Genomic DNA, 63,362 nt, shown 5'->3' on the forward strand with positions numbered 1-63,362 from the left:
AGCCTATGAGATACAGACAGGCCTGGGTTCTCTGAGTGTCCTTTTGGGGGAGTCATATTCCCGCCTTTTCCCGCCTTCTTAGGCAGGCCGTGGCAGAAGGCTTAGGGAGTAGCAGCCGGGCTGTTCTCACTGTGGGTGTGTATAACCTGTCTCCTTTCCCTCTGCACCCAGGGCTTCTTCCGACGCAGCATCCAAAAGAACATGGTGTATACGTGTCACCGGGACAAGAATTGCATCATCAACAAGGTGACCCGGAACCGCTGCCAGTACTGCCGGCTGCAGAAATGCTTCGAAGTGGGCATGTCCAAGGAGTGTGAGTGTCCTAGGGCTGGGGGCCAAGCCCTGCCCAAGGTGGGGCCTGCGGCATTTCTGAAGGCTGGGGGTGGGGGTGCTGTGCGTCTTTGTGCACACATGTGTGAGCATGTGTGCGGTGGCAGGCAGGCTTCTAGTTAAGGTTACTTTGTGGACAACTACACGAACCTGTCTGTGAGTCTGGCGGGCTCTGTGTCCGTGCGTTGTTTAAGCACAGAATGCGCAGAATCCTCCCGTTAGCACATCTGCTTGCATGCTTGCATGCTTGCATGCTTGTGCATGAGTACCTGCCCCCAGGTTAGCTTTCTCCTGGGCTTGGCTTGGCTTTGGGGTGTGGCTGAGTAACATACCCCTGTCCCTTGTGTATCTTAGGGAATGGGCCTGAACTCCAGAGGGTGTTAGTTGGTATGTCTGTGTTGGGGGGCTGCCATGGGACCCCTGAAGCCATTGTCTGGATAAACCTGGAACTCGCTCCCAAGCTGGAAGAGGATTGGCTTCTCAGATCCAGGAGGAACAGGGGTTTCCAGTTTGGGCCCAGCTGAGGCCCTGAAGGAGGGAGGGACAGAAGGAGGGCTGGACAGGGAGAGAGACCCTCTTGTGTTGAATCATAGGTGTTGCCGTGGTGACCAGTGATTGATGATGTCAGAGATAAATGACGCTGACAGACGCCTCCTTGTCTGCGTGGCCGTTGCCATGGAGCCCGAGCCTTGGGGGATGAGGTGGGGGAGGGGGCTGCAGGACCCCCTCCAGCCCTTTGTGGGGAGGGGTGCAGGGAAAGATGGTTCTGAGCAATACACCAAGAGCCCCAGGCAGGAATAGAGGGCTGGATATCCTGCTACCTCCTGTCACCAAAGACTGGGAGTGTTGGTCCCGCACTCAGGAAGTGCTGACTGTCCTCTGCAGTCTGTGACTACTTGGGACGTGCAGGACGGACCTTTCGCTAAAAGACTGTCACTTCCTTCTTTCTCCCTTTGGTCCACCTTCCTTCTTTCCACTGCAGAAGGACAGGACGAGGGTGGGGACCCCCTCTCCTTCCTACCAACAACCCCCCCTTCCCCTCTCCCTGGCTGCTCTGTGCCCCGGAGCTGAGCAGCTGCCATTTCAATAGAATTAAAGCTTCCGAATGATAAACGTCTTGTCACAGCTGCAATTTTCTCTTCCCAAATTATCCCCCCACTCTGCCTCTCCCTCTCCCTTCTCTCCCCTGCACTTTATTGAATTTGCAGAATCGACATGAGTGATCTCCAAATTATGCCAGCTCCCCCCCACCCCCATCCCCTCCCTGGACCCCCACCCCCACCCTTCCTTCCTCCCGCGTCAGCAGCCGCCACCGAGGGCCTGTGAGTGATTGTGTGTCTGGGATAATCGGCTGGTAACGACCCCATTGCTTCTTTAAAGCCGAGTGGTGTGTGTGGCTCAGCGCCCCCGGCTAATGGGCCAAGAGATTCTTCCGCCTGGGGGGCCCCCATTCTGTGGTTGGGGAGCCCTATTCCCTGCCTGCTCAGGGAGTTGCTTTGAGCCAGTCTCAGGGAACCCCAGGGAGACTGCTGCCAGGAGAGCCGGGACACTAAGGATTCCTGGCAGGCAGGCACAGAGCGAGGACTCAGTTAGCATGACTGCCAGTCTGGGCTCATGTTCTTAGAGTGTGGGCTGGAGTAGATGCATGACAGAGCGCTACACGCCGGCCAAGGGCATTGTGTGCACGTGTGGCCGCAGCTGTGGTCATGGGCCTGGAATAGGATTTAAGATGAGTCAGGTAGACACGGAGGGCTGGAATGTCACACTGCTTTGTGTGCTTGCGTGCGTGCATGCGTCTGTCTGTCTGTGTGTCTGTCTGGTTAGTGGACAGCATGGGCTGGGCCTGGCCCTGAGCCACGGCAGTTTCTCTCTAACCCATCCACGTCCCCCACAGCGGTGCGAAACGATCGAAACAAAAAGAAGAAAGAGGCTCCCAAGGCCGAGTGCTCAGAGAGCTACACGCTGACCCCGGAGGTGGGGGAGCTCATCGAGAAGGTGCGCAAGGCTCACCAGGAGACCTTCCCGGCCCTCTGCCAGCTGGGCAAGTACACTACGGTATGCTGGCCAGGAGGGGTGCCACACGCCCAGGGCCCCTTCTTCCGCCACCCCTTCCAGCACCTTCCTCCTAGCCGCCGTCTGGAAGCAAAGGCCGGGTGGAGGGCAGGCAGGGGACAGGCTGAAGAATGGGTGCATAACTGAGGCCCTTATTCTCCTGGCCTCTCTCAGAACAACAGCTCAGAACAGCGCGTCTCTCTGGACATTGACCTCTGGGACAAGTTCAGTGAACTCTCCACCAAGTGCATCATTAAGACGGTGGAATTCGCCAAGCAGCTTCCCGGCTTCACCACCCTCACCATTGCTGACCAGATCACCCTCCTCAAGGCAGCCTGCCTGGATATCCTGGTGAGCGTTTACCCCGGCCCTTCGCTGTGTCCCTGCTTGACCAAGCAGTCACTTTCTAGAACCTTTCCCAGAACCCGAACGTCCATGTTCTCCCTCTCCTGTGTCCGTCTGTCCACTCAGCCACCTAGCACTCAGGCTGCTGCCGTCCACCTGCTTATCTGTGCAGCCTCCCGTCAGCTTACCACCTGTCCATTCAGTCCGTAGAAAGATTAACCTAGACCCCTCTGAGCTGGGCGGCTAGAGGTGGTCACACTTCCATCCTCTCTCCGAGGGGAGGAGGCCACGGACAAGTAAATGAACACTGCAAGCTGATAGTGCCGGCTGGCAGTGGGACGAGAGCTGTCCTGTCCCCTCCCTGTGAGGAGAGACCCTGGAGAGGCGATACCACTAACGTCTGGTAGTGGGGCATCAGGAGAAAGTGCTGTTTCCTGGGAGCAGGAAGCGGAAGGGCCTGCTGCGGGGACTCGCGGTGGAGTTGGCGCGAGCGAGCGCTCCATGGCCTGAGTTGTGAGTGGGATGCCTGAAGTAGTGTGAGCTGCCCAAGCCAAGGCTGGCAGGAGGCTTCTACAGAATCCCTCACCAGGGTTCCGGGCCTCTTCCTCAGACACATCCCGGGTAAAGACCTGGGAGGTATCGTGTGCCTGACCCCGGTGCCTGTCCCCAGTGCCGTGCACAGATGTGGGAAGCACCATCGGGAGCAAACTGTTGAGGCTGAATGGGACAGTCCTGGGGACGGCTCTGCCTTACTTCTTGCTGGCTGGAAACGCCTTTCCCTCCTGATTTCCCTGTAAGAAGGCGGCGTGGCCTAGATCCGCCGCCCAGTGTCTTGGCGATGGACACGTGCGTCTGTTTAAGTTTAATTGCGATTAGACTCAGTTCAGCCCCTCAGCTGCATTAGCCACATCTCAAGTGCTCAGGAGCCACATGGGGCCGGTGGCTACCGCACTGGATGGTGCAGACAGAACCTTTCCATCACTGGAGAAAATTCTGTCAGCCAGCCAGCCATGCTCTGGCCGCTTGCCAGGGAGGGCCTCCGGGAATGCTGGAGCTAGCGTACCAGGGGTTGGGGCAGAAGCAGGGGGGGGCGAGGGTGGCGCCCCAGTCTCCGAACCTGTACATCCTCTGCACCCAGATTCTGCGAATCTGCACGCGGTACACGCCTGAACAAGACACAATGACCTTCTCAGACGGGCTGACCCTGAACCGGACACAGATGCACAATGCTGGCTTTGGCCCTCTCACCGACTTGGTTTTTGCCTTCGCCAACCAGCTGCTGCCCCTGGAGATGGACGATGCGGAGACTGGACTCCTCAGTGCCATCTGCCTCATCTGTGGAGGTGGGTGAGGTTCAGGTGGCTCTCGGGAGGTGGGCTGCGGCCTGGAGGGGCAGGTCTGGTCTCGGGGCACTTACTCTCTCCCAGGCGACACTCCTCCACAGCATCAAGAGTGAGACCCAGCTGATATTGGTTGTTATTTTACTGTTCTTCCGTGCTACACTGATAGAGACTCTATCAGTCATAGGAATGAAGGCCGGGAGAGGAGAAGCTGCCGGGAAGTCCTTGCTTTGTATGGGGAGAGTTCCCCGTGTTAGGGGTTGGGCTTCCCATCTCCACCAACACGGCTACTGTGGAGAGCTTCGAACAGCCCACACCCCACTTCCTTTTAGAGTTTAAAAGCCCTGTGCTGTCTGCCAGCCCAGAGATCCTCTCAGGCCTACCTTGCGGCCAGCCTTCTGCCCTCTGTGGCTTGGGCAGACCCGCCCCCAAGTGGCCATATCTGGGAATGCAGCTGTACGCCTGCTTGGTGGAGTGGGTTTGGGTGTGGGGTTGGGGGATGAGGGTGCGCCTGCTCAGGGGCGGTTTTATGCTCAGACCGGCAGGACCTGGAGCAGCCAGACAAGGTGGACATGCTGCAGGAGCCGCTGCTGGAGGCACTGAAGGTCTACGTCCGGAAACGGAGGCCCAGCCGTCCCCACATGTTCCCCAAGATGCTGATGAAGATCACAGATCTTCGGAGCATCAGCGCCAAGGGTGAGTTTTTCGCGTGGAAGAAGGCTCAGGACTGAGTCAGGCTGTGTGTCTTCCTCATTGAAGCTAGTCTGTCCCCGTCTGTGTCTAGGCTATTGTCACTTTTTCATGGTAGTCCAAGGCCTGCCTCTGTAACAGGTCATGTGGGTATAGACTGGCGGGCAGGCCTCTTGCCAGCTCTGAACCTCAGCTTCCTGTGAGGAAGGGGGCGGTGATGGTGTTTGGCAGTGCCTGCTGGGCAATCCATGACTTGAGGCCTAGGGGACAACCCAGGGCCAAACCCAGACAGGCAGAAGACTCACATTCAAAATGCTTTATCCAGTTGCCACACTGCGGGCTCGAGAGAGCTGGCTTTTGCATCAAGACTGAGCCCTGGGTGCGGTACATGGTAGATGCCCATATGGGTGGCATTGGTCTCCTCACCCTGTGATGCCCCTTTCTGGGCAAGTCTCTGACCTCTTCCTTCGTCCCCACAGGAGCGGAGCGAGTGATCACCCTGAAGATGGAGATTCCCGGCTCCATGCCTCCTCTTATCCAGGAAATGCTGGAGAACTCTGAGGGCTTGGACACTCTAAGCGGACAGTCGGGGGGCGGAACCCGAGATGGGGGTGGCCTGGCCCCCCCTCCGGGTAGCTGTAGCCCCAGCCTCAGCCCCAGCTCCCACAGAAGCAGCCCTGCCACCCAGTCCCCATGACCTCCACATGGACGATCCTCAACCCTGCCCTGGCTTTCTCTGCCTTCCTACTGGCCACATGACCCATCAGCCTTGCCCCGCCTCTTCCTCCCAGACAGAACTGGGAACCTTCTGCGGGGACAGGAGGGAGGAGGCAGTGACTCTGTGGACAGAGGCCTGGACCCAAGATGGACTGCCCTCTTCCGGCAGCCTGGGCTGGCATCAGGGGCCAGGCATTGAGCCATGTGAGGACCTGGGCCTGAGCCCCAACGCACCTTGCCACGTCTTCATCACCAGCAAACGCCGGGACCTGGCTTCCTGTCCTCCGAACTCAAGCCATCGCTCCCCTGTTGGGGAACTTCCCCCTGCTTCAGATGGTGACAGAGGGGGGTGTCCAGGGTGGGGGAGATCCCCTGTACATATCCTGCGTACCAACCCCCCAGATATTAATTCTCGCTGGTTTCGTTTTTATTTTAATTTTTTTTGTTTTGATTTTTTTAATAAGAATTTTCATTTTAAGCACATTTATACTGAAGGAATTTGTGCTGTGTATTGGGGGAGCTGGATCTAGAGCTGAAGGGGTGGGTCCTTGGGATGGGCAGGGCTCTGAAGGGCTCCCCTCTCCTGGATGCGCCCCACCCCGCAGCCTGTCGTCCTCCCGTTCTCTCTAATACTGTGAAATATTAACTTTCCAAGGCCGCCTTCTCCTGACCTGTGCGGGAAGCAGCTTCCCTTCTCCCTCTGCCCAGCACTGGGTGTGGGCGTCCCGGGCAGCTACCCCTGGGAGGAAGGGATCCTGGCTTTTGGCTTCTGCCTTTGACCACCAAGAAGTAGGGGGAGGGTAAAGCTAGGGCCCCTCGGATGAGTAGGATGCTACTCCTCACTGCCCATCAGAGCTCACTTCATCCAAGCCTCAGCCCCACTGTGAAGGGGCTGGCTAAGGGGTCCAAGTTACCCCTGCCCCCAGCCTCATAGCCACCAGCACCCCATGGGGCCCTCCAACACACACACACACACACTTGGCCTGAGTTCCTTCATTTCCCTGGCCTCCCCCCAATCCCTCTGTGCCCCCTCCTTGCCCCGCAGGACGGGACTCCAGGGGGTCCCCTCCCTCCCCCTACACCCCTGGGCTGGGGGAGCAGGCTTACCCTGCCCTCCTGCCTGGGTGGGGTCTCACCCCGGAGCCCACTGGTATACCTGTTACTGCTGGGTTTCCACTGAATTCTACTGGAGAAAGAATAAAGTTCTATTTATTCTACAATGCCTCTGCCTCTCTGCCTCCACCCTCTCCTCTCCGTGTCCAGGCTGGGGCCTCGAGATGGGGGCTTTCCGCAGGTTCTGGGCCCCAGGGACTAAGCACAAGCGCTAACTGCCAAGGGCTTAGCCAGTGTCAAAGTTGCCCTGTGGCAGGGTTCAGGTCTCATAGGTCCAGTCTGGCAGTGCCCTCAAACTGGGGCTGGGAAGAATCTCTCATCCACAGCAGGGGACTCACCCTGGGAAGGAGGAGCAGGTGGACAAATGGTTCTTGCCACAGTCTGAGAAAAGAAGCCAGCCCTTGACCTCAGAGCCCCTAGACACTGAAGTTACCCAGCGACAGACAAGTGGGTATAAATGGATGTTCCCACAGTTGCTGGAGCTGGGCTCCCAATGTCCTAACAACAGGAGAGTGGGGAGCCGGTGGGAGCCGGAAGGGAGTGTCCTGTCCCCTTTGAGGCCCGTTGGGCAGCAGCAGAGCTTGGAGCGTGAGCTTTCTGTGTCTTACTGTGGTAGTCTTTGCTGAGAGGCCGGTCGGTGTTCTTGCCCAGGGCCAGACAGTGGCAGGTTGGGGAGCGGGGTCAGCACTCGGGGCTCCTGCTCAACCCAGGGTTCTCTATTGGGTTCCAGAGACTCCAGAAGCTTCACACACCCCAAGGTGATGGTGCTTGCAGGTGGGCTCCCATTTCCAATACACACCAGCCTCACACTCATTCTCTCTCTCTCTCTCTCTCTCTCTCTCTCTCTCTCTCTCTCTCTCTCTCTCTCTCTCTCACACACACACACACACACACACACACACACACACACACACACACACACACACACACCTGCCTCACACTCATACCCCTGCCTTAGCAAGGGAGAACCAAAGGGTTCTTTCCCTGGAGGCCCTAACCATTTCTAGGTTAGCCACTAGGTGGCAGCAGCTACTCAACTTCAGTGTCTCAGAGGGGCCTTGGACACTATCTCTTCCTAGTAATTTTCTAACTTGGTTACTTAGCTGAAGTAAATGTTACATATGTGTACATAGGTTTCCAAGAACCAATAGGCATTTGGGAAGCAATAGGAGAATTACAACAAGTTCAAGGCAAGCCTAGCCCGCAATACAGCAAGTTCCAGGCTAGCCTGGGCTATATAATAAAACTTTGTTCTAGACCATCAAAATCCCAGCAAAATCCTTTAAAGACCTCGAAACAACGGTACTTAATTTCATTTGGAAAAGCAAAAAACCCAGGATAGCCAAAACAATCCTATGTAATAAAAGAACTTCTGGAGGCATCACAATCCCTGACTTTAAACTCTACTACAGAGCTACAGTACTGAAAACAGCCTGGTACTGGCATAAGAACAGACAGGAGGACCAATGGAACCAAATAGAAGATCCGGATATCAATCCATACATCTTCGAGCACCTGATCTTTGATTTAAAAAAAAAGCAAAAAATATCAAATGGAAAAAAGAAAGCATATTTAACAAGTGGTGCTGGCATAACTGGATATCAAAATGTAGAAAAATGAAAATAGACCCATATCTATCACCATGCACAAAACTCAAGTCCAAGTGGATCAAAGACTTCAACATAAAGCCAGCCACCCTGAACCTTATAGAAGAGAAAGTGGGAAGTATACTTGAACGCATTGGCACAGGGAACCACTTCCTAAATAGAACCCCAGCAGCACAGACACTGAGAGAAACAATAAATGGGATCTCCTGAAACTGAAAAGCTTCTGTAAAGCAAAGGACACGGTCAACAAGACAAAACGACAGCCTACAGAATGGGAAAAGATTTTCACTAACCCCACATCAGACAGAGGTCTAATCTCCAAAATATACAAAGAACTCAAGAAATTGGACACCAAAATATCACATAATCCAATAAAAAAAAATGGAGTACAGACCTAAACAGAGAACGCTCAACAGAGGAATCTAAAATGGCTGAAAGACACTTAAGAAAATGTTCAACATTCTTAGTCATCAGAGAAATGCAAATCAAAACAACTCTGAGATTCCATCTTACACCTGTAAGAATGGTCAAGATCAAAAACACTGATGACAACTTATGCTGGAGAGGTTGTGGGGTAAAGGGAACACTTCTGCATTGCTGGTGGAAATGCAAGCTGGTACAACCTCTTTGGATGTCAGTGTGGCGATTTCTCAGAAAATTAGGAAACAGTCTTCCTCCAGACCTAGTAATACCACTTTTGGGTATATATCCAAAGGATGCTCAATCGTGCCACAAGGACATGTGCTCAACTATGTTCATAGCAGCTTTGTCATAGCCAGAACCTGGAAACAACCTAAATGCCCCTCAATCAAAGAATGGATAAGGAAAATGTGGTACATTTACACAACGGTGTACTACACAGCAGAAAGAAATAATGATAGCTTGAATTTTGCAGGAAAATGGATGGAACTAGAAAACACTATTTTGAGTGAGGTGACCCAGACACAGAAAGACAGTTATCACATGTACTCACTCATAGGTGGTTTTTAAACATAAAGCAAAGAAAGTCAGCCTACAAACCACAATCCCAGAGAACTTAGACAACAATATGAACACTAAGGAGACTCACATAGATCTAATTTATATGGGAAGTAGAAAGTAGAAAAAGACAAAATCTTCTGAGTAAATTGGGAGCATGGGGACCTTGGGGGAGGACTGAAGGGGGAAGAGGAGAGGCAGGGAGGAGAGCTGAAAAAAATGTAGAGCTCAATAAATATCAATAAAATAAAAAAAGAAAAAGACAACAACAAAAAACTTAGCCCTAAAAAAATAAAAGCCAGGGGGGGGGGGGCAGGGGAGATGGCTCAGCGGTTAAGAGCATTGCCTGCTCTTCCAAAAGTCCTGAGTTCAATTCCCAGCAACCACATGGTGGCTCACAACCATCTGTAATGAGGCCTACAGGAAGAATACTGTATACATAATAATCAAATAAATAAATATTTTTTTAAAAAAAAGCTGGTAGGCAATGGTGACACACGCCTTTAATCCCAGCACTTGGGAGGCAGAGGCAGGCGGATCTCTGTGAGTTGAATGCCAACCTGGTCTACAGAGCAAGTTCCAGAACATGCTCCAAAGCTACAACAGAGAAACCCTGTCTCAAACAAAAATAAACAAATAGGGGCTGGAGAGATGGCTCAGTGGTTAAGAGCATTGCCTGCTCTTCCAAAGGTCCTGAGTTCAATTCCCAGCAACCACATGGTGGCTCACAATCATCTGTAATGGGGTCTGGTGCCCTCTTCTGGCCTGCAGGCATACACACAGACAGAATATTGTATATATAACAAACAAACAAATAAATAAATATTAAAAAAATAAACAAATAAAAAGTAGATAGGTGACACATCTAGTATCCCCAAACAAACCACAAACAAACATATTTTACAGTTTGATTTTTTTATTTCCCTTATGTGTCGGTGAGTCTGTGCGTATGTGTGTGTGCAGACATCTCCAGAAGCTAGAAGAGGGTGCCAGATCCCCTGGAGATGGAGTTAGGTGCCATGGTGAGTTTCCTGACGTGGGTGTTGGGAACTGAGCTTGAGTCCTGGAAGAACAGGATGGATTCTAAACTCCTGAGCCATCTCTCCAGCCCCACAAAGTGATTTTCCACGATGTGAATGCCCAATGGAACATTCCCAAAGGTGTGTGTGGGCTGGCGAGACGGCTGAGCTAGCAAAGGAGCTTGCAGGAACCTCACAACCTGAGTCTGAGCCCCCATCTACCCGATCCACATGAAGGAAAGAGAACCGACTTCCACAAGTTGTCCTCTGACCGCTACATTTGTCGCATGGACACGCTTACACAAACACACACGTGTGTAACAAGACACTTAAAAGTTTGTGTGACAGTTTTGTGTATATTTGAAGTCTCCAACTTCTTTCCACCTTTATTTTTTGTTTGAGAATTTCATACTTGCAGCTGGGCTGTGGTGGTACACGCCTTAAATCCTAGTCTTCTGCAAGTGGGTCTCCGTGAGTTTGAGGCCAGCCTGGTCTCCACGGTGAGTTCCAGGATAGCCAGGGCTACACAGAGGAACCCTGTCTCACAAAACAAACTAAAGCAAAACATGAAAACAAAAAAAGAGAATTGCCGGGCGGTGGTGGCACACGCCTTTAATCCCAGCACTCGGGAGGCAGAGGCAGGCGGATCTCTGTGAGTTCGAGGCCAGCCTGGTCTACAGAACTAGTTCTGGGACCGGCACCAAAGCTACAGAGAAACCCTGTCTCAAAAAACCAAAAAAAAAAAAAAAAAGAGAGAGAATTTTGTACTTGCATATGATGAATTTTGATCAAATCTACTCCCCATTCCCACCCCTTCAGTCCCTTCCCATAACACCCCCACCTCCAACTTCGTGTGCTCTTTAAAACCCCACTGAGTCTACTCTGTGCGGCCTGTGTGTACGCACACCTACTGCAACATCCCCGAAGAAAACTTCCCCCAATAGCTCCTCAGCTAGGGGTGGGACCTGGTGACCCTTTCCTAACCCACGCTGGGATTTTATCTGACTTGACTGGACTCCACCTTTTAGGTTGTGTCTCTAACTGACCTTGAAACTCCCAAACGTGGCTAAATTGGCTGGCCAGGAAGCCACAGGAATCCCCCTGCCTCTGTATGCCCCAGCACTGGGATTGCAGGTGTGCACCAGCGGGCCAGTGTTTTCAGGAGGATGCTGAGGATCTGATCCGGGTTCTTGTGTCCACGTACCAAACACTTTCCCACAGACCAGACCATCTCCCTAGCCCCCGTGACTTATTATTTTTTTAAACTGCAGGAAGATATCTTGAGGTTCATAGTTCCTGTCCACAGAGCGCCAGCAGGAAGTCACTGACAATCTAGAAGAGGCCCATCCGTTGATGAGGAGCTGTTGACAGGGTATCCTCCCTGTGGTGAATTGCTGGGCATGAGCTGTCTTCACGGATCCTCAGTTCATCGCTGTGAAGCAGTTTCTCAAGCTCTGGCACTAATGACATTTTTTTTTTTGAGACAGGGGTTTCACTACGTAGCCTTGACTGGTTTGACCTCTGTGCCTGGAGTACTCCTCACAGAGCTCCACCTGCCGTGTCTCCCACGTTTTTCTGGGACTAAAGGTGTGTGCGTCACCACATCTGGCCTTAAAAATTTTAAGACATTGTCTCTCCATGTAATTTAGGTCTAGTAGTGACATTTTGGGTGGGGGACAGCCCAACTGCAAGTATATTGTATTTTTCCTTCTGTGAGAGTTGTCCGGAGTACTCAACAATGGTTACCAGCTATGCTCTAGTCTTTGTTGGTCTTGTTGTGTGGCCCAGGCAAGCGTCGAATTTGAGATTCTCTTGCATTAGCCTCCCAAATTCTGAGATCACAGTTGTGTGTTTCCACACCTAGCTCACTCCACCACACCCACCCCTCTGTTTTTGGACAGGGTCTCAGGTATCCCAGGACAGCCTTAAGTTCACTATATAACTGAGGATGACCGTGCCTCTCCGCGCCCGCCACAATCTCTAACCTTGGAGGGCACCAGGGGTCAGAGATGTTGTGGGGTTCAATGAGGTAATGTCTGAGTGTGAGGTTAGTAGGTATGGGATCCCTTCATCTGGGCGTAAAGGGGTGCTAAGGCGGGATTCCTCTGCACCCCTGCCCGGGCCTCCTTGGCTAGACCCTGTCTTTCAGATTCTAGGTTGTTCTGCAGGGCCAGCCCCTGCCTGGCTCTTTGTGCCGGGATGATCTCTAGGAGTCAGTCCAGTGTCCCCAAACAAACAAACAAACAAACAAACAACAAACACATTTTACAGTTTGACTTTTTATTTCCCTTATGTGTTGATGAGTCTATGTGTGTGTGTGCAGACATCTCCAGAAGCTAGAAGAGGGTACTGGATCCCCTGGAGATGGAGTTAGGTGCCATTGTGAGTTTCCTGGCGTGGGTGTTGGGAACTGAACTTGAGTCCTGGAAGAACAGGATGGATTCTAAACTCCTGAGCCATCTCTCCAGCCCCACAAAGTGATTTTCCACTATGTGAATGTCCAACGGAACATTCCCAAAAGTGTGTGTGGGCTGGTGAGATGGCATTTTCCTGCCTCCATCCTCCAAGTGCTGGGATTACAGCCTTTTATCACCACACTAGGGTATCAAGCCCACAGTTCCTGCATGCTCCGCAAGCACTTGGCCAAACTGAACTCCCTCAGCCGCCTCTACTCTCTGAATGCTCATAGTGCTATTTGAAGGACTGTGGCCTTGTCCCCTGGGGTCAGGGGAGCTCTGTCCTGTTCCATGGTCTATCCTCCATAAGCAGAGGGACTCAGGAGGTTAAGGAACCCCAGTCAGAAGTGTCTCCCCATTGATACTCGGGAGGGAATCTTTGTGGGTGAGCGCTTGCCCACCCCTGCAGGACCTTGGTGAGGTATGGGGATAATGAGGTGGCTAGGCATGATCAGAATTTATCAGCAACTCAGGTCTGGTTGTGAGAGCCAATATGGAGACAGCAAGGCTGCAGAGGCCGGGACAGGGGCTGCAGCAGCAGGATTTGACCCTGAAGGGAGATTTAAGCCAGCAAGACAGGCCCTTCAGATGGAGCTAGCAGGGCCTCCTGAACAGAGGCTGTGGGGGAGCACTAGGCCCAGCTGACCCTGGGTAGATCAGGAGGTGATGATGATGTAGCAAAGTGAGAGGTGTGGGTGACCAATGACTCCTAGGGGGGCTGAAGATGGGGGTACAGCAGCTGGTAGAGGTGTCCCCCCACTGAAGATGGGGATACAGCCGCTAGTAGAGGTGCCCCCCTGAAGATGGGTGGTACAGCCCCCTGCTGAAGATGGGGTTTATAGCCGCTGGTAGAGGTCCCCCCTGCTGAAGATGGGGTTTATAGCCGCTGGTAGAGGTCCCCCCTGCTGAAGATGGGGTGTATAGCCGCTGGTAGAGGTCCCCCCTGCTGAAGATGGGGGTACAGCAGCTGGTAGAGGTGCCTCCCCAGAGATGGGGGTACAGTATCTGGTAGAGGTGCCTCCCCAGAGATGGGGGTACAGCAGCTGGTAGAGGTGCCCCCCACTGAAGACAGGGGATACAGCAGCTGGTAGAGGTGCCCCTCTGCTGAAGATGGGGATACAACAGCTGGTAGAGGTGCCCCCCTGCTGAAGATGGTGGGTACAGCAGCTGGTAGAGGTGCCCCCACACATGGTGGAGCCAATAATGGAGAGGAACGACTAAGAAAGGCAGAACTGTTTCTAGTTGGTTGGCCCCACCACAGGGCCATTGCTCACTCAGCTCCGGTCACTCTAGTGTCTTTGTTGGCTGTGGCACTTGCCACCTGCATGCTGTTCTTGAAAGAGCTTCACAACTGGCCTCTGGGATGTCACCTCCTCAGGGACATCACTTTCCCCTTATCTTTTTTTGTGATATCTTTCCCACCAGAAGGCAGGCTCTGAGAGCAGAGATGCCGACCTGCAGCAGTCCAACATCTGGATCTGTGCTGCAGCCCAACATCTGGATCAGTGCTGCATGTGGTAGCCACTAAGCCATGTGTGCGGAATGGGCTGACTTGACCTGGCCTGTACTTTACGTGTAAAGCTCACACAAGATTTCTGAGAAAGAATGGGAAATATCTCTGTAATACTTCTGAATATTGACAATGTTCTGGAATGGAGATGTTTTGGGGTAAAGCAGGTTAGAGAAAATACCACTTACATCCGTCTCAACTGTTTTTTTTTCTTTTAATGTGGCTACAGGAAAATTTGAAATTACATTGCAAATTGGATGCAATGGCCCAGGCCCTTAATTCCAGCGTTCAGGAAACAGAGACAGGCAGACTTAGTGATTTTTTTTTTTTCGAGACAGGGTTTCTCTGTAGCTTTGGAGCCTGTCCTGGAACTAGCTCTGTAGACCAGGCTGGTCTCGAACTCACAGAGATCCGCCTGCCTCTGCCTCCCGAGTGCTGGGATTAAAGGCGTGCGCCACCATCGCCCGGCAGACTTAGTGATTTTTGAGGGAGCCCCATCTACATAGTTCCAGGACAGCCTGGGCTATGTAGAGAAACCCTGTCTCGAAAACCAAAACCAAACAAACAAACACAAATTACACTATGCCTCACGTACAATTGTACTGAAAGATGCTGACCTTGAACAGTATTTGTTGAGTGGCTTGTTCTCTGGAAAACAGCTGGACAGCCACATCTGTGCTTGTGTGGAGGGGTCTAGGCTGTAGCCAGATGTGTCCACTGGGAGCACAGACATGAGCATACTGACGGCGGGGGCCCCTGTAACTCTTCATTTTCTCTCCCAAAATAGTGACCACATGCCAAGCCCAGGAGTCCGTGTGACCATCCAGCAGAAGGGCTGGGACATGGGGTGCTGACTCCAGCTGGGGGGGGCAGGGAGAGCCCCTGTTGGAGGCACTTGCTTCTTTCAAGTGAGCCCAAAGGGCAAAGGCAGGCAGCCTCGGGGCAGGGCTTCAGAAAGAGACTACACCCAAGAATGTGTCTAAAACTGGCGTCCGAAGTGGGTGTGAGCAAAACTTCAGCCTGGTGTGACAGAAGGCAAGATGGCCATCTCGGAGGCCTAACCAAGAGAGCCCAACATGCAGGAAGCTTGAGGGAAAGGGCTGGCTGTGTCCGAATGACAGGGATCCCCCGGGGGCTAAGGTAGAAAGCCCTCAGGAAGGTGATGACATATTTTGGGGTGCGGTGGCTAAAGGTATGACCCGGCAACATGTCTAATGGAGTCTGAGGTTCCGAGGAGGGGCAGCCCTGCTCTATCAGGACTTCTCACTTGGTCCTGGTGTATTCAGAGTGGCCACACGGGCGATGGAGGAAGGCAGGTGAGGAAGGATAGGAAAGGATGAGGTAGCCATGGGGCAACTCTTTCAAAGTCTGTGCTAGACGAAGGCTAGTTGCAAGGGAATGGGGACCCAGGAACAAATCTGTCTCGGGGCAACTTTCCCTAAGGATGGAAGGACCTCAAACCACGTTTACAGACTATAGGGACGATGGCGGGTGGGAAGAGTAGAGATGGAAGCCAAAAGAACAACACTGCCTGCTGTATCTTCCGGCCCACTCCCAGTGAGGCTTGCAGAGCATGGATGGCGGCTTAAACCTACAAGATGACGGCTGGACAAGACTTTCCTCCCCCTCTGTTGGGGACAGGGACGGGGGCACCGATGGCCTCACAGGTGGCTGGGTTAGGTCAGTAAGGAGAAAGCCATTATGGCTCCCACTGGCATTGGGTTCTGGTAGTAAATGACAGTGTTAGCAGATGCACACACAGAATGTGTGTGTATAGGTGTGTACACAAAGCTTACGTAGGATGCATGCACACATGCTTGCACACAGAGCCCACAAGGACATCTATGTGCATGTCTGTGCATGCATGCGTGAACACAGGTCTGTACCTCCTGTTACCTGTGAGGTGTATACAAGTGTGCACATGCATGTGTGGACGGACCTCTCAGAGGGTGTACACATGCAAGCACACACACAGCCCACGGAGGTTTAATGTGCACGAGCACCCAACCCATCGCCGCGTATCCAGGTGTGCGTGTATGTGTGCACAGAGAGCCCACTGGGAAAAGGACTTCTCTGACCAAGCAGGGGGCCTGGGAATGCTGCCGTCGTTGCTGATTTTGCCCCCGGTAGAACAATCAGATCACTCATTGCCCTTGGCCTGGTTTGCTTCCTCTCAAGGTCCCTGGCATCCTCCCTTTCCGCTGGGATCACAGCCTCCCCGATTCAAAGCAATCCTAGCACGCTGGTGCAACCAATATTAGGAAGTGCGACGCTACCCCGACCCGAACCCCGGTGGTCCTGCATCTTCTGCTCCGGGAGTGGGGGTGTACCCCTCTTCCCATCTTCAGCTCAGGCAGGGTCCTACGCAGCGAGAAGCCACTTCTCCCTTCTGCCTCCAAGGACCCCAGTGCTACTGAAGGTTCGGCCTCGGACCTCGCCGCTAGATGGCCAGGTCCTGACGCACGGTGGCCAGCGAAGCCTTGCTGTGGCCGCTGTCGCCCTCGCCCTCGCTGTCGCCGGCCAGTGCGCGGTGCGCGTAGGCCGGCGGGCCGAAGGGGTCTGGATCCGCTCGCTGCGAAGGCAGAGAGGGCGGTGGCGGCGGCGGGAGCAGCTTCGCGCGCTGGCGACCCTTCCAAAGCAGGTGGCCCAGCTCGGCTACGCTGAGCAGCGCGGAGAGCAGCCCGACGGCGAAGTAGAAGACCACGAAGACCGTCTTCTCAGTGGGCCGGCTCACAAAGCAATCGACGATGTGCGGGCAAGGCGGGCCGGCGCACGCGTAGTGCGGGGCCACGCGGAAGCCGTAGAGCAGCGCCTGGCCACCCAGGAAGGCCAGCTCGGCGAGCAGGCGCAGAGCCACGCTCAGCAGGTAGCAGCGACGCGCGCGGCGGGCGCGCAGGGAGCACGGGGCGCACGGGGCCTCGGGACGCCCGCGCGTGCACGGCGTGGCCGGCTGCGCACCACCCGCCTCCTTGCTGGCCTGGTGCATGGAGTAGATGACGAACAGCACCGGCGGCGCCGACAGCAGTAGGATGTGGAAGAGCCAGAAGCGGTAGTGGGACACCGGGAAGGCGCGGTCGTAGCAGGTCTGGCGACAGCCGGGCTGTAGCGTGTTACACACGAACTCCTCCTGCTCGTCCTCGAACACGGCACCTCCCACCGTGGCCAGCACCAGGATGCGGAAGATGAGCATGATCACCAGCCAGAGGCGACCCACGAGTGGCGACTGCAGCTGCACCGCGTCCAGCAGGGAGCCTAGGAACGCCCACTCCCCCATGACGCTGGGGACAAGGGAAGGGGGGTAATCAGAGGCTGGAATGGACCTGACCCCCACCTCTCCACGCCCACCACAATTTCAAACCTTGGAGGGCACCAGGGGTCAGAGATGTTGTGGGGTTCAATGAGTCTGAGTGTGAGGATAGTAGGTGAGTCCGTCCTCAGCTATGGGATCCCTTCACCTGGGCTTAAAGGGGTGCTGAGGCGGGATTCCTCCGCACCCCCGCCCGGGCCTGCTTGGCTAGACCCTGTGATCTCTCAGATTCTAGGTTGTTCGGCAGGGCCAGCCCCTGCCTGGCTCTTTGCGCCAGGATGATCTCTAGGAGTCAGAGCGATTGCTGGAGTCCGGAATTCCTCGTTCCCTTTGAGACTCCTGGGAGCAAGGGGAAGGCCAGGCCGGGTGAGCCCCCACTGTCTCCTTTCTTTTCTTCCTCACCGTTGGAGGCTGACACAGAAACCTGCTTTAGGAATTTCTCGCCGTTAATCTGCCCTTTCCTCGCTCTCCTACCTCGGGCCAAGGGGAATGGGAACAGCGCCTCCCGCAGCCCCCAAGCAGTTGTCAAGCATCTCCTGTAAGCCTCCCCTGACATACAGAACACACCATGTCCCCGTAGACCCTTGGCCTCTGGATCCCTCCCGACTCTACTTACCCTGGGGCCTGTGCTTAGAGCTGAGAGCAGGACCTTGGGAGACAGCTGGGACCTGTTCCTCTTGATCCCTCTTTCATTTTCCTTTTCGGATTTGGCTGGGGTGGATGACAGGACAGGATGGCTGAGAGGGGCTAGCTCTCCCCCTTCTCTTAAAGGGACAGGGTGACCCTGCTGTCTGGCTCCACCCTGGGATCAGACCCGGGACCACACCCCTTGCTGGGTCCTCCCTTTCCACCCTTCACCCCCTCCCATGCCCCCGTCCCATAGCTGTCTGGTGATGGACTGAGGTCAACTAGAGCCACATCTTTTGTTGAGGGAGCAGAGGAATCATGGAAACCCTCCCGACAGACTCCCAAAACTCAGAACAAGGTCCGCACAACTAACTGACCCCTTTTGAAAGAGTCAGAGGGAGATACCGTGTTTTTTTTTTTTTTTAGGAGGCAATGAATATCCGATGGCTTTTGACTTCGGCTCTAGGGCACTCGACCTTGGATGAACCATTTTGGTCATGTGGGTCAGAATCTCATGGTCACCTGAGAAGGCGAAGCGCCAAGATGCATCTTACTTTGCTCTGAGACAGAATCTCAGTGTAGTTCAAGCTGGCCTGGGCTCGGCTGACTGACTGTATAGGCCAGGCTGCCCTGGAGGTGTTGATCCTCCTGCCTCAGTCTCCTAAGTGCCAGGGCATTAAGTATACACCATCACACCCAGCTTAGGTGCCCATCCAAGTTCAGGTCTCAGTTATGTTATGGGAGCTCAGAGCTTGGTGCCTGGAAGAACTCGGTATGGACGGCATGAAGGTGTGGAGAGTGGCTGGCTCCTGTGGTTAAGCAAAGGCTCTGAGCTCTCTCCTTTCCAGAAACTTCTAGCTTTCCTGTGAAGAGTGTAGCGCTTCATAAGGCTGACAGCAGCCAGAGCTTCCACCAAGGCCTCTCCACTGAGTGTCTTCCAACACCTAGGAGCAGGGGTGTTCTGTCCCGAGGAGAAGAGTGAGGAAGATCCTGAGGGGGAGCCGAGTGGGCGAGGAAGACAGTTCAGGCTGAAATGTTCTCTTTGCCCCTCCTCTCTAGTACAGTCTTCAGCAACCCAGGTGGGGGACACTGTTTACAGCCGGGGCTCCTTAGTCATAGATGCTCAGTCAGGGAACGGCAGATCCTGGTCTTGCTGGGCCTTAGCTTTCTGGAGCACAGTATAGCACACTAGGGGGCTATCCTGGCTCCCTAACCAGGCTGGGCTTCCCCAGGGTCTTGTGTGGGGCTGAGGGTGCCTGCGGCCACTGGAGGTGGCCATGCTTATCCCTGCGAAGGGGAAGGCCGTTAGTCACCCTGTTCTCTGTGATACTGCTCCCCCAGTCAGGCACGAAGGCCTGCACGGGTTTCTGTCTGTCAACAGCGGGTCCCCTGATGGGAAATGTGTTCTCTTTCCATTGGCTCAGGCAGGGGTCTAGCCTGATCTGAAAAAAACCTTTGGTTTAACTCCAGCACGGGTGTGCCCTTGACCGTTTCCACCCTCCTGCAGGGTCCGGTAGAAACAGGTCTGGGTGTGGGGGTGCTGCCCTGGATAAAATCCAAGAAAATAGCACGTGCTAGAGCCCCACATTTGGCAAACAGGATGTGAGGTGGGGCGCTCACGGTGACCTCTGCCACTGGCTTTAGTTCTCAGCCGTGGAGGCTCGGGGTCACGTCTCATCTCTCCTAACTGTCCGGGAATGGTCCCAGCCCATCCCTGTCACTCCGGCTTCATCAGCCTGGAAAAAGCCTACCAGACCCCACCCCGCCCCACTCTGTGCCTGCAGGGAGGGGAAACACGTGCTAGAGCGGTGGCTAGGGTAGGGAGCCCATGGTCACCCTGCCCCGTCCTCCCACCCCCAAGCTCCTGATGCCAGAGGAGACTCTGCAATCTCCAGGACCCAGGCCCCTGCCCAGATAGCACTGGGCAGGCTGGGAGGTGTTGCTGACAATACCCAGCCCTAGTGGCACTGGCCCTTCTGGGCCCTGCTTGAAGAAGAACTGGGCTGAGGAGCTCTGTGTCCCAGACACCTCAGCCTGGCTATCGGGCTGTGGTGCCAGAGCCCTGCAACAGCCGCTCATGGTCATACACAGGGGCACGCATGCGTCTGTAACTGGCAAGTTCACGGCAGTACTGTAGCCCATACATGGCAATATTTTGAAAATGAAACAAACAAGTCACAAGCGGCTGCGTAGAGTCGTTCCTGGACACAGAGCCTTCTCAGTGGCGTTGCTGTGTTTGAACTTAATTCCTATTTCCCATCCCTCCCTGCCTTTCTCCTCTACACCAGTCCTCTCTGTTCAGCTAAACATGTAAGCAATGTTAGTGATGGGACTTGGGGTGCTTCCTTCCATGTCACCCCCAGCACCTAGAACACTTGGGGCCACGGTAGATGCTCTGAAATAGCCGCTGGCTGGATAAGGGGCAGCGAGAGGGATGGCAGCAAGCTTGTAGCGTCCCGGTTCCATGCCAGCTGCTTGCCCTGTTCTCCTGGGCTTCAGTCCAGTAAGCGCCCTGTTCGGTATCCGATTAGCTTGCAAAATGTACAGGCCCGGGCGGAGGGTTGGCACCCAAGTGGGGAAGGGGCTCGGGTGGGGAAAGAGGTGGGTGTTCTCCGGTCCTTCTGTAGCCACCTTCCAACCTGCACAGCTCCTGAGCCTTTGAACCTTTTCCACGGCCTAGCTTCTCCCTCCTCCCTTGGTACCTCATACTTGACCTTGGCTTCCACGCTCTTGGGTGCTGTATGTAGTTCTTACAGAACCCACCCCCCTCCTCTGCTTGGATATCTCCTTTGGCTCTAGAATTCTTTTTCTTCTCTCTCTCTTTTTGAGACAGGGTTTCTCTGTAGCTTTGGAGCCTGTCCTGGAACTTGCTCTGTAGACCAGGCTGGCCTTGAACTCACAGAGATCCACCTGCCTCTGCCTCCCAAGTGCTGGGATTAAATGTGTGCCCCACCACCTGGATCTGGAGTTCTTTACTGTTTGGTTTTGTAGCAGCAAGAATACCAACCAATGGCTTTGTTAACCAAGAAGCTGCTGTCTTCCTTCCTAAGAAGGGTAGAGGACCACACTGCCATGCAGTAGACACCAAGCCATCATCACCCAAACCCTGCTCCACACAGCGTCCACACAGCGTCTTAGGAGAGTCCAGGACGGACCTGTATCCATTCTTCTCATACATCTTTAGCCAGAGCGGGCTCCTATGTCTACTCCCATGGGCAAATGGAGGATGGGAAGTGTAGTCTGTACCCTCAGGAGGGGAGAATACCGTCAGGGTCATAGGTTCACTTCTGGTGCTGGCTCTCCATACTGGAATGGGCACTGGAGTTACCTGGTGTTCCCAGTCCTTGCCCTCACCAGCTGAGAAAGAAGAGAAGCCTTTCTGGACTGGCTTGTCATCTTATTCTAGACCCTTCCAAACCACTGCACTTCTTAGGCCTTTCTTCAAGGGTAGCTGACAACCAACCTCAACCCTTTTCCCTCATTACCTCACGTGAAGGCTCCATCCCTCTCAGCCTTCCATCCCACTTTGGGAACATAACCTCTGTCCCGTGAGTAGAGCCTGGGCCCTGCAAGGGCTCATCTGAGTGACCAGAGAGCTCAGGAATTGGAGGTAGAGCTCTGAGACTGGGGTGCGGAAGGGCTTGAATGTTTCCTAAGATTAAAAAAATGTTTTTTAAAAATATTTATTTATTATGTATACAATATTCTGTCTGTGTGTATGTCTGCAGGCCAGAAGAGGACACCAGATCTCACTACAGATGGTTGTGAGCCACCATGTGGTTGCCGGGAATTGAACTCAAGACCTTTGGAAGAACAGGCAATGCTCTTAACCACTGAGCCATCTCTCCAGCCCTAAAAAAATGTTTTAAGGCCAGGCAGTGGTGGCACACACCTTTAATCTTGGGAGTTCTGAGTTCGAGGCCAGTTGTGTCTACAGAAAGAGTTCCAGGACAGCCAGGGCTACACAGAGAAACCCTGTCTTGAAAAACAAAACAAGGCTGGGTGGTGGTGGTGCACGCCTTTAATCCCAGCACTCGGGAGGCAGAAGCAGGCGGATCTCTGTGAGTTCGAGACCAGCCTGGTCTACAAGAGCTAGTTCCAGGACAGGCTCCAAAACCACAGAGAAACCCTGTCTCGAAAAACAAAAAAAAAAAAAAAAAAAACCTAGAAAGTGTATGTGTGTGTGTGTGTGCTCGTGTGGGTGGGTGCAGGTGTGAACATGTGTGCAGGTGCCTGCAGGAGACAGCGGATCCCCCTGGAGCTGGAGTTACAGCAGTTGTAAGGCACCCTGGGGGCAGGATGGTTTGTGCTCGGAACAGACCTTGGTGACCTCTAGAAGAGCAACATATGACCCTAATCACTGAGCAATCTCTCCAGCCCCTTGGATCTTAAAAACATGATTAGTACTGTGTGTGTGTGTATCCTACATATGTGCCGTCACATATATGTGGAGGTCAGATGACAACTTCTAGGGGCTGGGTCTCTTCTTCCTCCATGAATTCCAGGTTCCAAACTCAGGTGGTCAGGCTGGCTTGTGTAGCAAGTGCTTTTACCCCCTGAGCTACCTTGTCGCCTGACGCTTTGAAATTTTTGGTTTTATACTTATAGATGTGTGTATGTTTACGTGTGAGGGACTGAGTGCATGTGTGTGTGTCTGTGTGTGTGTGTATGCATGCATGTACTATAACATGCATGTTGAGGTCACAGGACAACTTTGGGAATTATTTCTCTCCTTGCAGGACATGGGTCCCAGGAATTGAACGTGGGTCATCAGGCTGAACCATTTCATTACCTATGCTCCATCTTTTTTAATATATATAAATATTTAATTATTTATTATGTATACAATATTCTGTCTGCGTGTATTCCTGCAGGCCAGAAGAGGGCACCAGACCTCATTACAGATGGCTGTGAGCCACCATGTGGTTGCTGGGAATTGAACTCAGGACCTTTGGAAGAGCAGGTGATGCTCTTAACCTCTGAGCCATCTCTCCAGCCCTCCCCCACATGCTCCATCTTTTTAAAGTTGTTTTCTTTTGTGTTTTGAAACAAGTTATCTTTACATAGCCCTGACTGTCCTAGAACTCACTATGTAGACCAGGCTGGCTTTGAGTGCACAGAGATCCTCCTGCCTCTGCCTCCCAAGAGCTGGGAATAAAGGTTTGCACCACCACTGCCTGGCTCATCTTTTTTTTTTTTTTTTTTTTAAGACAAGCTTACAGGTAGCCTAGGCTGGCCTTGAATTTATGACAATTCTCCTATAGGTTCAAGTGGCATTGGGGTGTGTCTATATTCTTATTAGGGATGGAATTTAGGTCCTCATGCAGACTAAGGAAGCACCCTGCCAGTGAGCTATATCCAGCTTGGGGCTAGGGAGATGACTCAGGGTTTAAGAGAACTTATAGAAGACCCGGGTCTGGTTTCCAGCACCTGATGGAGGAAGGTCATTGGTTAATTAATAAAGAAACTGCTTGGCCCTAATAGGTTAGAACATAGGTGGGTGGAGTAAACAGAACAGAATGCTGGGAGGTAAGACGCCTCAGACAGACGCCATAGCTCTCCTCTCTGAGGCAGATGCGATGAAGCTCTGACCCAAGATGAACGTAGGCTAGAATCTCCCTGGTAATTCACCACCTCATGGTGCTACACACATTAATAGAAATGGGCCAAGCAGTGTTTATATGAATACAGTTTGTGTGTCGTTATTTTGGGGCATAAGCTAGCCAGGCGGTCAGGAGCTGGGTGGCAGGAATGTAGCCCGCAGCCCCTACAACAAGCACCCACATGTCAACCTGAAACCATCCGTAACCCCAGTTCCAGGAGCCAATGCCTTCTTCTGTCTTCCTCAGGCACCAGGCACACATGTGATGCATAGTCATACACTCATACACATAGACTTTACAGAAGAACGAACGAAAGAGAAGCATCTTTCAAAGCCCTGCCCGCAGGCTGGTCCGAGTTGCTGGTGTTTGGAAATGTCAAAGTTAGGCGCCCAGGTGGTATAGTACAAATGGGTAATTTCTGGAGGGGCTGAGAGATGGCTCAGAGGTTAAGAGCGCTGACTGTTCTTTTAGAGGTCCTGAGTTCAATTCCCAGCAACCATCTATAATGAAATCTGGTACCCTCTTCTGGCCTGCAGGGATACATGCAGATACTGTATACATAATTAATAAATCTTTAAAAAAACACACAAATGGGTAATTCCTGTACTGCAGATGTTGAGACAGGAGGATTGCAAGCTCTAGGCTATCCTGGACTATAGAACAAGACTCTCAAAACAAAAAGCCTGTATCTCGGGGCTGGAGAGATGGCTCAGTGGTTAAGAGCATTGCCTGCTCTTCCAAAGGTCCTGAGTTCAATTCCCAGCAACCACATGGTGGCTCACAACCATCTGTAATGAGGTCTGGTGCCCTCTTCCGGCCTGCAGGCATACACACAGATAGAATAGTGTATACATAATAAATAAATATTTAAAAAAAAAGAAAAAAAAAGCCTGTATCTCTATGTGCATCTGTATGTACACAGCCACAATGGTGGCACACCGCCTGGTCCTGTCATTACCACAGGCTTATTTTGCGGTTCTGTAGCTGGTGTGGTCGTGAGAGCGCTCTGATGTCTTCTCCAGCATCTGGGGAGGAGGATGCAGGCAGAACTGCAATCTGGTCAACCCTAAACCAGTGGCTGCCACGCCCTCCCTGGACCAAGTTTGAAACTGCTCCTGGCAAGTTATTGAGAGACACTGGAGTCAGAAGACGAGGCTGTAGACCGAGCTTCCTTTCCTTCAGCTAAAATAACATTTGCTGGTATATCTTTTGATTTGAACTGGGGCAACCTGAGGTAGGTGAGTGTAACATTTACAAAGAAACAGGAGGAAAATGTTAGGGTGGAGAATAAATGAAACCATGTTCGGAAAGACAGCTCTTCAGTTTGTAGAGTAAAACACGGGGCGGGGGATCCCTCTGCCAGGAATCCCACCCACTGTGAAAAAAGCGTGAAATGGATACATACTATACAATTCACAACAGCTTTATTTACAATAGGCCCAACTGGAAACAATCCAAATGTCCATCAGCAGGTGAGTGGATCAACAAACCCACACAATGGAATAATACTCAGCAATAATAAAAAGAAGCTATTTTTGTCTGTTTTGAAAAAGAACTACTGATACTTGCAATGTGAGTACATTTTAAATTTTATTTTATTTTGTTTTATTTTTTGGTTTTTCGAGACAGGGTTTCTCTGTAGCTTTGGTTCCTGTCCCAGAACTAGCTCTTGTAGACCAGGCTGGCCTCGAACTCCCAGAGATCCACCTGCCTCTGCCTCCCGAGTGCTGGGATTAAAGGCATGCGCCACCACCGCCCCGCTACATTTTAAATTTTATGTAATAATTTTTTAATTTCATCTCATTTTAAAGTTTTTTTTTAAGACAGAATTTGTGTAGCCCTGGCTGTCCTGGAACTCCCTCTGTAGACCAGGCTGTCCTTGAACTCACAGAGATCTGCCTGCCTCTGCCTCCAGAGTGCTGGGATTAAATATTGCACCACCACTGCCTGGGTTGTTTTATAGTTTTAATTTTATGTATATGAGTTTTTTGCCTCCATGTATGTCTGTGCACATATGAGTGCTTGGTGGCTGAGGCAGTCAGAGAAGGTATTAGATCTCTGGGATCTGGAGTTATAGATGGATTTGAAGTAGGTGCTGGGAATTGAACCCTGCTCCTTTACAAGATCAACAAATGTTAATCATTAAGTCATCTCTCTAGCCCCTAATATTTATTATTAAAATCATTATTGTGGGGTACATCATTATCATCATCATCATCATCATCATCATCATCATTATTGAGGGTGTCTGATGTGCCATATAGCAAATATGTTGAGGTCAGGAAACAAGTTGGTGGAGTTGGGTCTTACTCTGTAGTTCAGACTGAACTTGCAGAGATTCTCTCAGCAGTGCAAAGATTACAGGTATGAGACAAACCTGGCTCAATTGAACTAATTTTGCTGCTGGACATCAAGGCTGTTCCCAGTTTCCCACCTGTGTAAATTATGCTTTAATAGATACCTTTGGCTTAAGAGATGGAGGCGTCACTAACTGAACCATCTGTTCTTTTTTTTTTTTTTTTTTTTTTGTTTTTCGACAGGGTTTCTCAGTGGTTTTGGAGCCTGTCCTGGAACTAGCTCTTGTAGACCAGGCTGGTCTCGAACTCACAGAGATCTGCCTGCCTCTGCCTCCCGCGTGCTGGGATTAAAGGCGTGCGCCACCACCACCCGGCTGAACCGTCTGTTCTTGAACTTGAGTTACATGCCCAACTAGGTGGTCTGGGTAACATTTCTTAACGTTTTGCTTTTATTACTTTTAATTACTTGTGTGTGTTGAGGGGAGCATATACATGAGTTCAGTTTCTCAGGAGGCCAGAGGTGTTGGATCTCCTGGGGCTGGGGTTACAGGTGTTTGTGAGCCTCCTGATGGAGGTGTTGCGTATTTTTTTTTTTTTTTTTCCGAGACAGGGTTTCTCTGTGGCTTTGGAGCCTATCCTGGCAGGTGTTGGGTACTGAACAGGTTCTCCGTAAGAGCAATTGAAACTGCTGCGCCATCTCTAGCTCTACAACACACTTACATAGGGTCTCTTGGTGCTACAGACTAGGTGCACTACCACACCAGCTCTTGTTCAGACAAGCTATCCAAGTGGAATTACTAAGAAAGTTTTAGATATTGCATAGGTCTGAATCACTGTTTTTGGTGTGTACATTATATGCATGTGTTCATGTTTTTGGGTGGGTGCATCACCTGTATAGAGGCCAGAGTCAACACTGGGTGTTTTTTTTTTTACCATTTAGTTTTTGAGGCAGGGTCTCTATTGAACATGGAGCACAGCTGCAGCTGGACCGGCTGGCCAGCAAGCCCCCTGGTTAGTCATGTCTCTGCCGTACACGCTGAGCTTTTGGGCCCCTCCTCTCAATAACTATTTGTAATAAACATTTATGAATGCTTCATATATACAGGAAGCAAACAATTTCTCTAAAGGGTCTAAATGCCTCTAACTACCAAACTCTTAGTGGTAGATCTCAAACGATTCCTTTGAATGTTAGTAACTTGAGTAGTCAGTGGTCAAGTCTCTAACTGCTCTGAGAAGCTCGTGACCAATCAGAACACCTATTTCCGACTTTTCTTATATGGATTTGGGTTCCACCTTTGCCTTGAAGCTGCCTCTTTCCCTCAGCAACATGACAATGTCAAGAGGTACAATTGCTTAGTGAGCACTCACCAAGTCTAATCCTATTGTCTGCTCCTATGTCCTTGACTGTTGGAAATTTAGGTAACTTTCCACTTTATTATTGAAACTTTACCAACTATCTCTTGGTAAAGATCCAACTTAGGCGGTCAGGTTTTGGTGGCCATCTCAGCCCACTGGAAACATTTTCTTATCCTTTGACACTAAATATTTAATCTTGGGTGGGGTGGTAGCTTTGGTTTAATATCCAGAACACACAGCAGGCTGTGGACTTTACACCCTAGCATGAAAAGTAAAACTCAAGTGTACCTTGAGTGAATTCTGATGTAAGAGGTTAAGAAAGGAATTGGATTTACCGTTTTTCTCTAACCAGTTGCTCCCAATAGAGCTTAATTGGTTAAAGTAGGCTTTTTTTTTTTTTGGTTTTGAGATAGGGTATCTGTCTCCCACCACTCAGAAGGCAGAGGCAAGTGAATTTCTGAGTTCAAGGCCAGCCTGGTCTACGTAATGAGTTTCAGGACAGCCAGGGATACACAAAGAAACTGTCTTGAAAACCCAAAACCAAACCAAACCAAAAAAACCCAAACTTAACAGAGTGGCCTTGAACTCTTGATGCCCTTGCCTCTACCTGTCTTGTGCTAGGATTACTGGCAGAAGTTACCATACTATACTATACTTACATAGTGAGAGGGACTTCATCCTGTGTCTTGTGACTCTACCAATGAAGTTACATTCCTAGCATGATACCTACATATCCTGAGTGCAGAGGACATAGACAATTCAGCAGCCATGAAAAAGATTCTAAGTAAAACTGGACCAAGCTAGGTGGTGGTGGACAACTTTAATCCTAGCACTTGGCGGGCTGAAGGAGATCAGGAGTTCAAGGTCAGTTTCTGCTTTGTAGTTAGTCTGAGGGTCAGCCAGGGCTATAAAAGATCCTATCTCGGCCTGGCGGTGGTGGCGCACGCCTTTAAACCCAGCACTTGGGAGGCAGAGGCAGGCGGATCTCTGTGAGTTTGAGACCAGCCTGGTCTACAAGAGCTAGTTCCAGGACAGGCTCCAAAACTACAGAGAAACCCTGTCTCGAAAAACCAAAAAAAAAAAGATTCTATCTCATAAAACCCAAATAACAAAATGAAATATGCATGTACTGGCCAGTTTTGTGTGCCAACTTGACACAAACTACAGTCAGTTGAGAAAATGCCTCCATGAGATCCAGCTGTAAGGCATTTTCTCAATAGTGATGAATGAGAGAGAGCCCAGCTCATGGTGGGTGGCGCCATCCCTGGGCTGGTGGTTCTATAAGAAAGCAGGCTGAGCCGGGCGGTGGTGGCACACACCTTTAATCCCAGCACTCAGGAGGCCCAGGCAGGTGCATCTCTGAGTTCGAGGCTAGGCTAGTCTACTAAGCAAGTTCCAGGAATACCTATAGAAACCCAGTTTCGAAAACCAAAAAACCAACAAAAACAAAATAACAACAAAGGTCACATTGCCACTCTTTATTTAGTATACTTCACCCAGCCAAAGACTGTCAGTCTTGGCCGAATCTGGCTGTAACAGTCCTGAAAGGGAAGTGAAGAGGCTTTATTTCAGACTGCGGAGAGGACGTAAAGTGGGTTAAGATAAGAGGAATGAATGACTCACAATGTTGTTTTAGAACATTTATTAAAGTACAAAATTGTTGAAATAAAGCTGAATAGAAAGACATATTAAATATTTACAAAAACCATTGATAACAGCACTTAAGTAACACATACAACAGCACAGAAAGGTCTCTGCGTTCTCAAGGTGAAACTGTGTATGGAGACTCAGACTGGACTACACTTTACGACTCCCTGTAATCTCATGTTTGAAAGGCATCATAAGAAAGTCAGGACGCCATGTAGCTGGCCTCCTTGCTGCCTGTGCTGAGGTCATGAAGACACAGTCAAAGTGACTTTCTACAGCCTCTGATGATGTTCAAAAGGGTATGAGCAATTTCTCGTGGCTTAAACAAAAATGCAAAACATCATAGTTGAATACCGTATTTGTAGTAGAATTATCCAGTTCTATGTGGTGGAATTCTACCTACACAACTGAAAACAGAAACACCATGCTACCGCATATCTAGTGGAAATAGAAGAGGCAGGGGGCACTTTTGAAAACATACTCATTTAGCTTAGTATATGATCAATAAGTTCTGTTATGCCGAAATGACCATATAATTATGTGGAATCCAAAAGAATTTCAAGCAAGATTTTAGAGACCAAAGAAATAGACACAAAACGTAGACAAAGCAGAAGAAAACAGTATCATGTGAGGTCACCATTGGGACAGTCTGTAGAGTACAAAGGCAAAGGTCACGTGGGCCCACTCACTAGAATAGTCTTATAAAAGTCTTCCCCAAATTAAATTCAGAGGGGGTTAGGGAAAAACTTCAAGTAACTTTAAAATGAATCCAGCTCAGTAAAACCATTCCTAAAACAATCCCCTAAAACATCAGAAAAGATCGTCCTCATCTGACTCCTCCAGGTACTTAATAGGCTTCCTTGCTCGTCCGGATTTTGCTCGAGGAGCCACAGTCTCATCTAAGTCCACATGGAAATCCTGATTCTCTCCCTTGGATTTCTAAAAAGAGAAAATCCAAGTAATTTGATATTGTTAATGCAATAGGGTCATTCCAGACTTCACCACCACTTCCTACTAAGTAGTAAGAAAAAGGTCCAAAGCAACTGTTGCACTGACTGACAGATTTAACTTTCTTATAGCTAAATTACACATAATATAATGAATTCTGAGGTTTAAATTTACTTCTTTAAAAATATGCAAAATTTAGAGCAAAACCTAAGTTAGATGTTTCAAAGCAAAAGGATTAAGCAGCAATAAATACCTTGCTCACGGAAGCTTTGGAAGTTAGTTTCTCAAAATCAGAGTCAGAATCGTCAGAAGAAGACTGCTTCCTTTTGCGGCTGCTCTTAGCTTTGGCAGGATCAGGCTTTTCAGGGCCATGAGCACTCAAGGTTGAATCTGATTTGGTTCCCTTTGGTGCAGCTCTCTTTTTAGTACCAGCAGCAGTGGAGGTTGAAGCCTGGGCTGTAAGTGAACATGAGTACTGGTCATGATCATCCTTTGGTGATTTCTCATTGTAAACTCTAGAATAATCACCTTCTTTCTGAGACAAGGCGTCTCTCTCTCTCTCTCTCTCTCTCTCTCTCTCTCTCTGACCTGTAGTTCCTAAGTAAGTTGGACTGGCCAGCAAGAAAGCCCCGGGGGGCATATACCACTACACCTGGTTTATATGGTGCTGGGGATCAATTCCAAGGCATTTTATATTATAGACCAGCAGTCTACCAACTGAGCCATACCCCAGCCTTGATTTCTGAATTATCTTTTTTAAAAAATATTTATTTATTATTTATGTATACAATATTCTGTCTGTGTGTATGCCTGCAGGCCAGAAGAGGGCACCAGACCCCATTACAGATGGTTGTGAGCCACCATGTGGTTGCTGGGAATTGAAATCAGGACCTTTGGAAGAGCAGGCAATGCTCTTAACCACTGAGCCATCTCTCCAGTCCGATTTCTGAATTATATTACATGGATTACTTCCAACTGTTTATAACTCCTTCCCTTCATGTCAGAGAAATGCGCTAGATAATGTCTAGAATCTGAGTAATGCACTGATTTTAAGCTACTACATTCATTCATTATTCTGTTTGAGTCAAGGTATAGAGCCCTGCCTGTCCTGGAACTTGCACTATAGACCAGACAGCCTCAAACTCACAAAGACCTGCCTGCCTCTGCCTCCCAACTGCTGGGATTAAAGATGTGTGCCACCATCTCCTGTTTTGTTTTGAGACAGGGTTTCTTTGTAACTTTGGAGCCTGTCCTGGAACTGCTCTTGTAGACCAGGCTGACCTCGAGCTCATAGAGATCTGCCTGCCTCTGCCTCCCAAGTGCTGGGATTAAAGGCACGAGCCATGACCACCCAGCTAGGATACTTAATTTCATCATCAATAGACATTTTCAGAATAAAAAATTAAAATTGACTAGGAAAAGTCAGTTAGCCCTAATAATTAACCTTCTAAGAGATGCAGGCTTACATTTGGCTACTGTCTTCTTCACTGCTGCAGTCTGTTTGGAAGATGGCTTTAACTGCTCAGTTTCAGCTGGGAAGTCAGCAGCAGCAGGGCCTGGAGAAGCTGGTACACTGTCCTTCACATCACCTTCAAGGTCAACTATTCCAAACAGGAAGGAAAATGATCAAAAAGCATTTAAAACATTCCATGTGCTACTCTGTCCCTGACGTGCATTCTCATTTTAACTTTCTTGGAATATTAGTATTACTCTGAGAACTTAGCTGAATTTTAAATTTTTAGTTTTGGGAGGGACAGAGCTTTGCTCTATGGCACAAATTGGCTTTGAACTTGTAATCCTCCTGCCTCTAAATTCTGAGTGCTCAGATTACAGGGGTACGCTCGTTTATGTAGGTGCTGTGCACTGACCACGTCCTCACGCTTGCTTAGCTGACTGAGACATCTCCCATGCACCCAGTCATTTTATTAAATACATACCAGACATGGTACTTTTCTGTGGCTTCAGTGTTTTTTTAGTATTTCTGAAAAAAAGAAAACACACAGAGAAGGCATCCTGACAATCAATTCTATATGTGGCAAACAAAGATCAACAAACACACCAGTGACTATTAAAATAGCCATGAATAAATTCTGTGTTAGATGAAATTCTTACTTTGGTGGAATTTTGGTCTTAGGTGGACTAGTATCTAATGGGAAAAAATCTTCATCTTCATCCTTTTCATCAAAACCTGAGAAATCTTCATCTGAATCCAAATCCTCTGTAAATTTGGCTTTTGCTGTTAGGAACCAAAAAGACATTTAAACATAGGCTGAAGTGACATTGTACTTTTTAAATTTGTGTTTTTGTGTGTATATACTTGTGTGTTATCATAGCAATCATTTTCTTTTATGTTCATGAGCGTGCTTTGCCTGCATGTATGTTTGTTTTTTTTTCTTTTTCTTTTTTGCATGTATGTTTGTATACTATGTGCATACCCAATACCCATGGGTGCTAGAAGAGGGAGTCAGAACCTCTGGAACAGGAGTTACAATCTGTAGTGAACTGCCATGTTGGGTGCTGGGAACTGAACCCAGTCTTTTGGAAGAGCAGCAAGTGCTCCTAACCACTGCACCATCTCCCCAGTCCCTGACTTAACATTTTATGAATATATATATATATATACTAAATATATATATATCTTAAAAGTTAAACTAAAGCATATTTTAACTTCTGGTTTCTAGAGACAGCGCTTCTCTGTGTGGCCCTGGCTATCCCAGAACTTGCTTCTGTAGACCAGGCTGGCCTAGCACTCTCAGAGATCGCCTGCCTCTGCCTCCCGAGTGCTGGGATTAAAGGCGTGCGCTACCACTGCCCGGCTCTGCCTCTTTCATGTGTTGGGATGAAAGCTGTGCACCACCGACCACCTAAACTGCAGTTTATTATCCTAAAAGATGCTTCAATTTTTCAAAATTTTATTTGTTGTTCTAACAGGCAGTAATCTTGAATTTAGTACCCTGAAGTTAATTGGCCATTCAAATCTTTTAGCACAGCTAGCATGTTCTGTATTTTTCCTTACTTGTAGCTCTTCGTGGTTCTTTTTCTCGTGGAGGAACATCAAAATGACTTTCATTACTGCTCATATCTGATTCAGAATCGGACCAAGGGTTTCTCTTTTTTCCTTTTCTGATGGGCTTAAATGGCAATGTAGTTTGCTTCTTTGCCATGGTACCTACAAAGGAGATAGGGATTCATACTTCAAAAAAAAGTTTTACATTACTGTATTTGTGTGTGCGTTTGGGCAAAGGTACTTGAGTGAAGGCTAGAGGACCACTTATGGGAGTTAGTTCTCTCCTTCTGCTATATGGGTCCTTGGGATCAAACTCAGGATGTCACTAGTGATGGCAAGCTCCTGTACATGTTACACCATTTCACTGGCCCAGAAATTAACTATATTGATACACTCTGGTTTCTTCATCATTATCTACATAATGTAATGGCGCTGAGAATACAACTGTGAGTAGAACAGACACATTTTCTATTCCTATAGAGTACAGAGTTTGGCCATTTAACCCCATAAGTAAATGATGTTTTTATAGTAAATAATGCAATACAAATGTCTAAACATCAAAGTTCCCTAAGAAACAGATCTAGAGATATAGAATAGAGCTGATATCTCAGATCTGGAGGGTCACTAGGAGATAACGGATTCTTGTATAGTCACCTCTTGTTCTTTATGTCATCCATGTTTGCTCACACAGATTGTAAGGGCAGACTAGGCTGTGATAATGCTTTTAATGCTTATGAATTTGCTCTCATATATCCCTTTTGTAGGCTGTTGAAGCCAAGGTAGAACAAGACAAACAAGCAGGACTTCCTGGAAAGGGGAGGAGCTATTTTAGATTCCAACCAAGGAATTCAAGTCACTAGCTATATTACAAGAATCTTTCTAAAACAAATCAAAGACAACATAAGGCTCAAATCTAAGTCATGTACAGCCTTCCTTTACAATACTTAATCCAGGCTACAAAAACATTGAATATCTATGTAGAATATATTAATAACACTTATAGAGTTTATACCACCTTGCTCAACATGTTGTAATACCTGGCTCTCTCTTCTGCCTCTGCTTCTTCTCTAGTCTTTGTTTAAGGCCTTCTAGTTCCTGACCATCCTCAGTAGGCGTGCCCTCAACATTTTCACTCTAAAAAAACAGCAACATGTAAGAAACAAATCCCAGCAAGACAGAAACACTCAACTTCTGTCTAATTATTTGGAATAATAAATTCAAATATTCATATACAGATAGACACAGACACAAATACAGTGAAAGAATATATTTTTCTTTGGGTTTTGGTTAAGAGATCTAGAATAGTAGAGGACAGTAGTGGTGCACGCCTTTAATCCCAGCCTGCGGGAGCAGAAACAGTAGGATCTCTGTGAGTTCAAGGCTAGCCTGGTCTACACAGTGAGCTCCAGGACAGCTAGAGCAATATATTGAGACTCTAACTGGAAAAAAAAACAAAACAAATCTAAAATCAAAAGCTGGAATATGACTCAGTGGTGAAGAGCACTGGCTACTCTTCTAGAGGACCAGGGTTCAATCTCCAGCACCCACATGGAGGGTCACAACCATTAACTCCAGTTCCAGGGGATCCAAGGTCTTCTGGTTTCTGTGGGTACTACACATGCATATGGTATAGACACAAATGTAGGCAAAACATCCATAGACATAAGATATTAAAGGAGATCCAAATAAAGGTGTAGTTATGATATTTTATACTTAAATATTTAAAAACATCAGGTGCTTGAGAAAGGAAAGTGGATCAGAAACAGGATACATTCCAAACAATAGGCTTAGGAATTTAGATATAACTTGCTCCATTTAAAAAAAGTATTACACTTATTTATGCTCAGAGGTCAGCACTCTTCTCCCACCATGTGGACTGGACTTGGATTGTTCAGACTTGGGGTCAAACATTTACCTGAGTCATCTCACTGGTCTTAATTTATTTCATTTCTAAAGAGAAATAAGCTTAAAGTATTACCTTAATTTTCTTCCTAATTTTCTTTTCTGCCTCTGCTTTCATCTCCATGGTCACTTGGGGAATAACTCTTTTTCCTTGAGGAGAAGGCAAGACTTCAGACGTTTGTGCTTTCTTCCCCTTTGCCTTCCCTCCCTTTCCAGGAAGTCCTACTTGTTCATCTTGTTTTTCCTTGTTTTCAACAACCTATGAAAAAGAATTATGAGAACAAATTCGTAGGTGAAGAAGACACGATACCTAAAAAGCAACAGTTAAGAACTTGCCGTTTTTACAATTTAATATAAATCTGTGATCAGCTTTAGTGAAGGCACAACGTGACTGACTTTGAGAAGGCAGAGACAGAACTGGGTGCCTATATCTAATTTCATCATTTAATCTTTCTGAAGACAAAGAGAAAACCGTGTTAAAGGACAAATGCTATGTGTGTATATATGCACACACACATTTGTAATATTACGAAACTAAGTATTGCTAAGGAGATTTATGTAACAAAGGACATTCTGAAACTGAGGGGCCACCTCTAAAAGTGATTTAACACTGGTTCTTTTCTGTAAAAATATTAATTTTAGTGTATTTCTTCCCATTATTTACTTTATGCTAACTAGTATTTAATAATATTTCTCTCCTCCCTTTAAAAATATATTTTCATTACTGTATGTGTGAGCACATGCATGTCATAGAAAACATGTGGGAACCAGAGGATTACTTTGTGGAATCAGCTCTCTTCTTCCTCCTTATCTGACCTCTGGGGTTTGAACACAGGTTGCCAGTTTTGGGCAGCAAGTGCTTCACCCGTTGAGCCATCTTGATTGCCCTCTCTGCTTTTGTTTTCATGTTGTGCAGGATGGTGTCCAAGTCCCCGTTTCTGAGGGTGACCTTCGACTCCTCATCTTCCTTACAAATGCTAGAATTACAGTCATGTGCACCACATTCTGCCTAATTTTTTCCCTTTATGTTACTATTTTTTTTTATGTGCTAAGCATAGAGGGCAAAAGTTTACACATGGTATTCCTAGTACTTGGATTTTGACAGGGTCTTATTACATATATAATTCAGGCTGGTCTTGAACTCACTGGGTAACCCAGGCTGGCCTAAAATTTTGGTGTTCCTGACCTAGTCAGAGATTACAGGTTTAACATCTAAGTGGCAACCATACCCAGCCTTATTTTGGGATGTATTCTTTCTTCTATATTTCTTCTTTTATCAAATGTGATGTTTCTTTTTTTTGGTTTTTCAAGACAAGGTTTCTCTGTAGCTTTGGAGCCTGTCCTGAACTAGCTATTGTAGACCAGGCTGGCCTCGAACTCAAGTGCTGGGATTAAAGGCGTGCACCACCACCGCCCAGCTGAAGTTTCTTTTTCTTTTTTTTTTTTTAAATATTTATTTATTATGTATACAATATTCTGTCTGTGTGTCTGCTGGCCAGAAGAGGGCACCAGACCTCATCACAGATGGTTGTGAGCCACCATGTGGTTGCCGGGAATTGAACTCAGGACCTCTGGAAGAACAGGCAATGCTCTTAACCACTGAGCCATCTCTCCAGCCCTGAAGTTTCTTGATAAAAAAGGTATGCTGCTTGAGCTGGACAGATGGTTCAGTGGTTAAGAGATCTCATTGCTCTTGCTGAGGATGAGTTCAGATCTTAGCACCCACACTGTAACTGTGGCTCCAGGGGACTGGCCCCGTTGGCCTTTGTGAGCACCTGCACTTACCCACACCCCTCAACACACAAACACATAAGAAAAATAAATACTTAAGAGTGAACATGCTGCTAGCTTGTAAATATTAATATAAGTATTAATGTAAGTATAATTAATATAAATTTTATAAACACATACCTCCAGTTCTTCAATAAAAACAGCCAGATCCTCCTTCCACAAATCTGATGGACTCTTTTTCTTTAATGTGTTGAGCTCTTGTTCCTTCATAAGATTACAAAAAATTGAGGTAGTAAATATGTACAAATAGTATTTTTACACACAACAGTTTTTCCCATCAAAACAATATTAACTGTTGACCATATCATTCTTCTACAACTGACCTTTTCATCTCTTTGTTTGCACAGCTCATCCTTCTTTTCCTTGGTTAGATACCAGAGGGGCATATCCAGAAGGTAGTTGAAAGTTGGTCCAGAGTCTGCCGTGGAGTCGCTGTTTTCATTGTCACTTTCTTCATTTTCTTCTTCATCTGGAACCTAAAAGACAAATTAAAATGTAGAACATGAAACAAACATATAGAGTCCTTGATTATTTTTTTTACTTGTGACCTCTAGAAATGCAAAAAAACAGATTTTACATTTTTTAATTAAAAAATTTTCCCCCATTTTATCTTTGTGTATGGTGCTCTGCCTGCACGTGTGCCGTAGCCAATAGATAAACAGTAACGAAATTACCTTTTGCTGAGCTTCTTTCCAGGCTTTCACAGGATCAGAATCATATCCTCTCTGAATTAGAACTTTAATTAACTCTTTTTTAGGTTTATTTTCTATTGGAAAAAAAAAAAGAGGGAGAGATAGCTTTGAACAAGATTTTAAAAAAGAATAAAGTGTTTCTACATCAAGTCACAAGATTAAATTGGAAAATTTGAGCCAGGTGGTTGTGCACGCCTTTAATTCACACTCTGGAGACAAAGACAGGCAGTTGTGAGTTCAAGGCCTAATCTACAAGAGTTCCAGGAGAGCCAGGGATACATAGAGAAAGCCTGTCTTGAAACACCAAAACCAAACAAACCCAAATCCACATAACAGGAAATTCAGCTGTCTATGTTTTGCCTCAATTTCTGTGAAGCAAGACAAAGGTGAATTACCTGGGGATTTTTTAGATATAGATGAGGCTGAAATCTATATAACTGTCAAAGACCACAAAAAGAATTAGAGCCTCCACCTCTGAAGAGTCTGTGACTCAATTATTCTGTATTCTGGCTTTTATTGCAATGTTTCATTGATTTAAAGCTCTAGCAGTCTCCTCAAAGCTCGATGCTCTTAATCACCACAGCACACGACCTCTTTCAATGTCTGCTGTATTCAGTTATGCTTTGAGGGACAGTCAAAGTCACTACCAATATAATTTTGGAGTACCACTCTTTCTTCAATTTAACTTGACATGAGTTATGTTGTTTTTTTTTTTTTTCTTCCCCTTTTTGAGCTAGGGTCTCTCCATGTAGCCCTGGCTGTCCTGAAACTCCCTCTGTAGACCTGCCTGCCTCTGCCTCTTGAGTGCTGGGATTAGAGGTGTGTGCCACCACTGCCCAACCTAGGCTTTACTTATTTATAAAGATTTACTTATTTACTTTGTATACAGTGCATGCCTGCCTGCAAGCCATAAGGGGACATCAGATCTCATTATAAATGGTTGTGAGCCACCATATGGTGGCTGGGAATTGAACTCAGGACCTGAGCCATCTCTCCAGCACCCTTCTAGCCCAGGTTTAACTATTCTGTGCAGGACAGAAGGCATCAGATCTCTTGGGACTGGAGTTATGGATGGTAATGAACTACCATGTGGGTGCTGGGAACTGAACCTGGGTTCTCTGTAAGAGCAACAAGTGTTATAACCACTTAGCCATCTCTCCAACTTAGATTATACATTCAGACCCTCAATATTCACTCTGTAAGAAGATTGGGCTATTCCAAGCAGCCAAATAACCCCCCTTTTTCTTTTTTCCATTCTAGTCATGCCCAGTATCATTCATTTTAGCCTTGCCTGAATCAAAATAGCATCTATCAAATAAGTTGGCTGATATGCTAAAGCTTTTTTAAAAACAGATCCCTCTTTTTTAATATTTATTTATTTATTATGTATACAATATTCTATCTATGTGTATGCCTACAGGCCAGAAGAGGGCACCAGACCCCATTACAGATGGTTGTGAGCCACCATGTGGTTGCTGGGAATTGAACTCAGAACCTTTGGAAGAGCAGGCAATACTCTTAACCTCTGTGCCATCTCTCCAGCCCTATGCTAAAGCTTTTAAGTAGGTATGAAAACAAACATTATTAAGCTATGAGAAAATTAGTCTTATCACCAGTAACTGGTGCTATTATATTTTGGGACTTCCTATAACTTTTTAATATTGCTGGCTTTCATCAGGTGGTAATGGTGTGTACTGTTACACAGAGAAACCCTGCCTTAAGAAATTATTGCTGGCTTTCTTAGTTGGTTATGCTAGAGTTGAGCTACATCTTCTAAGCTCTATTCTTATACCTCATTTAGTCAAGACTCCTTTCTTTCTTTAAACCCTGCTAATTGCTTATAGAATTTTCAATATAACAAAATGTAAAACAAACATCCCTAAGATTTGCCTCTTTTTCAGTCTTCTTTTCTTTAAAAGGCATTTATAACCTTATTCATTTTAAGATCAGACCAGTGTCTCTTCTTGTGATCAATTAGTAAAATAAGGTCTTTTTCTCAGACAAGGTCCCATGTATGGGCTGGTTTAAAATCCACCATGTAGCTGAGGACAGCCTTGAGCTCCCTGTCCCTAGTGCTGGGATAACAATGTGCTCCACCACAGAAAGTTGATGCAGTTGCTGTGGTCAGACCTAGGACCCTGTGGATGTCAGGAAGGCATTCTACCACTCTGAGCTACACCCCAGCACCACACAAGGTCTTTTAGTTCTCTAGTCTTCCTATCTAAACATTCAGTCTTGATTTCTTTAGATGATCAGTCTAGGGTGTGGGGGTGAGGCTAATACAGAGTACATGCTTAGCAAGTACAAGGCTCTGAATGTGAGCCCCAGAATCACTAAAACTCTACAAACAATAAACGATCTAGGAAAAGCTACCCCACACTGTAAATATTTAGTAGACATTTACATACCGATGATTATTTTGCCGTCTATTTTCTCTAATATAAAACGAGCTTGATTATTCAGTTTAGCAGATTCTGCACCAAGCATTCCTAGAAGCCATTCTTTTCTTAATCCATAATATTTAAGCCTGAGCTCAAAGAAGTCCTTTAGAATATCCACCACAGTATCATATTTCTTTAAGCAACCTACATGGTCAAAAAGCACCTGGAAAAGAATAAAAGATTCAATAAATTGGATAACTTTTATAAAAGTTACCTGATATACCTTTAAAAAAATGATTTATTTAACTTTATTTTATATGCATTGGTGTAAAGGTGTCAGATCCCCTGGGACTGGATTCTCAAATAGCTGAGAGCTGCCATATGGGTGCTGGGAATTGAACCCGGGTCCTCTGGAAGAGCAATCAGTGCTCCTAACCGCTGAGCCATCTCTCCAGCCCCCCTGATATACCTTTTAAAAATCAATTATTAATTAAAAAATATTTTACATAAATGGATGTTTGCTTGCATGTTTGTATTACAACATGTGCTTGAAGCACTATCCCATGGAGGCCAGAGGGGACCCTGAATCGCTCAGAACTGAGTTACATAGTTGTGAACTGCTATGTAGTTGCTGAGAACTGAACCCAGGTCCAATGAACAAACACTAATTTCTCTTAAGTCCTGAGCCATCTTTCCAGCCTTTCTTTCTGAGACAGGGTTTGACTATACAAGCCTAAGATAGCTCTGGAATTCACTGTGATCCTTCTGTCTCTGGAATGCGAGGACTATCAGAGGGGACCAACATACCTAAAAATATTAGATTTGAAAGATGTAACTCTTACAAAATAAGACATACCATTGAGTTGCAAGTGAGGCTAGTCTGCAGTTTGAAGACTTTGTGTAGTCCCACTCTTTCTGCCTCTGCCAATTTCTCTTCAGTCATCTTTATGACAAACTTCACAGTGGTGTCTGTATGGTATTCCCTATAATCTGTTATAAGAGGCGGTGTCTTCTCAGTGCCATTCAACATGGGTTCTAGAACTTGTTCTTTGTAAGTCTAAAAACCAAAAACAAAACACAGTAATCCTTTTGTAAGGAGTCCCTTGTTGAATAGTCAATACCAACTGTTGTTGGCTTCTTTCACCTGAAAAACCAAGAAATAAACAGTTACTTACCTGGGTCCATGTTCTGATGGGAAGCTCTGAGATTTCAATGGTTGTGGAATTCAGAATTGCTACTTCTCCACTAATCACATACTGATTTGAAGCCAGTTCTTCAATAGTACCTTTGAAATTCTTGTAACTTGGGAGCTAAATTAACAACAAAAAAGGTTTCTAAATGGTAAATCACAAATATGTTCAAACAAATCCAAAGTATAAAATAAATCTTGTACCTGTATAATCTTTACTGTAGAATTTACTCAACTATGCCTGAGGAAAAACAAAGTTCCTAACCCAGAATACTTACCATGGGCAGAGGCTCTTCTCCATCCAACAGTCGTCTGATATTATTTACGACTTCACGGACATCAAAATTGGGGATTTTGCAGGACCACCCGGTACCAATTCCTTCGGCGCCATTTATCAGCACCATAGGTATAATAGGAATGTACCATTCAGGCTCAACACGTTGGTTGTCATCATATAAAAACTTCAATGTGTGATCATCTTTTGGTGGAAATAACAACCGAGTCAAAGGGCTAAAGAAAGCAAAGAATATCATTAGTAAAATGGCCACGACACTTCTCACATTCAGTTGGGCATGGTGGCACAAAGCAGAGACAGCAGGCAGGTCTATGTGAGTTCCAGGCCCATCAAGGAGCATAGTGAGACCTTGCTCCAAACCCAAACAAAAGTCTGTCAAGCTCATGATTTAGTACAGGTAGATAGATAATGAACAGGTATTCAGTAGGGCAGAATTCTAAAAAAAGAAAATTATTAAAATGATTACTTGGGGCACAAAGAAATGAGTGCTGTAGCAACACATCTATAATCCTGGTACTTAGGGATGCAGTGAGAGGAGATTTTGTGTGAGGCTTATTTTGGATATATATGAAGACTGCTTCAAAGAATCCAAATCAAAACCAAACCAAATAAAAAGAGTGCTGGACTGTGCTGACAGCTCAATCTATATGCTAGCACAAGGACCTGAGTTTTAAACCTAGAATAACCCAAGTAAAAATAATGAGTGCCCAGCAGATGAAGACAGGTGGACTCCTGGGGAGAGGTGCTGCCTTAAAAACAAGAAACGGGGTGGACACCACCCAAGTTCACCCATACATGCATATATATGCACAAAAGAATGCTGAAGTGGGTAGGGTGTTAGAAAACAGCAACAGAAAGTGTTAAGATGCAAGGCATGAGGCATATGCCTCTGGAAAGCTAACACAGAGGATTACTTCAGGTCAGGAGCTAGCTCAACCTGGATAACATATTTTAAAAAGACCTGCTGAGTATAGCTTATAGTTATTTCCAGCACTCAAGAGGCAAAGGCAAAAGAAAAAAAAAAAAAAAAAAAAAAAAGAGGCAAAGGCAGGTGGATCTCCATGAGTTGAGTTCAAGGCCAGCCTGGTCTACATAGTGAGTTCCAGAATAAGATGGTCTCAAATAATATAAACAAACAAATAAAAGAACTATTGCTTTTTTATTATCTTTTATGAGTAGGTATATATGTATGTGTATGCACTTGTGTAAAAGTCAGAGGACAAATTCAAGTGCCATTCCTCAGGAGCCATCTACAAGTTTGTTTTTTGAGACAGCATCTCTCACTAATTTGAAGCTCCACAGGTCTAGGCTGGCTTACTAGCAAATCCCCAGGAAGGAATCCAGTGTTGGGATTACAAATGTGTGCCATTACGTCCCCTTTTAATAAAAATAATTTTATGTGTACAGTTGTTTTATTAGCATGTACGTTTGTGTACTGTGTTTGGCTCAAGGAGGTCAGTAGAGGCACTGGATCCCTCAGAACTGTAGTTACAGACATTCGTGAGTCAACATGTGGATGCTGGAAATGGAACATCTTCTTGGAAGAGCAGCAAGTGCTCTTAACTCCTGTGCCACCTCTTCAGTCCCTACACTTGACATCTCCCCACCCCCCACCGGACCACTACCCGCCAGACTTTCCCTGAGTAACCCCGGATGTCCTGGAATAGAGCTCGGTCTGCTTCTGCCTCCCAAGTGCTGGGATTAAAGGCGTGTGCCACTACTGTCCAGCTCTGACATTTTCTTAAAATTTTGAGTTCTGGATTGAACTCAGATCTACATTTGTTTAGCAGGCACTTTACTGACGAGGCTAATCTCTGTCCAGGACTTGGTTTTGGAGGAAGTGTGTGTGTATATACTTTTTTGGATTGGAAGTGGCTTTTCTGAGACAGATGCTCACTCTGTAAATTGAGATTGGCAGCAAACTCAAGATGTTCCTCCTTTTGCCTCCTGAGTTACAGGGACTATAGGCTTGCAACACCATGCCCAGCTGGAATTGATTAGGATACTAATTAGTGAGAGGGCAGTCAGACATAATTTATTTGCTCATTTGAGAAAGGAGTGTAGTTAGTGGGTCTTAGGTAGGCCAGTATTTAGGGTGGGAAAGAGGGTAAGAACACAGAACCAAGAAAGTGAACAGAGAATCAGAGTAGTTGTCCAAATATTTCCAGGACAATGATTAATAACTGCTCAGTGTTGTTGCAAAAGTGGCTGGAAACTGACTATAACATTGAATGTTTAATACTTTGGTTTCATATTGCTTCAAAACTGGCAATGTCAAGTCACTAAAAGCAAACTCACCTAAGCATAGTAAAGATGTATCGAGGACTAGCCGAATCCTTGCCACCATGCAGCCTGGTACCAAACTGACCAATGGGTTGCAAGAGGTTCAAATTATTACTGCCCACAAAATTCTGAGCCAAATTGATAATGGTCATCATCAGTGACATCTGTGGAGGGAAGAGACAAATCATTAATCTAATCCAAAGATGAAGATAAATGTGTGCCTGTGTGTTCACTATCACAACTAATTCACACAATAATCCTCTCAGTTTTAAGATTTAAATATTTATAATGATGTTTTCAAGAGAAATAGATGGCAGAAATGGTGTCCAAACATAAGACTTCTAGGTGTCTAAATTTTATTACCATACAGTAATACTAAATCTTACTTAAAAATTTATGAATGTAACTTTACAGACAAGTATTCCTAATAGGAATGTTATTTCTAGAAATAGAACTATTAGTCAAAAGGTCAATCATATTTAGTTTTGAAATATTTAACAAATCGTTCTCTATCATGGATATAACAGTTTACACTTACATGAAATATGTTTAGAGAGTAACTTTCAATTATTTCTGCATTAAGGCATTCTAGAAGTGTTAAAGATTGTGGGTTTACCTCACCATGGTGATAAGAGGACATTTCTGCCACTGACCCAGCTAACTGGGCAACCTTCACTTCTCGCTTGTCATTCCGTTTGAAACAAGTAAACAAAACCTTTCTCTGCCCTGGTTTCAAACCTTTAAAATGAAAGGGCAATCAATCATTAGCATTTTTAATTTAGCAATTTCTAAGCACAAATCATCATTTTACGTTAAAAACAGACAAAAGCATTGGTGCTTACCATCTACCATAGATGGAATAGATCTTTCATTATCAGAATTTGAGAACAGGATAAGTTCCTTGTTTATGAAGTCATTATAGGTCAGGTAAGTAGTGGTTTGTCCATACAAATAATCCTAAGGGGTCCAAGACAGTATTAGATGATCTGGTTGAAAATAAAGTACTAGACTTAACCATGCCTAATACAAAAATATAAACAATTAGAGATATCATTTGTCTGATAATTCTTCAGTCCTTGAAAAAACGATAGGTGAGCCAGGCAGTGGAGGCGCATGCCTTTAATCCTAGTACTTGGGAATGTGAGACAGGCAGATATTTGTGAGTTCAAGGCCAGCCTGCTCTATAGAGCAAGTTCCACAACAGGCAAGCCACACAGAGAAACCCTGTCTTGAAAAATAAACAATCAAAAAGGAAAAACAATAGGTATATGAGGTTGCTGTTTAAATAACTTTGCAGTGTATAAAATATTAAACATTTTTTTTGTTAGGGGAGGGGAGTAGTACAGAGAATTAAACTCCAGGCTTTCTATACACCAAGCACTCAATCTCAGCTGTTGCTCCAGTCTTTAGTTTATTTTTTTTGGAGACTCATTGTGCAGCCCAGCCTAGCTGCTGGTCATTCACTTCATACTACAAAGGCACATACTTTTACAGATGACTGATTGCATACTAACTGTTTACAGCAGCATCAGCATAAACATTTGAGAAATGCCTTGTCACATAACTTTAAGACTATACTGTTGGGTGGTAGTGGTGCAAGCTTCTAATCCCAGCACTAAGGAGAAGCTATGAGTTTCAGGACTATACAGAGAAACCCTGTCTTGAATAGCCCCCCCCCCAATATCATAAGAATTTTTTCAGTGCTTTCATACATAGTCTTATAGGATCACTACTGTATACTATAGTTATTACATCAAACTTTTAATTAAAAATACTATTAAATAATTTCAATTTGATATAGCATCAATTCTAAAGTTATTTAGTGGGACAGATTAAAATTCTTACCTCAGGAAGACCAAGTAATTTCCGCTGTCGTCTGTCTTCCATGAAATGAGTTAACCATTCCTTTCGATCATCGACCTGTTTCTTACTAAAGGCCTATGGATTAGAAGGTGGAAAAAGTCACTGGTGCTTATTGGTTCCAAATCTTTTTCATACAAACAAACATCAAAAGTCCTGGTTTTTCAAATACCTAGTTCTTTCAGAAACATTTTATTTCATAAAACACTCTTCGATGGAAACTTAACAGGTGTAATGGACCAGCCTAGCAGTGACTTCTGAAAGCAGAATGTATATGTACAGCATGATTCACACTCACCAGGCTGATTGCAGCATCATCTTCAGGCCCAGAGTATTTGAATTGAATACGATGTCTTTTCATATCTGCAAAATATTCCTTAGCTTCCTTTGACGTGCTGGTCCCCAAACCTATAGAAGTAAACAAAACAGGTAAGTTACCCCCATTTAGCCTCATACAACACATAACAAAACCGAGAATTTGTAGGCAGGCTTTATCACAAACCTTTGTAATATTTGACTTTCCATTTCTTATGATTTGGAGTAGAACTCTTCCATTCTTCAAACTCAGGAAGACTATAGAATGCCAATTCTTGCTTGTTTTTAGACACCTATAGTAAAAAACACATCGCTATGGCTTTACACATTGTATACTCTCTATATAACACATCTAGAATTACAGTTCCATCAGTGCTGAACATGGGCCTTAAGAGTCTTGATGCATCCCAGAACGTGTATACCTTTACAATGGGAGTAATAAATTCCTCTAGAAAACGATGTCGCAGAAGAGAGGGCCAGTTGTGATGGATAAAATTGATCAGTAAGCCTTTGATATGGGAACCATCTTGGTCCTGTAAATATTTGAAAAGCCAAAGAGCAAAGAACTGTTTAGAAATAAAATTATGACTGATTTGGCAATTTCTCAAAACTTCTTCTGTGCAAGTTTAAAAAAGCCTATTCAAAGTAAACTTACTTCTCTTGTAATGTAATTTATTATGTCAGCACATCTGCTCGGATGTCCATTAGAGATAATGAGTCAGCTCTTTTTATGACAGTAAAGTAATATAACATAGGACCTGCTTAGTGCTATGTGCTTGTAGGTGGACAGCTGAGCCCACACATTTGATATCAGTTTAAAAATCTAAAATAGCTGACCTGATCTGTCATAATCATTATCTTCCCATAACGAAGAGTTTTCAATGAATCTTCATCTTCATAGTTTTTCTTGTACTGAAGACCCACAATCTTGATGATATTGTTAATTTCAGCATTTTCCATGATCTGAAACACATTGGAAAAGAACAAAGAGATATAATTACGTATGTTGCCTCAGCATTTAGAATTATTACTTACACGTTGAAAAATCAGGCCCGTTATGATAAAACTTCAAAGTATCTAAACTCCCATTTCTCATTCTCTCTTTCTGTGTGTAAGTGTGTATGCTACTAGGGATAGAGACCACGGATATGTACATCGCAAGCATGCTAAATTTGTTCAAATAACAGTCTAAAATATATTTTAAAATGCCCAGTGAGTGAGGACATGATATACAAGAATGGATTCCTGTATTATAAACTAGATTTAGATCCCATTCCCTCCCCCACAGCACTTTTGCAGTGCTGGGGATTAAACATTGGGCCTTATGCGCACCACACAAGTGCTGCACTGAGTTATACTCTATCGGCTCTACATTAGGATTACAACAATAGCATTACAGCCTACCTGTTTATGAGAAGCTTCTCGCACATTGAGTATTTTTCCTCTAAGAGGAAATACCCCATATTTGTCTCTTCCAACTACACCAAGACCTGAAACTGCCAGAGTTTTGGCTGAGTCTCCCTCAGTCAGGATAAGTGTACATTCAGTGGAATTTCGACTCCCTAAAACATAAATATACAAATTAACTTTAGTATATTAAAGCAAAATAATCCATAACAAATTATCTTAGGAGTAAAGTGGACCCAACAATTATGTGTATATACATGTATGAATGTTTTGCTCACATGTATGCATGTGTACCACAGATACCAGAATAAGGTATTGGAGCCCTGGAACTAGAGTTATGGATAATTATGAGCCACAATGTGGGTGCTGGGAATCTGAATCTAGGTCTTCTCCATTAGCAATAAGTGCTTTTAAGCAATGAACCAACTCTCCAACACTGCTCCCCCTAAAACATTATTTTACAGTTAAGGTTTATAGTAAATTAATACAGTAGTCCACCTTATGTATGCTTCACTTGAAAAAAAAATTTCTATTATTTTGAATTATGTGTCTGTATGGGTTTATGTGTGTGAGTACAGGTACCTGCAGAAGAAGACAGAGGCAGTGGCTTGCCCTGGAGCTGGAGTTAACAGATAGTTGCACCATCCAACATGCGCACTAGGAGCCTAACATGGGTCTCTACAAGAGCAGTACAGGAACTACACTGCCAACTCTCTAGGCCCGTGGTTTTACTTTGAACATTTTCAATTAACAATAGCCTAAGAATACTAAGTATAAAATTCAAGCCCAATTATCACAGCTCACGCCTGTAGTCCCAGCACTTTAGAGAATGAGATAAAGAGAATCATGAGTTCAAGACCAGTCTGGGTTATATAACACAATTATGTCTCAAAAATAAACTGAAATAGGGCCAGCTAGATATAGATAGCCCTTGCCTCCAAACCTGACAATCTGGGGCCCACATGGTAGAAAGAGAGAAACCATTATTTGTAAAATCATTCTCTGACCTTCACACCATATGCTGAACCACATCTACAAATTAAAATAAATTAAAAATATTTTTTAGAGGTTCAAGAAACAAACAATTCACTAGTTTTGTCTGATGTTTTAAAACTTCATGCAATCCCACCTTTGTTAAAAGTGCTCATACACTATTTGACTGTTAGTCATTAAACAGCTTTCTCAGTTATCAGATCATTTATCTTGAATGCAAATTCAAATAATCCTTATGTAGTAAACAAATGCAGCATCACAATGCTTGTATTATTCATATCTCTCATTATTTAACCATGGCTGGCCTAAAACTCACCATATAGGCCAGTCTGGCCTTGAATATAGAGATTTGTCTGCCTGTGTTAGAGATAAAGGCATGTCTGAACTTATTAAAATTTTTATGATATAACATTTCCAAAACCTTCATGGGATGAGTGTAGTACAATAAGACATAGTTATTATAGTACACGTGGCTTTAACTGTTCTACCAGTTACTCTGTGCTTTTATTATCAGTATAATCATAAGAGAAACAACACATAACAGGGTTTGGTATTATTATCCATGGTTCTGGTGTTTACTGAGGGTCTGGAAATATACCCCCTGCAGAGCACTATAATATCTCCTTTTTTGGGGGTGGGGTGGGATTGTGTGGTTATCAAGACAGAATTTCATTGTGTAACAGCCTGGCTGTCACAGAACTTACTCTGTAGACCAGGGTGGCCAGATCCACTTGCCTCTGCCTTCTGAGTGCTAGGATTAAAGGCATATGACACTAATGCCCGGCCTAATATCTTAATTCCTCATAATATTGAGGTTGCTGTTGAATATTCATTTGATATTAGACTGCAAATGCTTGTTAGGTAGATTACTGTACTTAAAATCATCTCAGTAGCATTTAAAATGCCTGAAATTAGAAATAACCTATTCAACAAAAAACTGGTTAATTTTTGAGACAGGGTTTCTCTGTGTAACAGTTCTGGCTATCCTGGAACTTGCTTTGTAGACCAGGCTGGCCTCAAACTCACAGAATAACTTTGTAAATGCACCTGCCTCTGCCTCCCAAGTGCTGGGATTAAAGGCATGTGCCACTACTGTCCGGCAGGAAACTGGTTAAACTTTTAAGAGTGCTATTTTGCTGCACATCCACATATGCTGCTGCTACTGAAGTAAACGTTAAATGTGTACCTGCATCGTTGGCGTCATCAAGTTTTGGGATTCCCTTGATTCTGTTATGCTTTACAGCTGAACACTTCTTGTTTAACTGGATTTGGGCCTTAAACTTCACCCAGTTTAGTATGCTTTCAACAATACCACAGCCAATTGCCTTCAAAACAGAAACAATCACATTAGCAAAGATTCAAGACAAATATAGAATGTATAAGCACCTAGAAAAATGAAATAACTCAAAAGAATTGTGATGTAGGTGGGTCTTCTATCTGTTGCTTTCACTGGTTAATTAATAAAGAATATTGCTTGGCCTGATAGGTCAGAATACAGGTAGGCGGGGAAGACAGAACAGAATGCTGGGAGAAAGAAGGCAGTGGGGCAGACACCATGGAGCCAGCCATCAGGTCAGACATGCTGAATCTTTCCCGGTAAACCACCACCTTGTGGTGCTACACAGATTACTAAACATGGGTTAAAGCAAGATGTGAGAATTAGCCAATAAGAGGCTGAAACTAATGGGCCAGGCAGTGTTTAAATGAATAGAGTTTGTGTGTTATTATTTCCAGTGCTAAGCTAGCAGTGCGGGTCAAAAAGTAGGCCTGCTCGCCTCATCACTACAGAACTGGGTGTGGTGATCTAAACCTTTGATCCTAGCACCTGGGAGGCAGAGGCAGGTGGATTTCTAGGAGTTTAAGACCAGCCATGCTACCTAATAAGTTCTTATCTCAAAAACAACCAAAAACACAAAGCAAAAACAAAACAACAATAACAACAACAAAAACCCTCAAAAACAACATTTCTAGACTGGGTAGGATGTGCGTGACTTAGTAACCCTCGAATCTTTCCATGTTAGCTCCTTGTGGTGAGGAAGTTGGTTTCTCTAGGATCATTCATTCAATAGTTTTTATGGACTTATGTTATGCCAGGCATTGAGCTACTTGTTGGAAACACAGTGGTTAAAATAAGTTAGGACTAGAGAGATGGCTTAGTGGTTATAGGAGATTGTTGTGCATTACCTAAGTAAACAGCAGAGAGGAATAGCAGCTACATGAATTCCAGCCTTGGGGGAGGAGACATGGAATGATCTCTGGAGCAAAATTAGAGTACTTTTTTCCTAGGTACTTATATATTCTATACATAAGTGAGATTGGCCTATTGCCCAGCTCTAAGTTTAACTGCCTCATTCAATAAAGTAGAAGAGGGATCCAGGCAGGATGATTCCTAAGATAAACCTCAGGTTCCACATCCATGCACATCCCTCAAACAAGTGCCTACACTAACAAAACATGCATACCACATACACATGAAAATAGAAAAGAGAAAAGAAACCGAACATGTCATATCTGTGCCTTCATGTAGTTGAAGGTATTAATATGGAAGACAGAAATAAGATATTACAAGTGGGGGCTGGAGAGATGGCTAGAGGTTAAGAGCAATGGCTGTTCTTCCAAAGGACCCAGGTTCAATTCCTAGCACCCACATGGCAGCTCACAACTGTCTGTAACTCTCAGTTCTAAGGTACCTGATACCCTCATACAGATAAACATGCAGGCAAAGCACCAATGCACATACATAAATAAAAATTAAAAAAAAGTATAATTGAGAAGTTTGCTATGTAATAATAATAATAAAAGTTTAATATTAAACTGTAACCATCTTAGCTGAAGGAGTATATAAAGGTTTTTAACAGGCAAGGGAATTTGAATTTTTCCCCGAGTGGAAGATATTAAGGATTTCAAGCATGAAACCAGAAATGTCACTCAAGAGCACTGCAGAAGGGAAACCTGGAAAGAACAGGATGGTTAAAAACCTGTGGTGGTGGCGCACACCTTTAATCCCAGCACTCAGAAGGCAGAGGCAGGCAGATCTGTGAGTTCGAGTCCAGCTCTGGTATACAAGAGCTAGTTCCAGGACAGGCTCCAAAGCTACAGAGAAACCCTGTCTCAAAAAAACAAAACAAACAAACAAACAAACAAAAAGAAAACAAAACAAAAAACAAACAAACAACCTGTTACATTAATCTGAAGAGGCAGAGGCAGGCGGGATCTCTATCTAAGGAGTGAGGGTGCACTGCTTAACTCTAGCACTAGTCGGGTACAAGGCAGCAGGATCTTGAGTTAGAGGCCAGCCTGAGCTACAAAGCTAGACCCTGCTATAAAAACAACAAAACAAAGACTGAAAAGGTCTAAGGAAGTGTAGTGCAGCAGGCAATCTTTGTTTCTGCGGAGCTAAGGATAATAAGAAATAAGACAAGACATTTCTATTTTACTTTCCACGTAAGTACTCACAGCTTTGATGAATTTTTCACTTAATTGACATGTTGATCCAAAGCTCTTGGCTTGTAAAGTCATGTTTTCTTTTGTCTGAGAGTCAAAGGTTGGATTTTCAATCAAGCAATTTACAAAAATCCACATGTGATTTTTCACCTGTAATGAAAGTTGATACAGTCATCAAAATGTCTTATGCCTTGCCCCATCTTAGTGCTAGAGACTGAGCCTGAGATCTTGTAAATGCAAGGGAAGAGAATACTGTACCTGGTGTGCTTTCACGGCAACTCCACCCTTGTTCTTCTTCTTCACCACATCGACAAGTTTACTTACAATCTGATCAGCTACATAATCAACATGTCTGCCACCCTAGTGAAAAAATAGCATTTCAAAATGCCTCAGAATTATAATAGTAACTACAAACATACTTTAGACAAATGTTTAAATTCATTTTATATTATTTGGTAAGTAAATTAATGAGAACTCTCAAAAATTACCTTAGAAGTCGCAATGCTATTGACAAAGCTAATTTGCTGAAAGCCCTTTTCACTCATTGTTAAGCACACTTCCCACCGTGGGTTGACTTGTTCGTGTACTACTTTCAGTGCGTTCCCAGTTTCATCTACCTTATCCTTCAAATACATATCAACATAGCTGCGGAATCCTTTTACCTGCATAGAGATTAAAAAAGGAGTGTCAAAATAATGGGAAATTCAAACAAACAAACAAAACACAATGATGGAAAAGGGAATCAGTAACAGACTATGAGAGGACTGGAAAGATGGTTCAGTGATTAAGAGTACATGCTGCTCTTGCAGAGGACCAGCATTCAGGTCTCAGCACCCATAGAGGTTCACAACTATCTTTAACTCCAGTTCCAAGGGATCTGATGACCTCCTCTGATCTTACATACCATGCATACATAGGACACACACATACACATGCAAGCAAAACATTCACACATAAATAAATACATTTAATTTAAAGTTAAATAGAATATGAGGGTTCAAATCTTTTATTTTAAAAATTTAGCTTATGTGTATATGAGAAAGGGGCAGGGCAGGGAGAGAAAAATAGGGTATGCACATGGCTGAATTGTAGGAGTCAGTTCACTCCTATCAAAATGGGTTCTAGAGGATGGAACTCAGGTGCTGAGAGGCTTGCCTGGCCAGCATCTGTACCTGTTCAGCCACCTTGCTGGCTTAAAAAAAAAAAAAAAAAATCAAGTGGAGGAGTGTTAGCACAAGCCTTTAGTCCCAGTACTCAAAAGGCAGAGATAGGAGGATCTCTGTGAGTTTGAGGCCAGCCTGGTTTATAGAGCAAGTTCTAGGACAGCCAGGGCTACACAGAAAAATCCTGTCTTGAAAAACAAAAACCACCAACACCAAACCAATTCACCTGATGTAGTGATGAATGCTTTTAATCTCAGCTTTTGTGAAGTAGAGGCAGGCAGACCCCTGTGAGTTTCAGGGCAGCCAGAACTACATAGTGAGACCCTGTTTCAAAAAACAAAAACCAACCAAACAAAATCCCAAAACAAAAAATTGTGTGAGCCATCAAGATAGTTCAGCAGGTAAGTACACTTAAACTTCATAACCTGAGTTCCTGAATTCAATCCCTGGGACACACATGGTAGATGAAACTATTTGTATAAATTGTCCCAACCTCAACACACTTGCTGTGTCACGTGCTATGTGCACATGCACACACAAATAAATGCAAAAAAATCCTTTGTGTATATATGTGTTTACTCATGAGGTAAACTGGAGGCCAGAGGTTGACATCTGGATCATTTCTCCAACTCCAACTTAATTTTGAAATAGAATCTCCCTGAATCTGGAGCTCACCATTTTGGCCAGACCAGACGGCCAGTGAACTCCTTAGATCCACCTATCACTGTGCAGTCCTGTGGCTCCACGACTGGCTTTGTGTATCTGTATTGGAGACCTCACGCAGGCACAGCAAACACTTTACATACTGAGCTATCTCCCAGACTACAAAGATTTTTAAAAACTACTAAAATGATACCCATTGATAGGTTGAAAGAATGGTATTTAAGGAAGAGAACAAGCACAATTAAGGGCTGAAGAGATGCCTCAGCAGTTCAGAGCACTGGCTGTTCTTCAGAGGACCTGGATTTGATTTCCAGGACCCACATGATGGCTCACACTCTTCTGGCCTCCATAGGCACTGCATACATGTTGTACACATACATAGTCAAGGCAAAACACCCACATACATAAAAAATTTGAAAGAAATCTTTAGAAAAACTAAGTTTTTCTTCAAGAAAAGTCTTTCCTTCCAAACCTACAAGAGAAACCTTATCTTGAGTCCCCTCCCCCTCAAAAGAAAGTTCTTTTCTTTGCTTAGCATGGTGGTGCATGCCTTTAATCTTAGCACTTGGGAAGCAGAAATAGGAATCCCTCTGTAGGTACAGTCGTCTATATAGTGGAATTTTAGGTCAGTCAAGTTTATACAACAAGAGCCTGTCTCAAAAACAAAACAAAAAGCTTCCTTTACTAAGTTTAAAACAAGATGATCTGCCTGTGTGTGTGTGTGTGTTTGTGTCTGTGAAGGCACTTCCTTTAGTCCCAGCACTAGGGAGGCAGAGGCTGGTGGATCTCTGTGAGTTCAAGGTCAGCCTGGAATACAGAGTGAGTTGCAGGACAGCCAAAGCTACACAGAGAAATCCTATTTCGGGAAAAAAATGAAAAATAAGTAAAATAAATATGAGATGGTTTTCAAAAATTGTGCTACTCAAGTTTCTTTTCAGGAACTTATCCAAGAAGTTTTAAGAAAAATGTGGGTGGAAAACAATGATCAAAAATTCCTTTGCAGTCTTATTACCCAGAAAAATACTCACTGGCAACTTATTTCCATTAAGGAAGACTTTGACATCTTTAGTGGAACCAGCAATATCATATGCTCTTCTAACCATCAGTGCAACAATATCTTTATCCAGACTTTGCATTTTAAACTTAGATAAATCAGGTTGAAAGGTAATACATGTATAATCTTCTCCATTAAAGGGCTTGAGCTCCATGTCACCAGCTCTCCCCATGTTATCCATCCATGTCTATGGCAGTGAAGAACAGGAAAGATGAAAATGTCAATTCATTTTGCAAACAAACTATAAGGAAATAATTTAAGCATACGTAAAATAACTTTATGTGCCTTACAAACTGTTAAATTTAGTCAAATATTAATGCTATTATAAATGACTGTTCTATAATTTAAAGATATGTTACAAGATACCTATCTGCTTACCTGTTTGAACATTTTCTTGTATTCTTTACTGGCTGTTTCCACAGTAAATTTGGTGCTGAATATGTTACACAGTTTGGCTCCATAGCCATTTCGACCACCTGAGCAAGTAAATATAGAACACTACTTTATTATTCAACTGAGAGTCTTTTCGTTTTATTTACTTTTTGGGTGCTAGAATGGAACCTGGCCTTGCCCATGCCCAGGCCAGCAATCTACCACTCAAGCTTTCTTTAGTATTTTTGAGGTTTTATTCATTTTGTATTTGGGGATTTTGCCTGCATTTGCATGCAATGCCCACAGAGCTCAGAAAAGGTGTCTGACCTCCTCGGACTGGATAGAGTCACGGACAGTTGTGAAACATCATCCGGGAGCTGGGAATTAACCCTAGGTTCTTTGAAGAGCTGCAAAGCAGCAAGTGCTCTTAACAGAGTCTCCGCTTCCCAAGTGCTGGGATTAAAGGTGTATACCACCACTACCTAGTTCTCCTCAGTTTTCTTAGTTGCTGGCAGAACTAAGGAAGATAGGGTTTATTTTATCTATGAATCAATTACCTCCTATCTCTCTCTGTTTGAGACAGGGTTTCTCTGTGTAGCCCTGGCAGTCCTAGAACTCGCTCAGTAGACCAGGCTGGTCTCAAACTCTAAAATTTTTATTACACTTGTGTATGAGTGTCTTGCCACATGCATGCTTGGTTCCACAGAGGTTGGAAAAGGGCATCAGATCCCCTGGAACTGTAGGTGCCCACAACTGAACCTGGGTCTTCTGCAAGAGTAACCAACTCTCTGAATCACTGAGCCATACTTTTAATCCTCACACCACACACAGTTATTAAAAGATGTTTTTTCAGCAACAGACATTATTTTCTATCGATACTCTACCTGTTACTTTCTTTTCATCATCATCGTAGTTACTAGAGGTTAAGAGCTGTCCAAATATGAGAGCTGGGACATACATTTTCTCAACTTTGTGTTCAACAACAGGAATTCCTTTTCCATTATTCCATATACTAATTAAATTATTTTCTCTAAGAAAAAATAGAAAATTTTATTATACTATAAATTTTAAACTGTGCTTAACATTTGTAAATAAAATATATAAATCCATAAGCTTCAATTTCATTGTGACTCTATATATATCCCCTGAGAAGCTAGCTAGCATAGTTAATCTTTTCCACTATGCTTAGTTCCTAATATTCCTGAAATAGCATCCAGGGATGGAAAACAGAAACCTTTTCCAACACCTGGGTAGACACTGATAAAACATGAAATTTAAAAATATTAGTATAAACAAAAGAAAATAAATTGTTCTCATTTAAAAGGACAAAATCAGGAAATAATACCACTTTCAAAAGTATCATCTGTATATTTCTACTTTCCTTAGTTTTCCCACCCAATAAAAAATACTGAAAAACATTAAAAAGAAAAAATATTACCAATAATTAACTGTCTTATTTGCTATCAAAATGTTAGTCACTCAAGCGATGTCTTACAAAAGATTTTTATTTTAAATTATGTATATGTGTGTGTGCTTATTGCACATGAGTTCAAGTGCCCACATAGATCAGAGGCATTGGATCACCCCACCCCCAATGTGGGTACTGGCACCAAACTCAGGTCCTGTTGATCCAGCGCTCTAGCTCAGTTACTAGGACTTTTATCTTAGTTATTTAGGGTTCACACACACACACACACACACGCACGCACGCACGCACGCACGCACGCACGCACGCGCGCGTACCCACATATATATAATTGCTAAAATGGGACACAAATAATAATACTGGTTTAATCCATCTATAAAAATGTTAAAACTAGCTCAACATCTTTAAAAGATCGATATCAAGTCCTTATGTGCAATCAAGTGCGCAGTTATCATTAACCAACACCCACAAGAACTTTAAGCACAGTTTATGTCAGCACTGATCAGGCTAATAAAAAATGTTAAACAGGCATCCTGGTCACCCCACAAAGGAACATGAGCATTTAAAACCAGAAATGTAAACCCAAATTATTCTCTACTACCACCTGCTGGTTTTCTGTTTCAACAGCATCATCAGAAAAGGAAAAAATAAAGAAAAAACCCCTAAAAACCTTTTACATTTTTAGACGACTGATCAATTATTGGAAATGCTAGCTGAACCACTGCATTTAGGGATTAAGCATCATGTTTATAAATTACTTTAAAATGGTTCAGAGCAAATATAGAAATTTGTTTTGTTTTGCGACAGGGCCTCACCACGTAATTCTAATTGACCTGGAACTCAGAGATCTGTCTGACTCTTCCTTCTGTTGGAATGAAGGTGTATGCTATCACATGGCATTTGTTTTTCTGTAGTACTGTGGCTCAAACCATGGATTGTACATGTGCTACCACCAAGCTACACTCTCAGCCCTTTTATTAATTTAAAACTTTTATTTTGGGACATGGTCTCATTATATGCCTCAGCCTCCCAAGGAGCGAGGATTACAGATCTATATCACCAGGCCCAGGTAGAAAACTGTTGACGACACTGGGTATGGTGGGGCTCACCTTTAATCCCAGACTAGGGAAGCAGAGGCAGGCCAATCTCTGCATTTGGCCTGCATATCGAGATTACGTAGCACGTTCTCCCTTAGCAAGAGCTACACAGTGAGACCCTGTCTACAAACAAACAAAAGCCAACAGGAAACAAAACAAAACAACTAATAATTGTTAGTTTTAACTGTTGAGAACCCACAGGCTGTTCATTTTAGAACTCTGTCTCTGAACTTTTGCAAATTTTATTTTATTTTTTTTGAAGCAGGGTTTCTCTGTGTAGCTCTGGCTTTCCTGGAACTCACTTTGTAGTCAAGGTTGGCCTCCAACTCAGAGATTCGCCTGCCTCTGCCTCCCAAAAGTGCTGGGATTAAATGTATAACAAGTCAGCATGCCCAGCAGGAATCTTAATTTATAAAAAGCTATCTTCACTAGTAATCAAAGCAAATATAACAAATACTATGAGCTTTAGTAAACAGAAGGCTAGCACTTAGCACTTACGGATCAATTGTGACTCTAATACAAGACATTTTGGGGTCCCTTTGTTTGTTGTCTGCAGCATTAACTGTAAGAAAATGAGATACACACTTAGATGACAGTTAAGTGCTTTAAAAACCACATTAGCTCTATAATATAGAAAATAAACCCACAAATAACAAAGGAATAGCATTACCAAGGTGTTAGTCTACAGCAACTTTTCTGGAGACAGAATCACGTGCATTTCATGCTGACTTTGAACTTGCTACACAGTTAATAGCCTTGAACTTTTGATTTTACTGCATCTACCTCCCCAGTAATAGAATTACCACCTCACTGTTTTATTATAGCAATTTTAAAAATAATTGTTTATTTTTGTTTTCTGTGCATGTTTGTGTGAGAGTATCAGATCTTAGAGATACAGACAGTTGTGAGCTGCCATGCAGATGCTGGGTATTGAACCTGGATCCTCTGAAAAAGCAGTCAGTTCTCTTAACTACTAAGCCATCTCTCTATAGCCTTCTACTATAGCAACTTTTGTTCATAGAATTCTTTCCAGAGAAAAACTTAATTTTCTGAACTTTATATGACTTTCACTTTTTTTGAGGCAGGGTCTAGCTGCTCTAGAACTCACTGTGTAGACAGAGACCCGCCCACCTCTACCTCTAAGTGCTGGGATCAAGAGCATGAGCTGCCATATCCAGCCTGGCTGTCCTACTTTTGACAACTAATTACTTAAAGTAAGAGGAGCAGAGTCTACAGAGGGTTTGGTAAGAATGCTACTTAAGAATTTGACCAGCAGATCTTTTATAAAAATCCTTACTTACCTAGAATCTCATCGAAGATTTTATACAAACCAGGAACAAAAGTTACTTCCCTATAGTTAATGCCAACATCTTCATCATAAACCCACATTTGCTAAAAGAAAAAAAAAGTTATTTTTATTTATGTATTGTTTTATCATTAATAGCCTAGTCTTTCTTTTGAGATAATATCCCACTATGTAGCACTGGGTGGCCAAAAACTGGCTACATAGACCAGGCTAGTCTCAAGCTCAGAGATCTACCAGCTTCTGCCCCCGAGTGCTGAGATTAAAGGCATGCAGCAACATATCCAGGAATAAAGTCTTCTTAGATAAAGGTTGAAATATGTGTGTGTGTTTCTGCATGTGCACCAACCATAGGTCAGTTCCGTGACCCTCAGTGAGTGAAGTACAAAACACGAGCCTGAAAAAGCAGCCAACAACAGCTTGGTTTTACCTGGGTAACTAATTCCACAGAGCCAATGTAGGTATCTGGGCGGAGCAATATATGTTCCAATTGTGTTTTTTTCTGATAGATTCTTTCAATAGACAGTCTCTTCTTGGCATCTTCATTTTTCTTTTTGTTCATCTGCATATTTTCATTTACAGGCTAGTCATTGGGGGAAAAAAAAAGAAAACTGATTGCTTAACCATAACTTTATCAGAAATGATCAACAAAATACGCTAATGATGAACTCAATATGCTATCTCACAATTTGTCATCTGTTGGTGGGTCTGTAGTTTTAAACAAGCAATTCCATTACAATCCTTGTAACTAGGCTCTAAAGTGTTTGTGTGTGCAGAGAGGGAGATGGAGCCCGCGACGTGCCAGGCAAATGCTCTGACCTCTGAGTCAACCCCCCCCCCCCAGGCCTTTTTTGGTTGTTTGTCTTTAACTCAGGGTCCCATTAAGTAGCTTAAGCCATCCTCCTGCCTCCGTCTCCATTAAATAGCTTAAGCCATCCTCCGGCCTCCGTCTCCGGAGCAGCTGCCATCACAAGCGTGTCCCGCTAGGTCTGGCTAGCAGGTGTCCGTTTCCACAGGTATCTTATTTCTCAGATCGAATACGGGGAATTTCTTCCTTGAACAGTATTTTGACGTCAGAAATAAACTACACTCAGTTTCCTTTCAGCCAATGGGCAAATACCTACTGCGTGCCCGCAGAGTCCCGGGCAGACAACAGACGGTGTTGCCGGCTAGCACGGCCGGCCCGTGGCCACACTCACACCCTGAAACGGGACGTTTCCCGAGCCACACGGCCGGCCGGCCCCAGGGCAACTGTCACGCTCTGCACCTTCCGAGGTGCTGGCGGAGGAGAAACGAGGGCCACGGCGCTCAATCCCATGCCGCTCGGAAGTCACACCAGGGCCGTGGGAACACAGGACGACCACGGGACGGGTGGACCCTGCCCCGCGAACGAGCAAAACGCATGGCCCCTAGAAGGTCCGTGCGGACCCTAGCATCTCGTGAGGGGCTTCGCCCTGCCCGCGGTCCCCCGCGGCCCCCCGCGGCCGAGGCGACCCGGTGACGGGATGCCGCCCGGCCGGTCGCAGGCCTGCCCTCCGCCCTGGAGCTACGGATGCAGAGGCGGCGCCAAGGCCCCATCACCCAGGCCCACCCGCGAGCCGTACCTGCAGCGGAGATAACTCCATGGTGACGGTCCTGCAGGGGGGCTCGGGAGTCCCGAAAGCGACGAACTCAGAGGGGGGGAACGCGAGGCGACCCGCGACCGGACGCTGCTCCACAGACGCGCGGCGGTTAGGCTAGTGCTTTCCTACTTCATTTGAATCTCCGCCTAGCCCGCCCAAACCAGGGCAACCAATCACCGAGCCGCTCTCATTAGCGCCGTTTAGAGGAACCAATAGTGGACGGTCTTTCATTCATTGAAGAGGCCTGTTCGAATGGACCAATTAGGTAAGGGAGGCGGGAGAACCTTCAAAATGGACCAATAGTAGTTGTAGCGCAGACTGACAGGAAATCTGACCAATGAGAAAGGTCTATGTGCTCCGGACCGAGTACTCTGAAGAGAGAAAGCGCTACGGGAGAGCAAAGCTGTTTCCTCAGCTGTCCGCCTGAATGAAATGATGTAGAAACGGGTGTTCATTCTTTATCTCAGATTCGTTAAAATTACAGAAATTCTCCCTTAATCGTTATGTAGGCAGCGAGAGGAATGGGCATCCTTTTTTTTTTTTTTCTTGAGAAAACAGCGCGAGTTCTCGGTCATTTTGGTTAGAGCCGCGGCTCTCAATCTGTGGGTAGAGACCCCCTAGGGGTTGCATAGTGCATCTTTACATTACGATTCATAACAGTCTTAAAAATTACAGTTACGGAGTAGCAATGCAATCATTTTATAATTTTATGGTGTTGGGTCAGCACACATGAGGAACTGTGTTAAAGGGTGGCTGCGTTAGGAAGGTTGGGAACCTCTGGGGTTCCGGTTGTCAGCCCACCTCCCCTCTCCCCAATTTATTTTCAATGACAAGAGAGTTCTTCCGCGGTGGTCTTAGGCTTCCATACATGCAAAATCTCCAGGAGCATAAACAACCCCTTGTGGAAGACGGTAGGATCATGACGGATAAAAGATTCCTTCATGCTTCTTCAGGGGAATGAGGGGCCATCATGAGACCGAACCCACTAGGGCCATGCACTCTGCCTTCCAGCGCAATGATCAATCTGATATGAGGGATTGGACTTGGTGGCTTCTGCCTGTGATCTCACCACTTAGGAGGCTGAGGCAGAAGGATTACCATGAGTTCCAGAGTTGAGACCCTGTCTGCCCCCCCCCACCCCGCTAATTAATTTTAAAAAACAGACATGAAGTGCTAGGTTGAATTTTTTAAAAGTATTTTTTATAATTTATTTATTATTGTTTTAGGTGCATTGGTGTTTTGCCTGCAGGTATGTCCATTCAAGGAGGTCAGATGCCCTAGATTGGAGTCACAGACAGTTGTGAGCTGCCACGTGGTTGCTGGGAATTGAACTCAGGTCCTCTGGAAGAGCAGTCAGTGCTCTTAACCTCTAAGCCATCTCTCCAGCCCCCATAGGTTGATTTTTTTTTTATCACAGTCGTGTATAAATTAATACAATCTCGTTTACAAAATAAGATCTTTCTGGGTACTCCCGGCTAGCCTGAAACTTGCTGCGTGTAGACCAGGCTGGCCTTGAAATTCTGGCGATCCTCCTGCCCTTGGTGCGTGCCGGGGCCTCAGGAACGCACCACCACCTTGGCATGTCAATTTTGACTGCGTTTGTATTTTCCTTTTCGCTCACATGTTACACGATGCTAGACAAACATAGCAGCCTAATTTGAATAACTGCTAATTTGGCTGGACCAGTTCCTTCTCTCCACTACTTGTTGATTTGAACTTCAAGCACAACTTGTCGGTTGTGTCACCCTGATGGGGAAAGCGTCTTCGATTTCCTGTGTGTGTGTGTGTGGGGGGGGAAACAGAAATAATAATAGGCTGGTTGTGGCGTCCACACATTTAATGCTAACACTCAGGAGGTGGAGGTAGTTGGATCTCTTGAGTTTGAGGTCAGCCTGGTCTACAGAGTGAGTTCCAGGACAGCTAGGGCTACAAGGAGAAAGCCTGTCTTTGAAAACAAAACAAAACAATAAGTAAACGAAACTAAAAATAAATTTTAAAATAGTAGGCTATCATCATCAAGGAATTGATAACTTTAAACATTTTTCCCTTCCAAAAGAAGCCTAAAGGCCGGGAAGTGGTGGCACACGCCTTTATCCCAGCACTCAGGAGGCAGAGGCAGGTGGATCTCTGTGAGTTCGAGGTCAGCCTGGTCTACAGAGTGAGTTGCAGGACAGGCTTCAAAGCTACAAGTTTCTACCCTGTCTTCAAAAACCTAAAAAAAAAGCCTGAGGTCGACCAGGTGGTGGGGCATGCCTTTAATCCCGGCATTCACGGGGGCAGAGGTAGGTGGACCTCTGAGAGTTCCAGGCCAGCCACCAGGGATACATAGAGAGACCCTGTCTCAGAAAGAAGAGGAGGAGGAGCAGCAGCAGCAGCAGCCGCCCGTGATCAACTATTGTTAAATAACCCTACGTGCCCAATGATGACCCTGGTGGCGAAGTCAAAGAGAGGCCCAATGCAGAACCGCGGTGTGACAGAAAGCTGAGGATGAAAACAGCTCACAGGCTAGGGCGCTGTGACATTGTTCCAGTCCTTGTCCTCAGTGTCCTCAGCCGTATACTGGTCACTGTCTGTTGGGAAGAAGGGTGACATCAGTGCTTAGGGCCACTAGGTACTCAGCAGCCGGAAGACTGATTGGGCGGTGGGCTCCAGAGCCGGGGTGCCACTCTCCGCGTCAGAAGCCAGGAGTGCTGCCTTCTCCCTGAGAATAGAAGCTCGGTGGGCATGCTTCCCAAGGGTGGTGTTTCAGCCACTTCCCCTCCTGCCCTCCACTCTTGAGTTCATTCCAGCGAAGTCCACACAGGAACAACAGGAATTTAGTAAGTTATCCCAGTGCTGTTTTCTGAAACTCAGCTCTCAAGTCTCCCTGAAGTCAATTTCATCATGACTCTGTTTATTCTACTTTTGAAACAATTTCTTTCTTTCTTTCTTTCTTTCTTTCTTTCTTTCTTTCTTTCTTTCTTCCTTCCTTCCTTCCTTCCTTCCTTCCTTCCTTTTTTTTTTTTTTTTGGTTTTTCTTGACAGGGTTTCTTTGTGGCTTTAGAGCCTGTCCTGGAACTAGCTCTGTAGACCAGGCTGGTCTCGAACTCACAGAGATCCGCCTGCCTCTGCCTCCCGAGTGCTGGGATTAAAGGTGTGTGCCACCACCGCCCGGCCAGTGC

The 63,362-nt window shown here is 45.4% G+C and overlaps 3 protein-coding genes across 8 annotated transcripts in view; 1 reads left to right on the forward strand and 2 right to left on the reverse strand.

The window, feature by feature from the left end:
* The window catches only part of Rara (retinoic acid receptor alpha), a 44,812-nt gene extending 38,855 nt beyond the window's left edge, over nt 1–5,957 (forward strand). For all 6 annotated transcript variants that reach the window (XM_050156621.1, XM_050156619.1, XM_050156618.1 and 3 more), the window contains 6 exons: nt 172–313; nt 2,225–2,385; nt 2,557–2,733; nt 3,866–4,070; nt 4,605–4,763; nt 5,237–5,957. In XM_050156621.1, coding sequence (XP_050012578.1) covers nt 172–313; nt 2,225–2,385; nt 2,557–2,733; nt 3,866–4,070; nt 4,605–4,763; nt 5,237–5,454 — 1,062 coding nt within the window. In that variant the 3' untranslated portion in view covers nt 5,455–5,957. The remainder of the gene's footprint in view (nt 1–171; nt 314–2,224; nt 2,386–2,556; nt 2,734–3,865; nt 4,071–4,604; nt 4,764–5,236) is intronic.
* A 10,503-nt stretch (nt 5,958–16,460) lies between these two features.
* On the reverse strand, nt 16,461–18,248 carry Gjd3 (gap junction protein delta 3). Its single transcript, XM_050156626.1, has 2 exons — nt 18,081–18,248; nt 16,461–17,435 (listed from the first exon to the last, which is right to left on the reverse strand). Exon 2 carries the CDS (start codon nt 17,429–17,431, stop codon nt 16,598–16,600), a length of 834 nt encoding a protein of 277 aa, XP_050012583.1. The 5' UTR covers nt 17,432–17,435; nt 18,081–18,248; the 3' UTR covers nt 16,461–16,597.
* A 10,726-nt stretch (nt 18,249–28,974) lies between these two features.
* Nucleotides 28,975–60,320, reverse strand: Top2a (DNA topoisomerase II alpha). Its single transcript, XM_050156607.1, has 35 exons — nt 60,184–60,320; nt 59,010–59,162; nt 58,578–58,668; nt 57,775–57,838; nt 55,638–55,783; nt 54,760–54,857; nt 54,356–54,568; nt 51,990–52,163; nt 51,760–51,861; nt 51,514–51,651; nt 49,244–49,382; nt 47,062–47,219; nt 46,495–46,620; nt 46,080–46,190; nt 45,845–45,950; nt 45,641–45,750; nt 45,328–45,420; nt 44,325–44,439; nt 44,099–44,220; nt 43,498–43,646; nt 41,183–41,414; nt 40,891–41,025; nt 40,572–40,772; nt 39,743–39,938; nt 37,317–37,408; nt 36,966–37,118; nt 36,763–36,846; nt 34,928–35,110; nt 33,987–34,083; nt 32,959–33,111; nt 32,055–32,178; nt 31,880–31,923; nt 31,409–31,543; nt 30,196–30,398; nt 28,975–29,933 (listed from the first exon to the last, which is right to left on the reverse strand). The coding sequence occupies exons 1-35, from the start codon at nt 60,202–60,204 to the stop codon at nt 29,805–29,807; spliced, it is 4,590 nt and encodes a 1,529-aa protein (XP_050012564.1). The 5' UTR covers nt 60,205–60,320; the 3' UTR covers nt 28,975–29,804.
* Nucleotides 60,321–63,362: the final 3,042 nt, after the last annotated feature.

Source organism: Alexandromys fortis, unplaced genomic scaffold (genome assembly GCF_014885135.2).
Source record: "Alexandromys fortis isolate MF-2015 unplaced genomic scaffold, M_Fortis_MF-2015_v1.1 scaffold_31, whole genome shotgun sequence".
Classification (NCBI taxonomy): Eukaryota; Metazoa; Chordata; class Mammalia; order Rodentia; family Cricetidae; genus Alexandromys; species Alexandromys fortis.

Coding starts and splice junctions, on each gene's coding strand:
- Gjd3 (XM_050156626.1), bottom strand. CDS start 17,431: ATGGGGGAGTGGGCGTTCCTAGGCTCCCTGCTGGACGCGGTGCAGCTG.
- Top2a (XM_050156607.1), bottom strand. CDS start 60,204: ATGGAGTTATCTCCGCTGCAG. Junction 43,647..44,098: donor CCTCTTATCACCATGGTGAG/GTAAACCCACAA, acceptor TTCCCTCCACAG/ATGTCACTGATGATGACCAT. Junction 39,939..40,571: donor GCCTCACTTGCAACTCAATG/GTATGTCTTATT, acceptor ATTCTTTTCCAG/GTGCTTTTTGACCATGTAGG.